The sequence below is a fragment of the Triticum dicoccoides genome, chromosome 5A, assembly GCF_002162155.2.
Source record: "Triticum dicoccoides isolate Atlit2015 ecotype Zavitan chromosome 5A, WEW_v2.0, whole genome shotgun sequence".
Taxonomy (NCBI): domain Eukaryota; kingdom Viridiplantae; phylum Streptophyta; class Magnoliopsida; order Poales; family Poaceae; genus Triticum; species Triticum dicoccoides.
The window spans coordinates 290,269,080-290,341,168 of NC_041388.1; the positions used below are offsets into that span (position 1 = coordinate 290,269,080).

The following is a 72,089-nucleotide window of genomic DNA, read 5'->3' on the forward strand; positions in this document are numbered from 1 at the left end:
CGTAGTGCGGCGTCCACGACGGGGTTTAACTGTGCCCCGATGGAGGCTGTATTTGTAGGGTCCGTTGGGTGGACTTGGAATTTGACTATTTCATCCACTAGTTTAAAAGAGGTGGACTTGGATCTCTTATCGAGTATCACGTCGTCTCTATCCACTTTGGAGCGTAGCGTGGTTAATTCCTCGGCCGAGAGGGCTTCGGATAATGCCTCGAGGGCCAGTGCGGCTGTTTTGTTTTCGGCACGGAGTGCTGTGTTCGGATCACTGGCGAGGGTGATGATTCCGTTGGGCCCGGGCAGTTTGAGCTTCATGTACCCATAATGGGGTACGGCTTGGAAGATCGTGAATGCCTCACGTCCTAAAAGGGCGTGGTATCCACTGCTGAACGAGGCCACTTGAAATGTAATTTCTTCGGACCTATAATTCTCTGGCGTACCGAATACCACATCTAGTGTGATTTTCCCAGCGCATCGTGCCTCTCGACTGGGTATGATTCCCCTGAAGGTTGTGCTACTTTGCTCAATGCGGTTCCAGTCTATTTCCATTTTTTGAAGAGTTTCCTCATAGATGAGGTTTAATCCGCTGTCGCCGTCCATGAGTACTTTGGTGAGTCGAAAGACGTCCACAATTGGACTGAGGACCAGTGTGGCTGGTGCTCGGGCTGTTCGGAATTTAGGTTCATGACTGGCATTGAAGGTAATAGCCGTGTCACTCCATGGATTTATTGCTGCTACGTGATAGATTTCGGCCATGCTGCAGAGTGTTCGCTTGCACCTATTATTTGACGCAAAGGTCTCGAAGACTGTTAACACCGTATTGTTATCCACGGGATGGTGCTCTGTGGCATTTGGGATAAGAAGATCCTCACCACTTTTGGCCACCCGCCGGAGTATCCAACATGCTCTAAGGCTGTGCGTTGGTATTGTATCCACTGTACTATGAATTTTGCAGGGTCCGTTAAGCCATCCCTCCAGTACGGTTCCATGCCCTGTAGAGGATTTTTGTTTCTTTGCAACTAGCTCGGGTGTCTTACGATAGTGCACCCTTTTACTTCGGACTGGGTATGTATTCGGAGCCGGATTATCCCAAAATTTTGTTTCGGTTTGCCAGGTGTTTTCCATCGTACTGTACTTTCGTACTATGGATGCCAAGTCAGTGAAGCGTGATATGTCACGGCGACTTAAGGCGTTAAGGATTCCCTTGTCCGTGCAATTATTGCAGAAAAGTGAGACTGCATCTTCCTCACGACAGTCCTTAACCTTGTTCATCACAAGGAGGAATCTGACCCAATAATGATGTACTGTTTCATGGGGCTCTTGCCTGATGTGGGAAAGATCGTTTATGTCTGGGTGGGTGAGTGGATTTGAGTCCAAACCCCTACCCGATCTGAGACCCAGGGGCTGAGGAGTTTCCAATCTTGGAAGTTCGGGTTCCGGAGTGTTACCCGATAAGTCTGGCCCGCTGCCTGATTCTAGGTTCAGGGCTTGGGTGGTGTCCTCCCGTAAGTGGGTATCCGGCTAGGAGAGCTTAGGAATCCGGACATAATTAGTCCTCAAAATAGAGGAAGAGTTGCCGCATTGTTCCTCCACCACCGCAACGTGATGGGTGACCGATGGAGAGTTAATCTCCCTTTGATCGGGTTTAAGCCCAATCTGATCATAGTCCGTAGCGACTCCCAAGGCGGCGATGCGATCCAAGAGTTTGTTTAGGGAAGAGAGCTCCATTGGATCCATCTGCTCGGCGACTTCCGAGCTGACGTGGAGGCTATTTTTGATGACCCAAGAAGTCATCGTCGGTGCAGCGGCCGAATGGGCAGCCATGACGAAACTGCCTAGCCGGAGAGTTTGGCCGACAGCCAGAGCTCCCCCGGTGGTAATGTTGCTTTTAACAACGAGACGAGGCATCCTTCCTTATGGCGACGTCATGGAGGAAATCTCAATGAAAGCACCAATGTCGGTGTCAAAACCGGCGGATCTCGGGTAGGGGGTCCCGAACTGTGCGTCTAAGGCGGATGGTAACAGGAGGCAGGGGACACGATGTTTTACCCAGGTTCGGGCCCTTTTGATGGAGGTAAAACCCTACGTCCTGCTTGATTTATTCTTGATGATATGAGTATTACAAGAGTTGATCTACCACGAGATTGGAGAGGCTAAACCCTAGAAGCTAGCCTATGGTATGATTGTATGTTGTTTCACGGACTAAAATCCTCTGGTTTATATAGACACCGGAGGGGGCTAGGGTTACACAAGGTCGGTTACAAAGGAGGAGATATACATATCCGTATTGCCTAGCTTGCCTTCCACGCCAAGTAGAGTCCCATCCGGACACGAGACGAAGTCTTCAATCTTGTATCTTCATAGTCCAACAATCCGGCCAAAGGATATAATCCAGCTGTCCGGATACCCCCTAATCCAGGACTCCCTCAATACCCATAGGATTTTTATATGCAGTTCTATAGGCCCACAATGCATCATCAAGTTTCTTGGACCAATTCTTTCTAGACCTATTGACAGTCTTTTGCAAAATTAATTTGAGCTCTCTATTACTCAATTCTACTTGACCACTAGACTAAGGGTGATAAGGGGATGCAATTCTATGATTAACATCATACTTAGCAAGCATTTTATGGAAAGCACCATGAATAAAATATGAACCACCATCAGTCATTAAATATCTAGGGATTCCAAATCTTGGAAAAATAACTTCTTTAAGCATTTTAATAGAAGTGTTATGATCAGCACTACTAGTTGGAATAGCTTCTACCCACTTAGTAACGTAATCAACATCAACTAAAATATGTGTATATCCATTAGAGGCAGGAAAAGGTCCCATATAGTCAAAGCCCCAAACATCAAATGGTTCAATAATGAGTGAATAGTTCATAGGCATTTCTTGACGTCTACTAATATTACCAATTCTTTGACATTCATCACAAGATAAGACAAACTTATGGGCATCCTTGAAGAGAGTAGGCCAATAAAAGCAGATTGCAATACCTTATGTGCAGTTCTATCTCCAGCATGGTGTCCTCCATAAGCTTCGGAGTGACACTTGTGTAGGATCTGTTCCTGTTCATGCTCAGGTACACAACGTCTAATAACACCATCTACTCCTTCTTTATAAAGATGTGGGTCATCCCAAAAGTAATGCCTCAAATCATAGAAGAACTTTTTCTTTTGCTGGTATGTGAAACTAGGTGGTATGAATTTGGCAACAACGTAATTAGCATAATCAACATACCATGGAGCAGTATGAGAAGCATTTATGACATTTAATTTCTCATCAGGAAAGCTATCATCAATAGGTAGTGGGTCATCGAGCACATTTTCTAACCTAGACAAGTTGTCTGCAACGGGGTTCTCAGCTCCCTTTCTATCAACAATATGTAAGTTAAATTCTTGTAGCAAGAGAACCCATCTAATAAGTCTAGGTTTAGCATCTTTCTTTTCCATAAGATATTTAATAGCAGCATGATCAGTGTGAATAGTTACTTTAGAATCAACAATATAAGGTCTGAACTTATCACAAGCAAATACAACTGCTAAGAATTCTTTTTCAGTAGTAGCATAATTTCTTTGAGCATTATCTAGGGTTTTACTAGCATATTGAATAACGTTTAATTTCTTATCAACTCTTTGCCCTAGAACAACACCTACAGCATAATCACTAGCATCACACATAATTTCAAAGGGTAAATTCCAATCAGGTGGCTGAACAATAGGTGCAGAGATCAATGCTTTCTTAAGTATTTCAAATACTTCTACACAATCATCATCCAAGACAAATGGTATATCTTTTTGTAATAAATTAGTCAGAGGCCGAGAAATTTTTGAGAAGTCCTTAATGAACCTCCTATAAATTTCGGCGTGACCAAGGAAACTTCTTATACCTTTGATGTCCTTGGGGCATGGCATCTTTTCAATAGCATCAACCTTGGCTTTATCAACTTCAATACCTCTTTCAGAAACTTTATGCCCCAAGACAATACCTTCATTAACCATAAAGTGACACTTTTCCCAATTCAAGACAAGATTAGTTTCTTCACATCTCTACAAAACTCGATCAAGGTTGCTCAAGCAATCATCAAAAGAGGATCCATAGACGGAGAAATCGTCCATGAAAACCTCACAAATCTTTTCACAAAAGTCAGAGAATATAGCCATCATGCATCTTTGAAAGGTAGCAGGTGCATTACATAAACCAAAAGGCATACGTCTATAAGCAAAAGTACCAAAACGGCAAGTAAAAGTAGTCTTTGATTGATCCTTGGCTGACACAGGTATTTGAGAGAAACCAGAATAACCATCTAGAAAGCAAAAATGTGTATGTTTGGATAATATTTCTAGCATTTGATCGATAAAAGGTAAGGGGTAATGATCCTTTTTAGTGGCCTTATTTAATTTGCGGAAATCGATTACCATCCTATAACCTGTAATAATTCTTTGAGGAATCAATTCATCTTTATCATTAGGAACGACAGTAATACCTCCCTTCTTAGGGACACAATGGACAGGACTTACCCACTGACTATCAACAACGGGATAGATTATACCTACCTCAAGGAGCTTTAGTATTTCCTTTCTCACCACTTCTTTCATTTTAGGATTCAGCCGTCGTTGATGATCACGAACTGGTTTAGCATCTTCTTCCAAATTTATTTTATGTTGACATAGAGTGGGACTAATGCCCTTAAGATCATCATGAGTATACCCAATAGCAGCACGGTGCTTCTTCAGAGTTTTCAATAATCTCTCTTCCTCATGCTCTGAAAGGTTAGCACTAATAATAACAGGATATATCTTTTTCTCATCAAGGTAAGCATATTTAAGAGTATCAGGCAACGGTTTAAGCTCAAACACGAGATCTCCCTTGGGTGGAGGAGGATCCCCTAGGATTTCAACAGGCAAATTGTGTTTCAGAATAGGTTCCTGTTTAAAGAATACTTCATCTATTTCCCTTCTTTCATTCATAAACATATCATTTTCATGGTCTAGCAAATATTGTTCCAAAGGATCACTAGGAGGTACGGCAATAGAAGCAAGACCAATAATTTCATCCTTACTAGGTAATTCTTCTTCACGGTGTTGTCTAGTAAATTTAGAGAAATTAAATTCATGAGACATATCATCTAAACCGATAGTAACAACATCTATCTTAGCATTAACAGTGTTTAAGAAGGGTCTACCAAATATAATGGGACAAAAGCTATCTTGTGGGAACCAAGAACAAGAAAATTAGCAGGATATTTAGTTTTCCCACACAAGACTTCAACATCTCTAACAATTCCCATTGGTGAAATAGTATCTCCATTGGCAAGTTTAATCGTGACATCAATATCTTCTAACTCAACCGGTGCAATATCATGCGTAATTTCTCTATATAGGTCAATAGGTATTGCACTAGCACTGGCACCCATATCACATAAGCCATGATAACAATGATCTCCTATTTTAATAGAAATAACAGGCATGCCTATCACAGGTCTAGGTTTATCTTTAGCACAAGGTTTAGCAATTCTAGCAGTTTCATCACAGAAATAAATAACGTGCCCATCAATATTATCAGCCAAAAGATCTTTAACAATAGCAATATTAGGTTCAACTTTAACTTGCTCAGGAGGTGTATATGTTCTAATATTTCTTTTACGAACCACAGTTGAAGTTTTGGCATGATCCTTTATCCCAACAGGGAAAGGTGGTTTCTCAACATAAGAAGTAGGAACAATAGGATCATTATAAGTGGTAGTCTTTTCTTCAACTTTAATAGGTGCAGCCACTTTTACTTCTATGGGAGGATGATATTTAAACCACTTCTCCTTGGGGAGATCAACATAAGTAGCAAAAAGATTCACAGAAAGAAGCTACTATCTCAGAGTCAAGTCCATATTTAGTGCTAAATTTACGGAAAACATCGGTATCCATAAAAGATTTAACACAATCAAACTTAGGTGTCATACCTGAATCCTTACCTTCATCGAGGTCCCAATCTTCAGAGTTGCATTTAATTCTTTCCAATAAATCCCATTTGAATTCAATAGTCTTCGTCATAAAAGAGCCAGCACAAGAAGTATCGAGCATGGTGCGATTGTTATCAGAAAGCCGAGCATATAAATTTTGAATAATCATCTCTCTTGAGAGCTCATGATTGGGGCATGAATATAACATTGATTTAAGCCTCCCCAAGCTTGAGTGATGCTTTCTCCTTCGCGAGGCCAAAAATTATATATATAATTGCGATCACGATGAACAAGATGCATAGGATAAAACTTCTGATGAATTCCAATTTCAATCGTTTGTAGTTTCATGACCCCGTATCATCACATTGCCTATACCATGTCAATGCATATTCCTTCAAAGATAAAGGGAAGACCTTCTTCTTAATAACATCTCCGGGTACACCTGCAAGCTTAAATAATTCACAAACTTCATCCACATATATTAGGTGCTTATCAGGATGCGTTGTTCCGTCTCCTGCAAAAGGATTAGCTAGCAGTTTTTCTATCATACCCGAAGGAATTTCAAAGCAGAAATTTTCATTTTCAGTAGGTTCAGTAGGTTGAGGAGCAACTCTTTGCTCTACTGGTCGGGGTGAAGATACCCCGAACAAGCTCCTCAGAGTATTACTTTCCATAGTAACAAGTGACAGTAAATTTCAGCACACTATATAAATTTTCCTTACCAAATTCCACCTACCAAAGGCGCTTCACTCCCCGGCAATGACGCCAGAAAAGAGTCTTGATGACCCACAAGTATAGGGGATCTATCGTAGTCCTTTCGATAAGTAAGAGTGTCGAACCCAACGAGGAGCAGAAGGAAATGATAAGCGGTTTCCAGCAAGGTATTCTCTACAAGTACTGAAATAAGTGGTAACAGATAGTTTTGTGATAGGATAATTTGTAACGAGCAACAAGTAACAAAAGTAAATAAGGTGCAGCAAGGTGTCCCAATCCTTTTTGTAGCAAAGGACAAGCCTGGACAAACTCTTATATAGAGAAAAGCGCTCCCGAGGACACATGGGAATATCGTCAAGCTAGTTTTCATCACGTTCATATGATTCGCGTTTGGTACTTTGATAATTTGGTATGTGGGTGGACCGGTGCTTGGGTATTGTCCTTACTTGGACAAGCATCCCAATTATGATTAAACTCTATTGCAAGCATCCGCAACTACAACAAAAGTATTAAGGTAAACCTAACCATAGCATGAAACATATGGATCCAAATCAGCCCCTTACAAAGCAACGCATAAACTAGGGTTTAAGCTTCTGTCACTCTAGCAACCCATCATCTAGTTATTACTTCCCAATGCCTTCCTCTAGGCCCAAATAATGGTGAAGTGTTATGTAGTCGACGTTCACATAACACCACTAGAGGAGAGACAACATACATCTCATCAAAATATCAAACGAATACCAAATTCACATGACTACTAATAGCAAGACTTCTCCCATGTCCTCAGGAACAAACGTAACTACTCACAAATCATAATCATGTTCATAATCAGAGGGGTATTAATATGCATATAGGATCTGAACATATGATCTTCCACCAAATAAACCAACTAGCATCAACTACAAGGAGTAATTAACACTACTAGCAACCCAGGAGGCCCACGACGTAGGGGGGCGCACCCAGGGGGTAGGGCGCGCCCCCACCCTCGTAGGCAGGGTGTGGCCCCCCTGGTGAACTTCTTGCGCTCAGTATTTTTTATATATTCTGAAAATGTCTTCCGTGAAGTTTCAAGACTTTGGGAGCTGTGCAGAATAGGTCTCTAATATTTGCTCCTTTTCCAGCCCAGAATCCCAGCTGTCGGCATTCTCCCTCTTTATGTAAACCTTGTAAAATAAGAGAGAATAGGCATAAGTATTGTGACATAATGTGTAATAACAGCCCATAATGCAATAAACATCGATATAAAAGCATGATGCAAAATGGACGTATCACTCAGTATCTGCTACTGTCGCTGCAGCCCCCGTTAATGGTGCGATTTAGGTGCCTCAATCGAGGAATGCTATCGATCACCCCGGCAATCAAGATCCCAGTATTATTCCCCCACCTAACAATTCTGCTGCTACAGAGCCTCATCCTGCCCGTTCCACCTCTCTTCCACCTTCGCGCCGCTAATAGTCAGCAGACTACTGCAATCTTCAAAGCAGGAGGGTGAGCTTGTTCCGCGCGCCATGGCCAACTTCCCGTTCGATCCGGCGCTGTTTCTTCCACCGCATCATCAAGCAATCCAAGTGGAGGGGCGACCTGCAAGAGTGAGGGTAATCTCTGACCCTGCTCTGCCGCGACATGAGGACTGGGGTATAGTCACCATTCTTCCTATGCCCAACCAGCAAGTCCATTTCCCTAATGTGAGGCAGATCATCGGTGAGTTTCTTACTCAAGTCAAGCACCTAGGGTTTCAAGAGATTTGCCAGTGCCCCTTCGGTCAAGCTTATGTCAGATTAAGATCGCCTTTTGATCGTGATGCTTTGGTTTTGCAAAGCCCTCATGTGCATGGTGATGTTCATATTATCTTTCAGAGGCATAACCAGGGCCTTAACTGGAGAAATCTAGAGCTAAATAGGGATATTTGGGCTTTGTTGGTTGGTTTCCCATTTGATAAGAGAGAGATGCATGAACTTGCTAATTCTGTTTGAAGTTTTGGTAAGATGTTGCTCTGGGACAGGGCAAGGAGCACACAAGCAGCTTTGATGGTTAAAATTAGAGTTGAAAATATGAGAGATGTTCCTGTCAGTATTGTTGTTGGTGAATCTAATGATCCTAATGCAGAATCTTGGACTGTACCTGTTGTCATCATCTAGCGGGAGCCATTGGGTGGAGGGCCACCAGATGAAGATCCAGTGCCTGTGGATGGAAACCCTCACCCTCGGCCAGCTAACAATTTTTCCATCCTAACCAGCTCAATCATTTCATTAGGCCTATTCAGCAACACCAGGCTCAAGATGTTATGGGAGGTGATCAGCAGAACTTTCACCATCAAGCTATGCAGCATGACGCAGCAGGATGCAGAACAAGAGGAAGATGATGAGGAGCTTCCTGGCTGGGGACATTACGCAATGCCAGCAGAAGATGATGATCTCATTGACCAGGAGCTGGAAGAGGGAGAATTCATGGAGCTTGCTGATCTGTTCCAGCCTTTGGATGAGCAGCAGCCAATTAACCTTCCTGATATGGACATGCATAGTGATTTGACCCTCTCTGTGGGGTCCAATGGGGGGAAATTGACATGCTTACAGCCAATGCACAACCAAATATGAGGGAAATGAACTTTTGAACTTGTTGGGCCAGGCCCAAGTTGTCATTCCAGACCTCAATTTGGCCCTAGGGCCCATGTCAGATCTGCCACAGGAATTTATTCAGCCTCATGCTTAGCCTGCTTTTGCTCAGCCTGCCTTGGCTGCTCCACTGATTTTATAAACCTGTTGCCTCCTATGGGGCCAAATGTCAGATTTGGTCTTGATCTCAACCAAGTATTGCCTCAGTCACCTTCTGTTGCTCTTAACAACCAAGCCCAGGTAAATTCTCCTATGATTGGTAATGAGCTGGTAGTAGACATGAATTTGGTGGAAGAAGATGGCTCTCTTTTCAACCTAAATCTTGCTGAAAGGGAGGACCCTGTTATTCAGTTAGCTTCACCTGCTGAATACCTGGCAGCCATGAACAGAGAAGATGACCAGAGCTCATATGTTGATGAGGGAATTGAAATCCTGGAATGTTCTTCAGATGCTTCTTCCAAACCAGCTTCTGCCTCTGAAAGTATTAATGTCACTTGCACTTCATCCTCAAATTCTTCAGAACCCCCAGGCTTTAATATCAAGGGAAGATATTTATCTAATTATGTCCCTGATGGCTCTAATGCAGATTCTGATAATCAGGGATTGGCTTGTTACTTTGCTTGGGAGCAGCATTTCTCTGTTAGCACTGAAGGCACCACACCAGTCCAGGTACCATTTGATTGGGTGGATTGCATTTGCTCTGCTTTATTGACCCCTGATAAATTTGATTGGGCAAAGGTGTCCTTGCAATCTCCTATGTGGCATATTATCTGTGAAGGGTTTCAACAGTCTCAGCAACTTGTTTTCTTCATTCCTTCTTATTGCCCTGTAACTATGGCTCATACATGCTCTCAATTGCAGGATCTTGGTTTGGAGGAGGTCCAACCTCTACCTGCTGCTGAAGATGCTAGTTTCTGCAGTCCTGCTGCTGCAAAAGGAAAAAGGAAAGACAGAGTGCCAGTAGTGGAATCTGAGGTAAGAAGAAGTGAAAGATTGCGGCATTTAAATAAGGGCTATAGAAAGAAAACTTGCCATGATAGTAATTGTATGGCCTACTCTGCTAAACCTCCTGTCTGCAACTCTAAAGTAATTAAGAATCTAAATTCATCTTACTGCAAGGTGGACCCAAAAGTCTGCACCAAAGAGAACCTCCTGCAGAAGAAAGTCAAGAGAGGAGGAAAGCCACCAGCATGGAAGGACTGAAGATTCTGGGTACAAGGAGGGAGGACCTAGTAGAAGGTGGAATTTTGGGAATGTTTAATACTTTGTGTAAACGACACGTGCTTCTGATCACTTTTGTAATGAGACCTCTCTCTGCCTTACTGGCATTTCAAAGATGCTACTTGTTATGGGACTATAACGTGCAGAATGCCTGCTTTATATTAAGTGTTTGAGTGATGAACTTTCTCCTGGATCTGTGTCTACTTGATTTGCAATGAATAAATCCTGGAATATATTGAATTGGAATGTGAGAGTCATAAATTCAAGTGACAAGTGGCTAGCTCTTTCAAATAAAATTGATGAGGCTCAATGCTCAGTCATTTGTCTGCAAGAAACTAAGAGAGAAGTTTTTGATAGCTCTTATTTAAGGAAGTTTTGCCCTAAGAGAATAAACAAATTTGACTATCTGCCTTCTGTGGGAGCTTCTTGGGGTTTGCTTGTGGCATGGAATGATAATATGTTTCAAGGGGAGTGTCTATTTAAAAATGATTTCTCCATCTCCATTAGATTTATTTCAGTCCACACAGGGGATTCTTGGATCCTAACAAACATATATGGGCCTTGTGATAATGAAGGAAGACACAACTTTCTGGCTTGGTTTAGAAACATTCAGATGCCTCTTGAAACTGATTGGATCATCATAGGAGACTTCAACTATATTAGATATCCCTCAAACAGGAATGTAGGAGTTGGAGACATTAGCAATATGATGGATTTCAATGCTGCAATCAGTCAACTAGCCTTAGTTGAAATTCCTTTGAAAGGTAGAAGTTTTAGTTGGAGCAATATGCAGCAAGCTCCTCTGGTGGAAAAGATTGACCGGGTGTTCATCTCTGAAAATTGGTCTTCAAATTATCCCAATACAATGGCTATTCCTCTGGCAAAACCTGTTTCCGATCATTGTCCATTTGTCATAAGAATTGGTACCAGCATCCCTAGAGCCCAAGTCTTTAGGTTTGAAAACTTCTGGCTTCAACATCATGATTTTCAAGAGGTAGTGCAATCTAACTGGTAGCAAGCCATTTTGGCAAGTGATGGTGCTAAGCTCATCACTGCAAAATTTAAGAGGCTCAGGAAGGGTCTGAAAATTTGCAGTAAATGCATCTCAAACTTAGCTAGCAGCATTAAGGCCACCAATAATGTCATCTTGATGTGGGGTCTTTTTGAGGAATACAGAGTGCTCATAGATATGGAACATAATGGCAGGGAAATGCTAAAAGAACATTTGTTAAATTGTTGTCTTTTCAGAGGATTTATTGGAGACAAAGAGCAACAATTTGATTGGTTAAATTTGGAGATGAAAACTCTAAATTCTTTCAGGCAAAGGCAACCATTAAATACATGCACAACTACATACAGTCTTTATACAATGATCAAGGAATTGAGCTGTCAGATCATCATGCAAAAGCAGCAATTCTTTGGGCTTCATTTAAAGAGAGACTCGGCCAGACTGGTGAGATTTCAGATCCTTTAAATTTGATCAACCTCATTAACAGAGTAGAGGAATTGCAGGATCTAGATGCCCCCTTCACAAAGCAAGAAATTGGCTCTGTTATAAAGAACCTCCTTTCTGATAAAGCACCAGGGCTAGATGGATTCAATGGAGATTTTATTAAAGCTTGTTGGAACATCATTCCTGAATATTTTTACAAGTTAATAGATGATTTCTACCATGGGAAGATCTCTCTTCAGAGTATTAATGCCTCTTTCATCACTTTAATTCCAAAGAAGGACAATCCAGTTACAGCCAATGACTTCAGACCAATTTCTCTACTCAATTGCACAATCAAGATCATTACCAAACTGTTAGCCAATAGATTACATGATGTCATTCTAAAGATTGTGCACACCAATCAATATGGTTTCATCAAGAGCGGAACCATTCATGATTGTCTGGGGTGGGATTTTGAATATTTACATCAATGTCAGCAATCCAAACAGACTATTGTCTTCCTCAAATTGGACTTTGAGAAAGCTTTTGATCTGCTCAATCATAAAGCCATTCTTGCTATACTGAAAGCTAGAGGATTTGGAAAAAGATGGATAACTTGGATCTCAATGTTGCTGTCCTCGGGCACTTCCTCTGTCCTGTTCAATGGAGTGCCTGGGAAACTCTTCCACTGCAGACAAGGAGTCAGACAAGGGGATCCTCTTTCTCCTTTACCTTTTGTTCTAGCAGTTGATCTTCTTCAGTCAATGCTCAATGAAGCTATGCATCAACATCTGATCCATGCTCCTATTGTCAGCCAAGCTTACCCAGATTTTCCTATGATCCAATATGCTGATGATACAATCTTAGTGTTGCCTGCTGATGCCAGACAAGTTGCTCAAGTCAAAAACCTCATTTTGCATTATACTGCTTTTACTGGGCTCAAAGTCGGTTATGAGAAATCTTTCATGGTGCCAATTAATGTATCAGACTCTCACTTTGCTCAATATTATGGGATGCGAGCAAGGACACTTCCCCTTCACTTATTTAGGACTTCCACTTGGCACATCAAAACCAAAAATTGAAGATTATAGCCCAATGATGCAAAGAATTGAGAGAAGGCTTTCTGGTTGTTCTACCATGCTGTCATATGATGGAAGATTGTTGCTTATCAAATCGGTATTTGCAGCCCTACCAATCTTCTTTATGTGTACCTTGAAACTTCCCATAGGTGTTATTGAGCAAATCAACAAGTATTTGAGAAACTTTCTCTGGAGAAAATTTGGCATGGAAAATAGAGGGACAACACTCATTGCTTGGTCCAAGGTTTGTCTACCAAAAAAAAGGGGGCCTTGGTATTCTTGATATTGCTCTCCACAATAAGGCTCTCCTCATGAAAAACCTATTCAAGTTCCTTAACAAAGAAGATATACCTTGGATTAAGCTGACCTGGGAGAAATATTATCATACAGAAGCTCCAAAAGGAAAAGTTGAAGGTTCTTTCTGGTGGAAATCTCACGTATGTCTCCTAGAAAGGTTTAAGCAGATTAGCAGGTGCTCAATTGGAACTGGACAAACTATGCTTTTTTGGAAAGATAACTGGAATGATCATAACCTACAATCTACCCTTCCACATCTTCACTCCTTTGCAAGGAATGATGAGCAGTCTGTTCTAGATTTTTATGGAGAGCATGATTGGACTGAGCACTTTCACCTGCCTCTCTCTATTGAAGCTTATGAGGAATTTAATCAACTTCAAGCTATAGCACCCAGTCTACTTCCAAACAGAGAGGATAAATGGAGCATCATTGGGGCTGTTGGGAAGCCATCAACAATTCACATATATAATCTAATTTTAGAACAACAGGAAGAACATCCCTTTTTAGCATCATTTGGAACAGTTCAAGCAGACTCAAGCACAAAATCTTCTTTTGGCTAGTGGCTCATTGCAGAATGAACACTAGAGCACTCTTACTCAGAAAAGGCATGCAGCTAGATGACATTCATTGCCCTAACTGTAACCAACAGGCAGAAGAGACAACTATGCACTTATTATGGGACTGCAACTTTGCACAGGAATGTTGGAACTCCTTGATTCCAAATAGAAACAGAGGCACATCAGATTATGAGGATACCACCCTGGCCTTAAAACTCTTGCCAAAGCAGTTTGCAGTAGAGATCATCATTTTGGATTGTTGGAACATATGGATGCAGAGGAATGGTAAAGTTTTCAGAACAATTCCACTGTCGATTCAGTCTTGGCGATTTCACCTTAAGCAAGACTTAAAGCTCCCGAGACACAAGATCAGGCAAAAGTTTGAAGCTCGGTTCACTCAGTGGATAGATCATAATCTATAATCATGAGCTCCATTCCTAGAGCAGGCATTGGCTAGCTTCTTAGCCGAAGTTCATCCCTTTGCGGGTGTGTAATATTTTGTACTATATTTATTTTAATATATTTAACGTAGAACAATTGTTCTACAGTGTTGGGTCAATTTTTTTTGCATATCTCCAATATTGTAGATGTTGATAAATTTGTATATAAATTTGGTCAAACTTTATGTAGTTTGACTTAAGACAAATCTTAAGTGTGAAGCAAAAGGAAATGGAGGGAGTACAATTTTTGTTAAGGGGGAGTCATGAAATTTTGGGAAAACGGGCACTTTAGGTATGGAATAAATTTACGCCCAATAACTGAAGGAAAAATGTAGCACATCGTATTGCTATTATTTTTAGAAACATTCTATAACATTGTTTATGCCCAATAAAATTTTGTCCATCTTGGATTATCGTTGTCAAATTTATTGGTCTTTTTTCACTTTTCTTTGTCGTCTCAATTTTTCCCTTTTTTTTGCATTTATGCTAACATGTGTAAAGCCACTGCCATGTTACGAAACCAAGGACAACTCAATGACTAAACAACTTAATATAAGGAACGGGAGTTGTAATAAATGGTTTCCTTGGTTGAAAAGCACATTTTACCTAGTATTAGAGTTTACATCACAGTTGTGAATTAGTTTTGGTTCAATTGACCCTATGAACTCTAGGACTTCTTTCTTATTTGACCTTTTTACGTGTTTGACTCCGGTTTTACGCTAGACAACAGTGCCATGTCGTTTTTTTCTATGCATGTCATTTATTTCCTTCCTTTGTAGCTAGAAAAACTTGGAAAACTCAATTATACAAAAGAATAATATAAAATGCCCAGTAAAATGGAAATATTTCCAATGAAGAATCTGGTAAAAACATACAATTTTGAGAGTCTTTACGTTTTAGTTTCAAATTGCAATTTAGGGTTCAAAACTGAAAAGGTTACAGTAAATCCGGAATAATTCGGTGACCAATTGTCGTACAATTTGAGAGAAACGTGGTATTTTTTAGCTTAAAGAGAGAAAAGAGATGGCATGGTTGACACAACTGATTAGGATGAAACCGTAGTGAACCGGGTAAAAACCGGTCAATCGAAAAGGAAACTGGCATCCTGTCAAAACGGAAAAAGAGAAGAAAACATGTATTGTGAAGGATCTCTAGAAATTCCAGAGACGTAAATTGAATCAAAACAGAGAATGTAAAGCTAAATAAATAGCAATCCAAAGCAAGAAGACACGTGGAATACTTAAACATGTACTCCCTTCATTCACTATTATAAGATGTTCTAACTTTGTTTCTAAATCAAATGTATGTAGACACATTTTAGTGTGTTTGTTAATTCATTTCAGTCCGTATGTATTCCCTCCATTTGATAAATCTTGTCGTGATTTTAGCTCGAATTTTGAACTAAAACCACGACAAGAATTATGAATAAGTAGTTCAAATTAAAATATCCAAAACGTCTTGTTATACTAGTGAACGGAGGGACGTGATAGTAAAAAGGGCTTGCATGAATTTTTTTGGAAAATGGCTTGCACGAAAAAAGGCAGGGAGGGATTTTAGGAGCAATGACGTCCCAATTAAATTCAGGTCTCAAAGCTCCTGAAATTGCTAGCATGTCAAGAGGCAGGCAGGGAGACATGGCGCCTGCGAATCATACGCATCGGGCAGGGCAGGGAGAGTACCCGGAGCATATTTTCTTCAGCTGTTATACCAGTGTAGTGCGGTGGCTGGCTAACAACCATAGAGATGGGGCGTCCTTGTTGCAGGGACAGACAGACAGACACATAGTAGACATAGACAGCGGTAACAATCACAGAATTCACAGAATTCACAGCCAGGCAGCAGCGGCAGCAGCACTCTCCTCTCACTCACTCGCTCACCAAAAGCAGAAAAAGAAAGGAGAGATTAATAATTGTAATTGGTTAAAGGAGAGGCACACACCCCCACCTACACACCCAGCCCAGCACAGCACCGCATCGATCGTCCTCCTCCATTCGCATTGCATTTCCACCCACCACCAAACGCCCCCCCGTTCCATCCCTCCCAAGAACACCACCACCAAGCAAGATCCAAGCCCCAAGATCGGCCTGGCTTCCTCGGAGCAAGAGCAGCATTTGTAGAGATCGGTGGAGCTGCGGCGGTTGGATCAGGGAGAGGGAGGGAGCGGCGTCTGGCGTGCCGGTGGTGGAAGTGCAAGTGGTTGCGCTCGCTTGCGCAGGAGTGAGGGTCAAGTTCCCCCGGAGCTTTTCTTTCTCCTTTTCCCTTTTCACCACACCATCCACCTGAAACCCATCTCCATCTGAATCCCCCAACTCCATCCATCCATCCATCCATCCTCCATAGTACACGGGTAGAGAGATACAGAGAGGGATTGCAGTACAACCCAAGAAACCATGATGGTGGTGTGGCAGGGGCAGGAGCAGGAGGAGGATTGATCGGCGGTGCTGCTAGCAGTAGTAGTGGTCGTGGTGGACGCTGCTGTTACTCACCGGTCGCCATCCCCTCTTCCCTTTAATCCTTGCTTCACTCCTCCCCTCCCTCCCTCCCTCCCTTGTCTTATTGCCTTGTTGCAAGAGAAGAAAAGAAGCCCGGCCGCATTCCCAACAGCAGCACATCTTCTTCTCGGTTGGTGCGTCGCTTGTCGCGGTTGTGGTGGTGGTGGTTGTTGTATGATCGGTGGCAGCAGACGAGATGACAATGGAGCACGGCGAGGATTGCTGCGTCAAGGTGGCGGTCCACGCCCGCCCGCTCATCGGCGACGAGAAGCTGCAGGGCTGTAAGGACTGCGTCACCGTCGTCCCCGGCAAGCCACAGGTATGAACGAGCTTTCTTCACTCAATTTACTAGGCTTTTCCCTCTGTTTCGCTCAGTATGATGGAATGCTTGTGCTTGTGTTTGTGTTGTTTTCTCCCTCTCGTTCTTGTTTTTGGTTTCTTCATTCACTGGCGGCAGTGCATGTCTCAGTTCAGAGACAAGATAGATTGACTGCTGTTCAATCCAGTTCTGCCAGTACGATAAATTCTCTCGTGTTTTCTTAGCTCACAAAAAAAGAAAGAAAGAGAAACCACACGGCTGCGTTTTTTTATTCATTTTGTTCCATAAAATTCAGAGACCGGATTGACATTTTTGGCCGATGTTTGAGGGTTTCAGCACCAGATTTCGGCAAGAAATAAATAAAAGAAAAGGACTTCCCATCTCCTCTGTTTCTCTCTGTCCGGTTCAAGAACAGCCGAGCTCACAAGAAACCAACCGATCCACCCCAATTTCGGTCATCAAGAACATCTCGAATTCAGCGACGAGAATCTAGGTTGCTTGCTTGCTTCCCCGATTTAGCCCGCCGTGACAGAGATGGGCGTGCCCCCTTTTTCCCTCCTCCTTTTTCGCCATCCCCTGGAGAAAAGAAATTTCCCCTGTCGGCAGTGCCAGAGTTGTTCATATCACATTTCTGGTGCGGAGTTGCGTCCGATCCTGATGGCGTTGGTGCTCTTCTTTATCTGGGCAGGAATCCTGTCAGCGTCACGCACTTGCGCTCCCGGCTGTTTGTTGATCCGGTCCCTTTCAGCTCTCCCAATTCAATCCAAGCTTGTTTCCATTTCTTCTTCGAGAAAGGTTTTTTATCATTTGTTAACCTCCCCCAAATTCTGATGGATTGGGTTCCCCGTTCCACCCTGAGCCTCGGTGAGTGAGATCTGGCTTATCTTACTTTCACCTATGTGGTAGTAGTAATATTTTATTTTCTCCTGTGATTCATCTGCATGCATCTCCAGCTGTCAGCGGCACATTCTTCCTCATCTTTCTTGGCTTTCCCACCAATCTCACCTTGATCTCTCTCTATCTCTCTCTCTCTCTCTTTGTGTGTGTGTGTATGTGTGTGTGTGTGTGTGTGTGTGTGTGTGTGTGTGTGTGTGATGATTTCTTTTTTGGTGAGGCAATTTTCGGGTCAAGAATCAAGATGGGTAGATGGAAAGTGACTTTCTTTCCGCCCAACTCTTTATTACTAGCGTTAGCAAGGCAATGATGAGATGCTGTTGTGGTAGTAGTAACTCGGACCTTTTTCTGTTGCTGAATGAATGAATGATGGATGAATGCAGGTCCAGATCGGCACCCACTCCTTCACCTTCGACCACGTCTACGGCAGCTCCGGCACGCCGTCGACGGCCATGTTCGACGAGTGCGTGGCGCCGCTGGTGGAGGGCCTCTTCCAGGGCTACAACGCCACCGTGCTCGCCTACGGCCAGGTCAGTCGGTCAATCATTCATTTTTTTCCATCCATCCCAGTCCCATGTGCCATTCATTCAGAGCAAAGACCCACATGATATGGTGCCTGGACCACCACGTTGGGGGGTGGCAAAAAGCCAGCAGCACATCATGTGGCGCTGCCGGAGCTGCAAACCCTTTTCTCCCAGTCCAGCTCACCTGCTTCTGCCATTATGGGGCTTTCTTGCTTGCCCCCACAAGCAAAACCCCAAGCAAATGTCGACTGTTCCTTTGGCAATTTATTTACGGTGGAGTCGAAATGATAAAACCCCGCAAAAATGCTGGTCATTTCATTTCAGGTCTAACTGTTTTCAATTTTTTTTCTTTTTCTTTTCGCTAGACGGGCTCGGGGAAGACGTACACCATGGGGACGGCTTGCAAGGAGGGGACGCACGTCGGGATCATCCCGCGAGCCATGGCGGCATTGTTCGACAAGATCGAGAAGCTGAAAAATCAAGTGGACTTCCAGCTACGCGTTTCTTTCATCGAGGTAAACACATGGGAAGCAATGCTCGAACCTGATCAAATGCAGTTGCCTCTCTGAACTGACAGACAGTCCCCTAGAGAATTTATTTGAATAGGCTATAAACACTTGTCTTGGACAGATCCTGAAAGAAGAGGTGCGGGATTTGCTTGACCCTGCTACTGTTACTGCTGGCAAAGTTGAGAATGGCAATGGGCACACCGGGAAGTTGTCCGTGCCGGGGAAACCTCCGGTGCAGATTCGGGAGGGGTCAAACGGGGTCATAACCCTGTCGGGGTCGACCGAAGTGCATGTCACCACTCAGAAGGAAATGACCACATGCCTTGAACAAGGTTCGCTGAGCCGCGCCACTGGGAGCACCAACATGAACAACCAATCAAGGTTAGCAACATTGGCACAATCATCACTATCTTTTAAAAGATAAAGCCTTTTAATCACTCACCCATAACTGATTTGATGTGATGAAAAGAGAAAACAAGTAAACATCATTCAGATTAGACACGCGCAATCAGTGCTGGATACAGTTTCAGATTAGAGAATTATTCATGTTGTTTTAATCAACTTTATGCTTTTTTTTTTGTTTCGGCATGTAATAGTCGTTCCCATGCCATCTTCACAATCACATTGGAGCAGATGCGCAAAGCAGACCCCATCATGGCATCAGATGGAATGCCTATTGAAGAGATGAATGACGATTATCTATGTGCCAAGCTCCACTTGGTAGATCTTGCGGGGTCGGAACGGGCCAAGAGAACTGGTTCAGATGGCCTTCGGTTCAAGGAAGGTGTGTACTTCGCATGTTTTTCTGTTTTAGACGACCATTGATGCATGATCTCGTCCCCAAACTAAAGGTAATTTATGCCTTGTGTCACCAGGTGTTCACATCAACAGAGGACTTCTGGCCCTTGGCAACGTCATAAGTGCTCTTGGAGATGAGAAAAAGAGGAAAGAAGGTGCACATGTACCTTACCGGGACAGCAAACTCACTCGTCTTCTGCAGGTTATATTCTTCTCATGCAACTGAACAGATGTGGCCTTTAAGTGCCATTGATTTCATTGCTATGTTCTGTTAAATAGGATCAGGTCAACTGCTGCTTCAGCATCAGATGTGGTTTACTATATTATCTTTTGTCCTAATACTAACTACTTCTTATCCATTTCTGTTTTGTGAACAGGACTCACTCGGTGGAAACAGCAAGACTGTAATGATAGGTAACTCATTTTACTGGATACCACTTAATTTCTTATTCTTAATGTTTACAATAATAAGTGCCGATCTCCCACAATATCTAAAGTTCTGTAAGAGTTCCAGAATTGGCATATCAAGGTTCAAAATGTATCATCTCAAAATGTATGAATCCCATGATATGATTTAGTCATTTCATTTAATTTATTTCAAAGGAAAGACCAGTTCTTATATATGGTCGTTAAGCTTATATTTTACTAACTGGCCCGACTGAACTTACATTGAACTGACTTATGTCTATATTCTCTCCTGCAGCCTGTATTAGCCCAGCAGATATTAATGCTGAAGAAACACTGAACACATTGAAATACGCTAACCGGGCACGTAATATTCAGAACAAACCAATTGTGAGTTTGTCATCTTTAGCCTCCCTAGAAACATATCAGACATGTACCTACACTTTCTTTATTAAATTGATAAGCTTTTCTCCCTGATGGTTACTTGACTTTTTGCTATTTGCTTCCCTGATTTCCAGGTCAACAGGAATCCTATTGCTGATGAGATGAAAAGGATGCGCCAGCAACTCGAGTACTTGCAAGCAGAGCTAGTTTTAGCTCGCGGAGGAGGAGTAGGATCAGATGATGTTCAGGTAAATGTTTTACAATCTGTTTGCAATGTCATCAGCAAAATTTGGACTGTGGAACGCAGTCACTCGCACTAAGAATTGGAATAACAAGATATCAATTTTCAGGGTCTCAGGGAAAGGATCTCATGGCTTGAACACACAAATGAAGACCTTTGCCGGGAACTTTATGGCCTTCGCAACCATGTTCACAGTGATCCATGCGAACCTGAACTACATGTATGTCAATTATACTTCTTAAGCCTGTTTTTGGAAATTTGACATTTGTGAACAATGATATACTTGCACTTCCACTGCTCCTTTCACACTATATGTATGTTCTCACAAAGGGAAAACGAGAAACAACATAACATTATTATCTACTACTTTGTTTTCCATGTAGTTACACTTGAAATTTTATAGCTAGACCATATGTATCTCACTTGTTTTACTCTTTGTTTCAGAAAACTGTAAGTGGCTACACCAAAGGTGAAGGGCTCAAACGAAGCTTGCAAAGTACGGAGCCATTTGATGTCCTTATGACTGATTCTGTACGAGGTAATCTTAGAATCTTGTAGTTCTTTGGTTGCTTCTCAAACCATGACTAAATCTCGAATTTATCTTTGTTTTCTTGCTATGCTTGTATGGCACTAATTGTCCCTACCTGCAGAAGGCAACCCTAAAGATATTGACGATGAAGTAGCCAAAGAATGGGAACACACAATGCTGCAGGATAGCTTAGGCAAAGAGTTGAATGAATTAAACAAACAACTGGAGAAAAAGGAGGTATGCAACGCGGACACTGAAAACTATTTCACCATGTACATAAAATAACCGTTTAAAAATCAATAAAATGTATACGAGTTAATGTTCACGCACACATGAATATGCATTCACTTCCCCAACCCTTTGTTTTGTGGCCTTCTGTTCTATACTAGGATCAGCGGCAAAGCCAACCTTGTCCTTGTCTTGGTAAAGTTGATTTCAAAATGCATGATTCATGAGGTTGTGAAGGTCATTAATTGTGTGCCAATGATTACTATATTAACTTGAAAGAGCAACACATTATACATACATTATTCTGACCTGTTTCCTGAGTTAACTTTACTCTTGCATTCTGATTATGCTTGCCAATAACCTTACCACAAATTTGTCCCGAACATTTTGCAGTCTGAGATGAAAGGGTATGGACATGATACTGTTGCACTTAAGCAACACTTTGGAAAGAAACTTATGGAACTTGAAGAAGAGAAAAGAGCTGTACAGGTTTGTCATAAAATCTTCAAACTACTATACTCAGTCAAAAACAGTTGCATATCCACGAAAAATGCTAATCTTACAAGGAAATTTGAACACGTTTCAGAAAGAGAGGGACAGGTTGTTGGCTGAAGTTGAAAGCCTAAATGCAGATGGGCAGACACATAAGGTGCGAGATGCCCAACTGCAAAAACTTAAAACCTTTGAAGCACAGGTAAATGGTTCTTCTTAATGTGTTCTAGTAATTTTCACAATCTAGTACATGTTAGTCATAAAATACCGGACCTGCAGATTCTAGAACTCAAGAAAAAGCAGGAGAGCCAAGTTCAACTTCTGAAAGAAAAGCAGAAGAGTGATGAAGCTGCTAAGAAACTGCAAGAGGAAATCCATTTTATAAAGTCACAGAAGGTTGCCTTTCCTTTGTCAGCTTGTCTGTGATAACTGCATCATTTTCTACATCATTTCTATGTATTGTTAATAATACTTCATTCATATTAATGCAATCTTTTATGGTTTCAGGTTCAACTACAACACAAGATCAAACAAGAAGCAGAACAGTTCCGGCAATGGAAGGCTTCCCGTGAAAAAGAACTTTTGCAGGTATGGATAGTTCGTTGCATAGTTAGTGCAAATACTGCAGAATTACTGTGTGGCAGATTCTAGTTCAATCCAAATGTGGTCCATGTAACAATGATGGGCATTTTTATCATAGCTTACTTAGATATCCATGCTTCTCTTTGTTTGCAGGGGCACCCTAGCACATGAACAAAACGTATTTTCAGAAATGATTTACTTCTAATTCTATAATATGGCCTTTAAAAATGTTGAATAAGATTAAGTTAGATATTTAGACTTGGTATGCATGCAGTGTTTATGATGCTTCTGTTGTAATATTTTTTATAGATGGAATCGGATATTCCAGAGGTCATTTTGAGAAGCATGGTTTTCATTCTGTTTCCTATGTGCAGTTGCGGAAGGAGGGACGAAGAAATGAGTATGAACGCCACAAACTTCAAGCACTTACTCAGAGGCAAAAATTGGTAAGTTTGGCATGCTTGTTTTTGTTGATCCGGTGCTTACTGAGTAGTCATGTCCCTTCAAGACTGATAAATGCCAAAACCAACAAATACGATTAAGGACATAACTAGCAAAAGGCTCTTTATATACTCCCTCTAATCCATAATAAGTGTTGGAGTTTTGAACTGAGGTTGAACCTTAGTTCAAAGCTGCGACACTTATTTTGGATTGGAGGGAGTATTATATATCAGTTGAATAACAATACGGCACTTTTTGTACTATAGGTTCTTCAAAGGAAGACTGAAGAAGCTGCCATGGCTACCAAAAGGCTGAAAGAGATACTTGAAGCTCGGAAATCTTCAGGGCGTGATAATTCAGGTACCTCTCTCAGTCTCTCTGCATCATGACATTATTATTTGCAGCATAATTAATACTTCCTATCTAACAACACTCCATTGTTCTTCTTTCCTCCAAAAATAGCTGGCATGAATGGCACTTCTCCTGGCTCTCATGTAAGATTTATTCATACTTGCCCTATAAATTCCGATGTTTATTTCGCACATACCCCTCAACATATTCTTTTGTAAAACAGATGAGTGAGAAATCGTTGCAAAAGTGGCTAGATCAAGAGTTAGAAGTCATGGTTCATGTCCACGAAGTCCGAAACGAATACGAAAAACAGTCTCAATTGTATGTGTTGTGTGGTTCATTTTTGCTACTCAATTGTTTATTGCAGATACAGTTTACATTTTTTGCATAATTTATGACTTTCAAAATAATATGGTTTTAAAGGCGTGCTTTACTTGGCGAGGAGCTTGCCATTTTGAAGAAAGAAGATGCTAGTCCGCCAAGAGGGAAGAATGGAAACTCAAGGTAATTGTTCTCTCCTTGTTTTCTTATGTACTCAAGGTATCTTTCCATCACATATCTATTTATTATCACAGTAGTTTTAGCCCATATAAAATAAGTTTCCTGTTACTGTGTCCAGATCTACAATCCAATTTCCTGTAAATACGATTGAACATATTTAGTTCGCAATTTCCCATACTGTATTCAGGACTTCTAAATGGCCATGCATGTCTTGACTGCAACTCTTTTTCGCAGGACAAATACCTTGTCACCAAATGCCCGACAAGCTAGGATAGCATCACTTGAGAGCATGGTCACAATCTCTTCAAATACTCTTGTCGCGATGGCTTCTCAACTTTCAGAGGCTGAGGAAAGAGAGCGTACTTTCTCGGGGCGTGGTCGTTGGAATCAGTTGCGGTCAATGGGAGAAGCAAAGAGTTTGCTGCAGTACATCTTTAGTGTTGCTGCGGATGCAAGGTTATTATGGCATCTTCATGGTTTCATACTATGGCATCAACTTCTGTGAAGGAAACAAAATATCATCCATCATCCATACTGCTTAGACTTCATCATTTGTAGACCCTGAAACTAAAAACACCCTTCTTTTCTAAGAGATAGCTGATAGTAAACCCAAACTTAAAATTTTGGTTTATCATTTTCTTTCAAGAGTTACAATATGTCATGGATGAATGAAACGGAGACACTTAGCCTTTTTGTGATTTTTTTTCCTTCTGAAAGTTCGATTCTTTCGAAGCCAACTTCATTAATATATTATCTTGAAACAAAGAGTGATATTCTCTTTGTTGCTGAAAACAGATGTGAAGTAAGGGAAAAAGAAATTGAGATCAAGGAAATGAAGGAGCAAATGACGGAAATGAAGGAGCAAATGACGGAGCTTGTGGGCATCCTTCGACACAGTGAATCACGCAGGAGGGAACTTGAAAAGCAGAGCAAGCAGAAAGAGCAGACAGCTCCCATGGCTACTACTCCTCCGGTGCGATTTCTCACAGCTTGCAACCATATGAATCCTTCAAACCATACATTTGATCTATGAACAGCATGGATAAACATCTACTCCCTTTTCTCCCAAATATATATAATTTTTAGATTCTATTTCTATGATAGTCCAACATTTTCAGATATTTACCACCAATACAGAGAGAATTGTCGACATTAACAACAACAACAAATTGATACTAGTAGGACCATAATGGAATATACTTTAATAATATACAATCATCTATTTTAAAAGAAGCATGTTTTCAAATAATTCGTTTGGTAATGTGTCCAAGACGATCTACATTTAGGGTCAGACTGACTATAACACAGCTTAGAGTTTTCATGAAAAAAAAACAATTGCTACAAGACATGGGACCTGATTTTGATCATGGACATTCGACATATAGCGTGCAATTTTTAATGAATTTCCATAAACCTTGTAGGGAAGTGTAAATGGCTCCGCGAAGCACACTGCGGATGACTCCAACACACCACTATCCCCGGTTGCAGTTCCTGCACAGAAGCAGCTGAAGTACTCTGCTGGAATTGTAAATAGCCCCAGCAAAGGTGTAGCTGCATCGAACAAACAACTCAAGGTTTTACATCTCACAGCCTGATAGCTCCTTTTGCCTTGCCATGTCTCTCTGTCTCATATACATTTCTGGTTGATGATCTTCAATGCAGATGGTTCCTATCGCGCAGTTGCCTGTCGGCAAGAAGGTTTCGATATCAGGACAATCAGGAAAACTGTGGAGATGGAAAAGGAGCCACCACCAGTGGCTACTGCAGTTCAAGTGGAAGTGGCAGAAGCCCTGGAAACTGTCCGAGATGATCCGCCACAGCGATGAAACGATCACGAGGGCCAGGCCCAGACCCCAGCTACTTATCACTCATAAACCTCAGAAAGTGATGTGAAACGGGCTTCTCTTTTTTCTCCGGCTTCACATTGACTGACACGGTTGGTTCACGGACCTACACAGCTAACAATGCAGCTAAAGGCTTGATGGGATCTCCTTCGTGCTTCGTTTTTACCTAGCCACGGGATCGACAAGTATATGTTCTTCATAGGGTGACTTGTCTTTGGGTGTAAATTTCCTGTGCCTATAAAGTGAGATGTGAATGTAGAGGTGGTGGAGTTAGTGAGTGAGTGAGTGGCCACCATTCTTCCTGGAAGAAGTGAGCGCGAGGTTTCATGTTTCAGCCGTCCTTGGTCTGACTGGAGAGATGCCAACGGTTGGTGTGTTCTTCTACATAAAGATTTGCAAGAAGGATGGTGGAAGTTGGATGCCTTGTGCTTGTTTCCTTTATAGTATTATTTTCTGTATGTTGGTACTGAAAGTGGCAAGTCGAATGACTCTGGTTTGGTTTGTTAGGAATTATATATTGGTCTGACACAGCAACTTGTGCCCCTGTATTTGTCACCTCTTGCGTTGTGCCGTGCATCGGCGATGTTACGAGTTATTGCAGGTTACATTCAACCAAACCTTTACTACTAAAAATGATAGGAATAAGCGAGGATATACTGCAACTTCGCTTATTGCTCAGTCAACGTACATCAGAGAACACACAGAGAAGGAAAACTAGTTGCAGAAAGGGAACAAGAAAAACAGATATTGCTCTAAACTTCTAAAGTAAAATGGCTGCGTGCTTCAAATCCTTGTATGTGCCACTGCAAAAAGGAAACTGAAACCGTCTACTGCAACTCGTTATGTCAACGCGTGCGTCTGAGTCCAGCATGTCAATGACACAAGGCGAGTTTACAGAACTTTACGGCGGAATACTGGGATTTATATGATCCCATCAAGGAGTTAAGGCAGTGGTTAAATATCAAAGTAGGATGGGAAAAGTACTCGACGGAGAGCAATTTGCAATAGCATTCTGTACTTGATGCTTTGCAGCGTCTTGAAGACATCATTCCGTCGTAGTCTAGGTGGTTAGGATACTCTGCTCTCACCCGAGAGACCCGGGTTCAAGTCCCGGCGACGGAATTATTTTTAATACTACTATAAACCATAGTTTTTAAGGCGGTAAGGCGACCTAAGGCGCTGGGGGGCGCCTTATCGCCTAAGCGTCCAAGGCGGGACGCCTTAAAAACAATGCTATAAACTCACTCCAAGTAAGAGATCAATCAATAATATTTCAAACATCTTTTTCGTATCAAAATATTCATAGTAATGACAGTCGAAGCTAGGACATTTTAGTTCTTGACTGGCAGCATCGATGCTGTTCTTAAATGCAAATAGCGCTGGTCAAACTATATGTGCTGTGTTAACTTAGTGCTTACTCCTATATATAGTACACTTAAATTACTAATACAGCATTGCCAATACTTCAGACGACCTGAACACCCACCCAGCAAAGTCAGCTATGTGCCTGCCTGTCATAACAATTAACAAGAGCAGCATAAGGTAAGCATTTATTTAGATAAAAAGAACAGCTATAGCACCGAAAACAAAATTTCATAAATTGGATAAAAAGTTTGTATACACTAATGGAAGTCGGTTAACTCTTAAAAAAATCATATCATCCAGTCAAAAAGGTTTATTTATGTTCATACAAGAGTTTTATAGGCTTGGTGCAAACAAAACTGACGACCTCCATTTTTTTACGGTAGTGTTGTGCACGTGTAGGTGTGTCTGGTTTACAATGTGTGCAGTCTTGCGTTCACCGTTCAAACTAGACCACACTTTTGTGTTCACAACCAAGGAAACCGTAAGTTCTACAGTAAGCATGTAGCAAGCTGCTTACAGCGATAAGCAGACAGTAGGTCCATCCTGCAAAACTGATATCCTTCAGTCACGAGGTTTATATTCACAGATGAGTTCTTGGTACAAACAAAACTGATGACCTCCATTCTTTTAGGGTACTATCGTACACGTCTTGATGTATCTGGCTTACAATGTGTTTAGTCTTGCGTTCACCGTTCAAACTATATCACACTTCTGCATTTTCGACTAAGGAAATCGTAAACTCTACAGCAAGCATTTACCATTGAATCCAAAACGCGCAAGTATGGCAAGAGATACGAAGTTACTCACTCGTAGCAATTAGGCTATGAGCATCAAATTAAAGTCAACAAAAAGGAGATCAGAAACATCACCAGTTAAGTGGGGCTTCATTTCACATTCCATCCACTCAGCCGCTTCCTGGGATTGGAGCATGCGTCGCCTGTCATCGACTGGCGAGGTATTCTTCATAGTCCGAATCACTCTCAGATTCGCTAATCCATCCATAGCAGGGACGCCTTGCTCTACTAGTTCCTGTAGCTGCAGGATGTGCCATTGTAGCCTCAGGAGCAGGCGGGTCGATGGGCATAGGGTCTGCTCCCTCAACTGATAACTCAGCCCCAGGTGGCATCTCATTGTGCATGTCCACAATTGGCATGTCACTTGCTGTTGGTGCCTCAGAGATTGCTGCTTCCTTTTGCTGCATTACACACCAACCAAGACCAGTTAAGAATTGCACCCAAAGCCTCAGTTTAGAGCTAAACATGAAATTATATCACAACAGCTGAACTAAAGTTTGGTACAACAGGGAACACACTTTTGTCAACCCAGAATGCATATACAAATATACTCCATGGTGAAGCATATTTGGCTACCCAACAATTCATCTGACACTGAAGCACGACTCCAGTTCTAACTCAAAGACATCCAAACAACTTATATTCAAGAGATTCAATTCCAATTGCCTAATTATGGGCTCAATTCCATGAACCAGACAGGGTTAAAAAGGGAATTCTATTGCTTCATGATAGAACACAACTTAAAATGCACGACCCAGTTCACCAGCCAACTGTAACAGCATAAATGTAGAAATCAAACAAATAATTCGTTTTCCTCTGGCTTTTTATGTATAACTAAGCTTGTATGTCAAGAACGCACCGAAATGTAAAAGGTAATTACCAGAAAACAAGGAAATTATGAGAGAACGTATGGACAATCAAGGGTGAAGAAATCAACAGCAAGAAAAAATGCATCAATCATGGAAATAAATGAACCCTACTAGATTCCATTTTCGCCTACTCAACTTCCGTATACCATGTTATTCTAACACTAGAGAGCTTTTTCGTGAATAATACATAACTACAGCTAACCTAACTAAAACAGCAAGCAATGGGCAAAGAACGTGTTAGTTTGTAAACACTTGGACCAAAACCTGAAGCCTAAGGGCATCTCTAGCAGATCCCTCAAAAGTTATATGTGAGAGAGCAATTTCTGTTTTGAGGGTGCTATCTAGCAGATCCCTCAAACCTTTACTTCCTCAAAAAATTGACTTTGTATCCCTTAAAAGTTTCCCCAATTGCCTATTTTTAGTCCAGAGAAGCCACTTCTCAGGATAAGAGCATCTCTGACTGATCCCCTATAATTTAGGGGAAACGCCCGAGTATATTTGGAGTATATTATAAGGAGTTAGAGGGTGGCCGTTTCTAACTGATCCTCTATATTTAAGTCCCTACAAAAATTCTGCTCAATTCTTTTAGCCTTGTAACATACATTTCAAACAATTGCATACTATTTCATCAATCATCTAAGGATCTGCTAGATTTAGAAAAGTTTAATCCCTTAAAAATTATAAGGAAATGAGATAAGAGATACATTTTGGACTTTTAGGATAGGGAATCTGCTAGAGATGCCCTAACATACAATAGAGTAGCCTTCATAACTTAGTGTGCTGCTACTTATGGAAAGAAATTAACGAATGAATTGTATGGATAAAAAAGAAGTTGCATCAACGAGCTATAATGATTAACTACTGGAGAACAAACTTATATCTTTGTTATGAAATGAAATGCATCCCTCCAATTTTCTTTAAACCGTGAAAAGGAATTCCCAATTTCCAATGCATTGGGAAACTGTGTACATGTTGTCACTTGGAATACATTAAAAGTGCAGATCAGTCGACCCAAAAAGTAAGGTCGGGAACATGAAGATTATTTGTGTTTCTTTTAGAGAAAGAGGCAAATCAAATTGATGGATGAAACATGAAAAATAAGCAGGAACAAGAATCACACGTGTGAGATAGGCGCAAGAAGTGCAATTGAGAAGGGAGCTCACTTTAGGCTCCTGCTGCTGCTCTTCCTGCTCCTGCTTCTCAAATAGTGCGTCCTGCACGACCCGGTAGTCATCTTCCTTCAGGAACGACGAAGCATCCTCACCATAGACCTGATTAGATTAGACCACCAAATCATGACCTTGGAACCACAAGGAAGAATCTCACGAACTAGTGTCGATCGACCAACTCCTCAATCAGTCGAGGAAACCGCGGTAATAGAGAAAGGGAAGAAGCAACATCGATGCTCCCAGCAGAATGCCGATCTCTGGGACAGTCCTCGAGGTTATTGAACCCAACATAACACTGGGATTCGGGTACGACAGAGAGGCGGAAAAGGGCGAAGGAAGGGAACCTCGATGAGTTGCCCGACGGTGCTGCGGATGTCGGCCTCGGCGTAGCCCATCCGTCCGAAGTGGTCGATGGCCCCGCGCATCAGGCGGTCCGCCTGCGTCGGCGGCCCGCGCCCGCGCCCGCGCCGCCCCGACATTGCTGGGCTTTTCCTCTTCTTCTCTTTGTGAACTTGGGGTTTTCCTCTCGTTGGCTGTAGAGTAAAGAATGGGGAATGGCTCGCAGGGCTTTTGCGTGAGGTTGTGTCAGCAAAGCTTTGCCCACGCACCGTTTCTGAACCGTTGGATCTGTAGAGGAAGGTTAGGATCCATCCCCGGTGTCTAATTTCTTGTGTGAAATGAAATCACCCTGAAATCAGAAGATTTAGGCCAGATTTGAAATGTGGTAATTGGAAAAGTGTAGAAATACAAAAAAATATATGCTATGACTTGCTGAATTCACATGAAACAAAACCACGGAATTATTGAGAATAAACCCCTTTTTCCAAGGGAGGGTCTTGGGCTGGGGCTACTCCAGCCCAATTACTATCTTCATGTTTTTGTTTGTCATGAAAGGATTTATGATTTTTAAGGGATATTCAAATTATGAATCATTTTCATCGTTGATGTATCATCAAAACTATGTCTTATTGGAATATATTTAAGAGATGTTCTTTATACTATATTATTGCTCTTTCGCTAGATGTGGAGTATCAGTTATTAACGGGAAGAGATACGATGGAATTGCCACACCAATTGGGGCGTTGGGCTCATGTATATTTATAGCACATGTGCATGTTGTCTTGCAAGGCAATAATACAATCAGTCATGCCAACCAAATATTGACAGGATCGATTGAAAAGATTGACTAAGCCGACAGGCAAAATGTATGCGAAATAAATCGGTAGGGTGGCGATCTATGCGAGAGGGAAAATCAAAGGAGTTCGTTCGATGAGGATCATTCGACTCGGGGGTCGTCTGTATCTGTCTCTAAATTTACACACTTCACTCATGAACTTCTTCCGTTTCCGATATAAATTTATAGGAGGCATTAGTTCCTTGAGATATATTGACATTAATTATCAAAATTCATCAAAAGAGTTAGATGAACTTTCACCCTACACTTCCGCACTACCACTAGTGCAGAAAAGCCTACTAGCGGCATTAGGAAAGCATCGTTAGTGGCGCGGATGGGGAACGCTGCTAGTATCACCCCGCTGATAATACTTAGTAGTGGCCAACATGATATTGGTGGTGTCGGCTACCAACATCAGTGACAACTTCGGTACCTATGGTGTTGGTCGGCCAATGCTACATGTACTTATAGTATTTGTGGCGTACACTTACCTTCAACGGTACTATAAAGCATGACAGAATAAAAATGCATTGCATATGAAATCACATTATTTTACATAATTGCATTGCATATGAAGTCATATTGCATTATAAAATTGGATTGCATATAAAAATCACATTACATTATATAATCAAGTGCATTGGCGCCGGTTGTGTCAGATCGAGGGTTCCAGCAAATCCTGGAGGTTCGAACACTTGGGTGCGCACGAAGATCTCTCTCTCTCTCACTCACTCACTCTCGTGATGATCTCTAGGCCTAGCTCGCTGAACCCAAGGAACAAAAGACACGAGAGTTTATACTGGTTCGGGCCACCGTTGTGGTGTAATACCCTACTCCAGTGTGATGTGGTGGATTGCCCTGTAGGCTGAGGATGAAATAGTACAAGGGAAGAACAGCCTCCTGAGGAGAAGTGCTCTTTAGCTCGGTGAGCTTGTGTGTGTGAGGATGGTCTGAATGATCCGTCCCTTACTAAGGTGGTGGCTAGTCCTATTTATAGAGGCCCTGGTTCTCTTCTCAAATGTTTAGGCGGGAAGGGGTCCCACAATGGCCAATTTTGAAGGGAGACAACCAGTACAAGTTATCCTGATAAAAGGTGGTCTTCGCCTGCCAAAGGCTCTGGTGGTGACGCCGCCGTGGGCTCCGCGGTGACCTCCGTCCTGCCATCCTGCTGGTCTTGGTCTTATTGCACCGATATGGAAACCTTCGCCTGATGCCTCGGGACTCCTCGCCTGCGCTTCCCTCTTTAGCATCAAAGAGGAAACTGGCATCCTGCACCCGCTGGCGCCCGCCTGACCTTGGTCGTCATGGCTCACGTCACGCGGACCTCCCGAGGTGCACCTTGCATAGATATCTCCGCTCCTCAGGAGCCAGCCTAGGGAGGTCGTCCCGGAGGAGGTCTTGGTGTCGTCCGCCTCGCGAGGCTCAGCCCCTCGCGAGGGTCTTGAGTGGTTGCTGGTGAAGATGGGTCGTACCAGGCCGCTGGATGAGCCACGCCCTGGGCCGCAGGCAGGCAAGTCTAGGTACCCCCGTTCCCAAGACGCTGACAGTACCCCCGTTCAAGACCCCGCCCGTATGTACGTACGTGGTCATATTTACTTGCTTGCATCCTGGCTGTACGTATGTGTACATGCTACGTGCGCGTCTCTACTACGACACGTGCCCTTCCTGAAGGAAATATACCCTAGAGGCAATAATAAAGTTATTATTTATTTCCTTATTTCATGATAAATGTTTATTGTTCATGCTAGAATTGTATTAACCGGAAACATAATACATGTGCGAATACATAGACAAACATAGTGTCACTAGTATGCCTCTACTTGACTAGCTCATTTGGATATCAGAAGTGTTCTGGGTGAAATCGGGATTTTACCGGAGTACCGGGGGTTACCGGAACCCCCCCGGGGGTTTAATGGGCCAAGATGGGCCTTAGTGGAAGAGAGGAGGGGCTGCTAGGGCAGGCCGCACGCCCCCTCTCCCTCTAGTCCGAATTGGACAAGGAGGGGGGGGGGGCGGCGCCCCCTTTCCTTCCTCTCTCACTCCTCCTTCCCCCTTCTCCTATTCCAACTAGGAAAGGAGGGAGTCCTACTCCCGGTAGGAGTAGGATTCCTCCTGGCGCGCCTCCTCCTGGCTGGCCGCCTCTTCCCCCTTCCTCCTTTATATACGGGGCACCTCTAGACACACAAGTTGATCATTGAGATCTCTCCAGCCGTGTGCGGTGCCCCCCTCCACCATAATCCACCTCGGTCATACTGTAGCGGTGTTTAGGCGAAGCCCTGCTGCGGTAGCTTCATCAACATCGTCACCACTCCGTCGTGCTGACGAAACTCTTCCTCGAGCTCTATTGGACCGTGAGTTCGTGAGACTTCACCGAGCTAAACGTGTGCTGAACGCGGAGGTGCCGTACGTTCGGTGCTGAGGATCGGTCGATCGTGAAGACGTACAACTACATCAACCGCGTTGTCATAACGCTCCCGCTTAACGGTCTACGAGGTCACGTGGACGACACTCTCCCCTCTCGTTGCTATGCATCACCATGATCCTGTGTGTGTGTAGGAAAATTTTGAAATTACTACATTCCCCAACAGTGGTATCAGAGCTAGGTTTTATGCGTTGATGTTATATGCACGAGTAGAACACAAGTGAGTTGTGGGCAATACAAGTCATACTGCTTACCAACATGTCATACTTTGGTTCAGCGGTATTGTTGGATGAAGCGGCCCGAACCGACATTACGCGTACGCTTACGCGAGACTGGTTCTACCGACGTGCTTTGCACATAGGTGGCTGGCGGGTGTCATTTCTCCAACTTTAGTTGAACCGAGTGTGGCTATGCCCGGTCCTTGAGAAGATTAAAACATCACCAACTTGACGAACTATCGTTGTGGTTTTGATGCGTAGGTAAGAACGGTTCTTGCTCAGCCCGTAGCAGCCACGTAAAACTTGCAACAACAAAGTAGAGGACGTCTGACTTATTTTTGCAGGGCATGTTGTGATGTGATATGGTCAAGACATGATGCTATATTTATTGTATGAGATGATCATGTTTTGTAACGGAGTTATCGGCAACTAGCAGGAGCCATATGGTTGTCACTTTATTATATGCAATGCAATCGCCCTGTAATTGCTTTACGTTGTCACTAAGCGGTAGCGATAGTCATAGAAGCAATAGTTGGCGAGACGATAACGATGCTACGATGGAGATCAAGGTGTCGCGCCGGTGACAATGGTGATCATGAAAGTGCTTCGGAGATGGAGATCACAAGCACAAGATGATGATGGCCATATCATATCACTTATATTGATTGCATGTGATGTTTATCCTTTATGCATCTTATTCTAATTTGTTTGATGGTAGCATTATAAGATGATCTCTCACTAAATTTCAAGATAAAAGCGTTCTTCCTAAGTATGCACCGTTGCCAAAGTTCGTCGTGCCGAGACACCACGTGTTGATCGGGTGTGATAAGCTCTACGTCCATCTACAATGGGTGCAAGCCAGTTTTGCACACACAGAATACTCGGGTTAAACTTGACGAGCCTAGCATATGCAGATATGGCCTCGGAACACTGAGACCGAAAGGTCGAGCATGAATCATATAGTAGATATGATCAACATAGTGATGTTCACCATTGAAAACTACTCCATTTCACGTGATGATCGGTTATGGTTTAGTTGATATGGATCACGTGATCACTTAGATGATTAGAGGGATGTCTATCTAAGTGGGAGTTCTTAAGTAATATGATTAATTGAACTTAAATTTATCATGAACTTAGTACCTGATAGTATTTTGCTTATCTATGTTGTTGTAGATAGATGACCCGTGCTATTGTTCCATTGAATTTTAATGCGTTCCTTGAGAAAGAAAAGTTGAAAGATGATGGTAGCAATTACACGGACTGGGTCCATAACTTGAGGGTTATCCTCATTGCTGCACAGAAGAATTACATCCCGGAAGCACCACTGGGTGCCAGGCCTGCTGCAGATGCTGCTGACAATGTTAAGAACGTTTGGCAGAGTAAAGCTGATGACTACTCGATAGTTCAGTGTGTCATGCTTTACGGCTTAGAACCAGGACTTCAACGACGTTTGGAACGTCATGGAGCATATGAGATGTTCCAGGAGTTGAAGTTAATTATTTCAAGCAAATGCCCGGATTGAGAGATATGAAGTCTCCAATAAGTTCTATAGCTGCAAAATGGAGGAGAATAGTTATGTCAGTGAGCATATACTCAAAATGTCTGGGTATCATAATCACTTGACTCAACTGGGAGTTAATCTTCCTGTTGATAGTGTCATTGACAGAGTTCTTCAATCACTGCCACCAAGCTACAAAAGCTTCGTGATGAACTATAATATGCAAGGGATGAATAAGACTATTCCCGAGCTCTTCGCGATGCTAAAGGCTGCGGAGGTAGAAATCAAGAAGGAGCATCGAGTGTTGATGGTCAATAAGACCACTAGTTTCAAGAAAAAGGGAAAAGGGAAGAAGAAGGGGAACTTCAAGAAGAACGGCAAACAAGTTTCTGCTCAGGAGAAGAAACCCAAGTCTGGACCTAAGCCTGAGACTGAGTGCTTCTACTGCAAACAGACTAGTCACTGGAAGCGGAACTGCCCCAAGTATTTGGCGGATAAGAATGATGGCAAGGTGAACAAAGGTATATGTGATATACATGTTATTGATGTGTACCTCACCAGAGCTCGCAGTATCACCTGGGTACTTTATACTGGTGTTGTTGCTAATATTTGCAACTCGAAACAGGGACTACAGATTAAGCAAAGACTGGCTAAGGACGAGGTGACGATGTGCGTGGTAAATGGTTCCAAAGTTGATGTGATCGCCGTCGGCACGCTACCTCTACATCTACCTTCAGGATTAGTTTTAGACCTAAATAATTGTTATTTGGTGCCAGCGTTAAGCATGAACATTATATCTGGATCTTGTTTCATGCGAGACAGTTATTCATTTAAACCAGAGAATAATTGTTGTTCTATTTATATGAGTAATATCTTTTATGGTCATGCACCCTTAAAGAGTGGTCTATTCTTGTTGAATCTCGATAGTAGTGATACACATATTCATAATGTTGAAGCCAAAAGATGCAGAGTTGATAATGATAGTGCAACTTATTTGTGGCACTACCATTTGGGTCATATTGGTATAAAACGCATGAAGAAACTCCATACCGATGGACTTTTGGAATCACTTGATTATGAATCACTTGGTACTTGTGAACAATGCCTTATGGGCAAGATGACTAAAACGCCGTTCTCCGGAACTATGGAGCGAGCAACAAATTTGTTGGAAATCATACATACTGATGTATGTGGTCCGATGAATATTGAGGCTCACGGCGGGTATCGTTATTTTCTCACCTTCACATATGATTTGAGAAGATATGTGTATATATACTTAATGAAACATAAGTCTGAAACATTTTAAAAGTTCAAAGAATTTCAAAGTGAAGTGGAAAATCATTGTAACAAGAAAATAAAGTTTCTGCGATCTGATCGTGGAGGAGAATACTTGAGTTACGAGTTTGGTCCACATTTGAAACAATGCGGAATAGTTTCGCAACTCACGCCACCCGGAACACCACAGCGTAATGGTGTGCCCGAACTCATAATCGTACTTTACTAGATATGGTACGATCTATGACGTCTCTTACTGATTTACCGCTATCGTTTTGGGGTTATGCTTTAGAGACGGCTACATTCACGTTAAATAGGGCACCATCAAAATCTGTTGAGACGACGCCTTATGAACTATGGTTTGGCAAGAAACCAAAGTTGTCATTTTTTAAAGTTTGGGGCTGCGATGCTTATGTGAAAAAGCTTCAACCTGATAAGCTCGAACCCCAATCGGAGAAATGTGTCTTCATAGGATATCCAAAGGAAACTATTGGGTACACCTTCTATCACAGATCTGAAGGCAAGATATTCGTTGCTAAGAATGGATCCTTTCTAGAGAAGGAGTTTCTCTCAAAAGAAGTGAGTGGGAGGAAAGTAGAACTTGATGAGGTAACTGTACCTGCTCCCTTATTGGAAAGTAGTTCATCATAGAAACCGGTTCCTGTGACATCTACACCAATTAGTGAGGAAGCTAATGATGATGATCATGAAACTTCAGATCAAGTTACTACCGAACCTCGTAGGTCAAGCAGAGCAAGATCCGCGCCAGAGTGGTACAGTAATCCAGTTCTGGAGGTCATGTTACTTGACCATGACGAACCTACGAACTATGAAGAAGCGATGATGAGCCAAGATTCCACAAAATGGCTTGAGGCCATGAATTCTGAGATGGGATCTATGTATGAGAACAAAGTGTGGACTTTGGTTGACTTGCCCGATGATCGACAAGCCATCGAGAATAAATGGATCTTCAAGAAGAAGACAGACACTGACGGTAATGTTACTGTCTACAAAGCTCGACTTGTTGCAAAAGATTTTCGACAAGTTCAAGGAGTTGACTACGATGAGACCTTCTCACCCGTAGCGATGCTTAAGTCCGTCCGAATCATGTTAGCAATTGCCGCATTTTATGATTATGAAATTTGGCAAATGGATGTAAAGACTGCATTCCTGAATGGATTTCTGGAAGAAGAGTTGTATATGATGCAACCTGAAGGTTTTATTAATCCAAAGGGAGCTAACAAAGTGTGCAAGCTCCAGCGATCCATTTATGGACTGGTGCAAGCCTCTCGGAGTTGGAATAAACGTTTTGATAGTGTGATCAAAGCATCTGGTTTTATACAGACTTTTGGAGAAGCCTGTATTTACAAGAAAGTGAGTGGGAGCTCTGTAGCATTTCTAATATTATATGTGGATGACATATTGCTGATTGGAAATGATATAGAATTTCTGGATAGCATAAAAGGATACTTGAATAAGAGTTTTTCAATGAAAGACCTCGGTGAAGCTGCTTATATATTGGGGATCAAGATCTATAGAGATAGATCAAGACACTTAATTGGACTTTCACAAAGCGCATACCTTGATAAAGTTTTGAAGAAGTTCAAAATGGATCAAGCTAAGAAAGGGTTCTTGCCTGTATTACAAGGTGTGAAGTTGAGTAAGACTCAATGTCCGACCACTGCAGAAGATAGAGAGAAAATGAAAAGTGTTCCCTATGCTTCAGCCATAGGCTCTATCATATATGCAATGTTGTGTACCAGACCTGATGTGTGCCTTTCTATTAGCTTAGCAGGGAGGTATCAAAGTAATCTAGGAGTGGATCACTGGACAACGGTCAAGAACATCCTGAAGTACCTGAAAAGGACCAAGGATATGTTTCTCGTTTATGGAGGTGACAAAGAGCTCATCGTAAATGGTTACATTGATGCAAGCTTTGACACTGATCCGTATGATTCTAAATCGCAAACCGGATACGTGTTTATATTAAATGGTGGAGCTGTCAGTTGGAGCAGTTCTAACCATAGTGTCGTGGCGGGATCTACATGTGAAGCGGAGTACATTGCTGCTTCGGAAGCAGCGAATGAAGGAGTCTGGATGAAGGAGTTCATATCCGATCTAGGTGTCATACCTAGTGCATTGGGTCCAATGAAAATCTTTTGTGACAATACTGGTGCAATTGCCTTGGAAAAGGAATCCAGATTTCACAAGAGAACCAAGCACATCAAGAGACGCTTACACTCCATCCGGGATCAAGTCCAAGTGGGAGACATAGAGATTTGCAAGATACATACAGATCTGAATGTTGCAGACCCGTTGACTAAGCCTCTTCCACGAGCAAAACATGATCAGCACCAAGGCTCCATGGGTGTTAAAACCATTACTGTGTAATATAGATTATTGACTCTAGTGCAAGCGGGAGACTAAAGGAAATATGCCCTAGAGGCAATAATAAAGTTATTATTTATTTCCTTATTTCATGATAAATGTTTATTGTTCATGCTAGAATTGTACTAACCGGAAACATAATACATGTGTGAATACATAGACAAACATAGTGTCACTAGTATGCCTCTACTTGACTAGCTCATTGATCAAAGATGGTTATGTTTCCTAACCATAGACATGATTTGTTACTTGATCAATGGGATCACATCATTAGGAGAATGATGTGATTGACTTGACCCATTCCGTTAGCTTAGCACTTGATCGTTTGTTTACTGTTATTGCTTTCTTCATGACTTATACATGTTCTTATGACTATGAGATTATGCAACTCCCGAATACCGGAGGAACACTTTGTGTGCTACCAAATGTCACAACGTAACTGGGTGATTATAAAGGTGCTCTACAGGTGTCTCCGATGGTACTTGTTGAGTTGGCATAGATCAAGATTAGGATTTGTCACTCCGATTGTCGGAGAGGTATCTCTGGGCCCTCTCGGTAATACACATCACTATAAGCCTTGCAAGCATGATAACTAATGAGTTAGTTATGGGGTGATGTATTATGGAACGAGTAAAGGGACTTGCCGGTAACGAGATTGAACTAGGTATTGGATACCGACGATCGAATCTCGGGCAAGTAATATACCGATGACAAAGAGAACAACGTATAGTGTTGTGCGGTTTGACCGATAAAGATCTTCGTAGAATATGTAGGAACCAATATGAGCATCCAGGTTTCACTATTGGTTATTGACCGGAAACGTGTCTCGGTCATGTCTACATAGTTCTCGAACCCGTAGGGTCAGCACGCTTAAAGTTCTGTGACGATCGGTTTTATGAGTTTATATGTTTTGATGTACCGAAGGTAGTTCGGAGTCCCGAATGTGATCACGGACATGACGAGGAGTCTCTAAATGGTTGAGACATAAAGATTTATATATGGGAAGCCTATATTTGGATATCGGAAGTGTTCCGGGTGAAATCGGGATTTTACCGGAGTACCGGGGGTTACCGGAACCCCCCGGGGGTTTAATGGACCAAGATGGGCCTTAGTGGAAGAGAGGAGGGGCTGCCAGGGCAGGCCGTGCGCCCCCTCTCCCTCTAGTCTAAATTGGACAAGGAGGGGGGGGGGCGCCCCCCTTTCCTTCCTTCCTCCCTCCTCCTTCCATCTTCTCCTATTCCAACTAGGAAAGAAGGGAGTCCTACTCCCGGTAGGAGTAGGACTCCTCCTGGCGCGCCTCCTCCTGGCCGGCCGCCTCTCCCCCCTTGCTCCTTTATATACAGGGGCAGGGGCACCTCTAGACACACAAGTGATCATTGAGATCTCTCTAGCCGTATGCGTTGCCCCCCTCCACCATAATCCACCTCGGTCATACAGTAGCGGTGTTTAGGCGAAGCCCTGCTGCGGTAGCTTCATCAACATCGTCACCACACCGTCGTGCTGACGAAATTCTTCCCCGAGCTCTACTAGATCGTGAGTTCGTGGGACATCACCGAGCTGAACGTGTGCTGAATGCGGAGGTGCCGTACGTTCGGTGCTTAGGATCGGTCGATCGTGAAGACGTACGACTACATCAACCACGTTGTGATAACGCTTCCGCTTAATGGTCTACGAGGGTACGTGGACGACACTCTCCCCTCTCGTTGCTATGCATCACCATGATCCTGCGTGTGCGTAGGAAAATTTTGAAATTACTATGTTCCCCAACACTTCCTTACTCGCCCACGGTTCATCGCTGCAGCCTGCAGACAGACCGATCGACCAGTATGTACGTACACGTTCGTGACCAGAATGACAACGCTATGTACGCTTCGACCAGGTGGGTCCCGACTGTCAGGCACTTCCTTGCGTGCAAAGATGTAGGTGGTGGGTCCCAGCAGTCAGGGGAGAAACGTTTTTTCGCAAAATACGGTGGCCCGTCCGGTGGGTCCCTGCTGTTAGGTGGAGAAATCATTATTTTGTGCATAATAAGGAGGCACTTCCTTGCTGCGGCCGTGGACCCAGATGTCAGCCTCTCCACGTACAGTACTCTTCCGATGGAAATCATGTTGGGGAACATAGTAATTTCAAAAAAAATCCTACACACACGCAAGATCATGGTGATGCATAGCAACGAGAGGGGAGAGTTTCATCCACGTACCCTCGTAGACTGTAAGCGGAAGCGTTATGAGAACGCGGTTGATGTAGTCGTACGTATTCACGATCTGACCGATCCAAGTATCGAACGTACGGCACCTCTGAGTTCAGCACACGTTCAGCTCGGTGACGTCCCATGAACTCCGATCCAACAGAGCTTCGAGGGAGAGTTCTGTCAGCACGACATCATGATGATGGTGATGATGATGCTACCGACGCAGGGCTTCGCCTAAGCACCGCTACGATATGATCGAGGTGGATTATGATGGAGGGGGGCACCGCACACGGCTAAAAGATCAACCGATCAACTTGTGTGTTCATGGGGTGCCCCCTGCCCCTGTATATAAAGAAGGGAGGAGGAGGGGGCCGACCCTAGAGGGGGCGCGCCAAGTGTGGGGAGTCATACTAGGACTCCCAATTCCTATTAGGATTCCCCTTTTCCTTTCTAGAGTAGGAGAGAAGAAAGAAGGAAAGAGAGAGGGAGTAGGAAAGGGCAAAGGGGGGGGGGGCGCCCCCTTTCCCCTAGTCCAATTCGGACCCATGGGGGGCGCCTCCTTCCCTTTTTCCTGCCTCCTCTATTCCCGTATGGCCCAATAAGGCCCAATACTTCTCCCGGTGAATTCCCGTAACTCTCCGGTACTCCGAAAAATACCCAAATCACTCGAAACCTTTCCGATGTCCGAATATAGCGTTTCAATATATCGATCTTTACGTCTTGACTATTTTGAGACTCCTCGTCATGTCCCCAATCTCATCTGGGACTCCGAACAAACTTCGGTCATCAAATCACATAACTCATAATACAAATCATCACAGAACATTAAGCGTGCAGACCCTACGGGTTCGAGAACCATGTAGACGTGACCGAGACTCATCTCCGGTCAATAACCAATAGCGGAACCTGGATGCTCATATTAGTTCCTACATATTCTACGAAGATCTTTATCGGTCAAGCCGCATAACAACATACATTGTTCCCTTTGTCATCGGTATGTTACTTGCCCGAAATTCAATCGTTGGTATCTCAATACCTAGTTCAATCTCATTACCGGCAAGTATCTTTACTCGTTCCTTAATGCATCATCCCGCAACTAACTCATTAGTCACATTGCTTGCAAGGCTTATAGTGATGTGCATTACCAAGAGGGCCCAGAGATACCTATCTGACAACCGGAGTGACAAATCCTAATCTTAATCTATGCCAACTCAACAAGTACCATCGAAGACACCTGTAGAGCACCTTTATAATCACCCAGTTACGTTGTGACGTTTGGTAGCACACAAAGTGTTCCTCCGGTATTCGGGAGTTGCATAATCTCATAGTCATAGGAACATGTATAAGTCATGAAGAAAGCAGTAGCAATATACTAAACGATCAAATGCTCAGCTAATGGAATGGTTCAAGTCAATCACATCATTATCTAATGATGTGATCCCGTTAATCAAATGACAACTCATGTCTATGGTTAGGAAACTTAACCATCTTTGATTCAACGAGCTAGTCAAGTAGAGGCATACTAGTGACACTCTGTTTGTCTATGTATTCACACATGTACTAAGTTTCTAGTTAATACAATTCTAGCATGAATAATAAACATTTATCATGACATAAGGAAATAAATAATAACTTTATTATTGCCTGTAGGGCATATTTCCTTCAGTCTCCCACTTGCACCAGAGTCAATAATCTAGTTCATGTCTTTATGTGATTAGTTCACATCTCCATGTGACTAATACCCAAAGCGTTTACTAGAGTCAATAATCTAGTTTACATCGCTATGTGATTAACACCCTAAGAGTGATCATGTTTTTCTTGTGAGAGAAGTTTAGTCTACGGGTCTACAACATTCAGATCCGTATGTATTTCGCAAATTTCTATGTCTACAATGCTCTGCACGTAGCTATTCTAGCTAATTGCTCCCACTTTCAATATGTATTCAGATCGAGACTGAAAGGATCGATATAGTTGACTAGAGGGGGGGGGTGAATTGACAACTAACAATTTTTAACTTTTCTTTACCAAACTAAACTTTGCAACAAAGTAGGTTGTCTAGATATGCAACGAGGTGAGCAACCTATATGATGCAACAAAAAAAGTACACAAGCAAGCTAAGGATACAAAACAAAAGCTTGCACAAGTAAAGGCATGAGATAACCAAGAGTGGAGCCGGTGAAGACGAGGATGTGTTACCGAAGTTCCTTCCTTTTGAGGGGAAGTACGTCTCCGTTGGAGCGGTGTGGAGGCACAATGCTCCCCAAGAATCCACTAGGGCCACCGTATTCTCCTCATGCCCTCACACGATGCGAGATGCCGTGATTCCACTATTGGTGCCCTTGGAGGCGGCGACCGGACCTTTACAAACAAGGTTGGGGTTCTCTCACAACCGAATTGGAGGCTCCCAACGAAACCACGGAGCTTCACCACAATGGAATATGGCTCCGAGGTGACCTCAACCGTCTAGGGTGCTCAAACACCCAAGAGTAACAAGATTCGCAAGGGATGAGTGGGGGAATCAAATTTCTCTTGGTGGAAGTGTAGATCTGGGCCTTCTGAACCAATCCCTAGAAAATCAACAAGTTTTATTGGGTAGGGAGAGAGATCGGGTGAAAATGAGCTTTGGAGCAACAATGGAGCTTAGGGAAAGGAGGTAAGTCAATTTGGAGAAGAAGACCTCCTTTTATAAGGGGGGAGGACAAACCAACCGTTACCCCTGCCCAGCCCCGCACACGGCGGTACTATAGCAGGGCTGGGCGGTACTACCGCTGTGGCCAGTGATACTACCGTTCCACCTCGCGGTACTGCCACGCAGTAAGGCGGGAGTGGGGACCTGGACCCAGGGCGGTACTACTGCGGTCGTAGGAACGATACTACCGCCTAAGAGCGATACTACTGCCCCTACTGCCGCAGCTAGTGCCGCAAAACCCGACACGAAAGGAGAGACCTCGAGTCGAGGCGGTAGGATCACGGAGCCGCAGCGGTACTACGGCTGAGAGCTCTAAGCGGTACTGCCGCGCTGATGAGCGATACTGCCGCTTTGTAGCTCTCGAGCGGTACTACCGCTGGGGTTCACGGTACTACCGCTGGGACCAGACCACAGGGAGAAGGCAGCAAGGGAGCCTACAATGAGACGGAAAAGCTCAGAGGGTGCACAAGGGATGTGTACGTGTTGATTCCACCCTAGCCCCACCAATGCGGACCCCCTCTTAATAGTACGTCTTTCCTATGACTCAAATCCACCGAAAAGAAACGTAGACAAACGCCGTCTTCAATATTCTTCGAGGGGAACAAGAACCATCTTGTGCCTAGTGATGAAATGTCTGAAATACTCAAGGCACACGATCAGTCCGCAAAAGCATTGTCATCAATCACCAAAACATCTTAGGGATAAATATGCCCTTATAATCTCCCCCTTTTTGTGGATTGATGACAATACATGATTTGCACAAAGGGGAAAATATAGGACATAAGCAAACCCCACATCTCTAAAATATAGACGGGCTCCCCATAGATGTGTGCTATCTAGATAAGTGCTTTGGACTGCACGACGCACATACTAGGATCAACACTCCCCCTATATTTTATAGACAATGCATATCTTGCAACAATAAGGCTAACACTAAGCAAGATAGTAAATATGAGCATAACATAAATAGCACAAGATAACATAAGCTCAATAAGATGCGATAGAGTGCATATGTCTTACACCATATGAAAGATAAGTCTCACGAGCACAACCAAACCAACGCAAGCAAGGTTCAACACGAGAAAAGAGTTTGTGAGAAAGTCAGTCAAGGCAAACACGCCACACAGACATACGCTCGCAACTCGACAACGACAAATCCCTAAGCTCTCTCCCCCTTGGCATCGAGACACCAAAAAGGCAAAGAGCACTGCTAAGGCTCCAGGTGATAGCAAACTGAGGGGATCAAACATCACATCCTGGCGGGATCGTCTGCACTGTCATCCTCAATCGGAAACTGCTCGGTGTCTGAATCGGTCCACGGACAGTGCTGCTGAATCCACTCCTCCTCATCAGTGATCTTACTCTCAGAACCGCTAGCAATGGTCGCACCCAACTGACGCATGAGCTCCTTGTGATGACTCATGGCTTGCTTCTCAGCCACATGAGTCACGTACTGACTGTGAGGCTCCATGCAGAAGAGTTTCTTCATCTTGCGCTTGAGCTTCTTTGCCCAGGAGGGCTCTGCTCCAGATGGCTCTGATGTCTACTACACAACCTTCTTTTTGTAGACGTTGTTGGGCCTCCAAGTGCAGAGGTTTGTAGGACAGTAGCAAATTTCCCTCAAGTGGATGACCTAAGGTTTATCAATCCGCAGGAGGCGTAGGATGAAGATGGTCTCTCTCAAGCAACCCTGCAACCAAATAACAAAGAGTCTCTTGTGTCCCCAACACACCCAATACAATGGTAAATTGTATAGGTGCACTAGTTCGGCGAAGAGATGGTGATACAAGTGCAATATGGATAGTAGATAATAGTTTTTCTAATCTGAAAATATAAAAACAGCAAGGTAACTAATGATAAAAGTGAGCGTAAACGGTATTGCAATGCGTTGAAACAAGGCCTAGGGTTCATACTTTCGCTAGTGCAAGTTCCCTCAACAATAATAACATAATTGGATCACATAACTATCCCTCAACATGCAACAAAGAGTCACTCCAAAGTCACTAATATCGGAGAACAAACGAAGAGATTATGGTAGGGTACGAAACCATCTCAAAGTTATTCTTTCCAATCAATTCGTTGGGCTATTCCTATAAGTGTCACAAACAACCCTAGAGTTCGTACTAGAATAACACCTTAAGACACAAATCAACCAAAACCCTAATGTCACCTAGATACTCCAATGTCACCTCAAGTATCCGTGGGTATGATTATACTATATGCGTCACACAATCTCAGATTCATCTATTCAACCAACACATAGGACCTCAAAGAGTGCCCCAAAGTTTCTATCGGAGAATCACGATGAAAACGTGTGCCAACCCCTATGCATAGGTTCATGGGCGGAACCCGCAAGTTGATCACCAAAACATACATCAAGTGAATCACGTGATATCCCATTGTCACCACAGATACGCACGACAAGACATACACCAAGTGTTCTCAAATCTTTAAAGACTCAATCCAATAAGATAACTTCAAAGGGGAAACTCAATCCATTACAAGAGAGTAGAGGGGGGGGGGGAAGAAACATCATAGGATCCAAATATAATAGCAAAGCTCGCGATACATCAAGATCGTATCACCTCAAGAACACGAGAGAGAGAGATCAAACACATAGCTACTGGTACATACCCTCAGCCACCGAGGGAGAACTACTCCCTCCTCGTCATGGAGAGCACCGGGATGATGAAGATGGCCACCGGAGAGGGATTGCCCCCTCCGGCAGGGTGCCGGAACGGGTCTAGATTGGTTTTCGGTGGCTAGGGAGGCTTCTGGCGGCGGAACTCCCGATCTATTGTGCTCCCGGATGTTTTTAGGGTATATGGAGATATATAGGCGGAAGAAGTACGTCAGGGGAGCCACGAGGGGCCCATGAGGGTCGAGGGCACGCCCCCTGCCTCGTGGCCTCCTCGTAGGTCCCCTGACGTGCACTCCAAATCTTCTGAGCTTCTTCTGATCCAAAAATAAGTTCTGTGAAGTTTCAGGTCAATTGGACTCCGTTTGATTTTCCTTTTCTGCGATATTCTAAAACAAGGAAAAAACAGAAACTGGCACTGGGCTCTGGGTTAATAGGTTAGTCCAAAAAATCATATAAAATAGCATATAAATGCATATAAAACATCCAAGGTTGATAATATAATAGCATGGAACAATAAAATTATAGATACGTTGGAGACGTATCAGCATCCCCAAGCTTAATTCTTGCTCGTCCTCGAGTAGGTAAATGATAAAAACATAATTTTTGATGTGGAATGCTACCTAACATATTTCTCTAAGTAATTCTTCTTTATTGTGGCAAGAATATTTCAGATCCATAAGATTCAAGACAAAAGTTTAATATTGACATAGAAATAATAATACTTCAAGCATACTAACAAAGCAATCATGTCTTCTCAAAATAACATGGCCAAAGAAAGCTATCCCTACAAAATCATATAGTCTGGCTATGCTCCATCTTCACCACACAAAATATTTAAATCATGCACAACCCTGATGACAAGCCAAGCAATTGTTTCATACTTTTGGTGTTCTCAAACTTTTTCAATCTTGACGCAATACATGAGCGTGAGCCATGGATATAGCACTATAGGTGGAATAGAATGGTGGTTGTGGAGAAGACAAAAATAAGAAGATAGTATCACATCAACTACACGTATCAACGGGCTATGGAGATGCCCATTAATAGATATCAATGTGAGTGAGTAGGGATTGCCATGCAACGGATGCACTAGAGCTATAAGTGTATGAAAGCTCAACAAAAGAAACTAGTGGGTGTGCATCCAACTTGCTTGCTCACGAAGACCTAAGGCATTTTGAGGAAGCCCATCATTGGAATATACAAGCCAAGTTCTATAATGAAAAATTCCCACTAGTATATGAAAGTGACAACATAGGAGACTCTCTATCATGAAGATCACGGTGCTACTTTGAAGCACAAGCGTGGTAAAAGGATAGTAGCATTGCCCCTTCTCTCTTTTTCTCTCATTTTTTTATTTTTTATTTGGGCCTTCTCTTTTTTTATGGCCTCTTTTCTCTTTTTTTGGGCTTCTTTGGCCTCTTTTATTTATTTATTTATTTATTTTCGTCCGGAGTCTCATCCCGACTTGTGGGGAAATCATAGTCTCCATCATCCTTTCCTCACTAGGACAATGTTCTAATAATGATGATCATCACACTTTTATTTACTTACAACTCAAGAATTACAACTCGATACTTAGGACAAGATATGACTCTATATGAATGCCTCCGGCGGTGTACCGGGATGTGCAATGACTCATGAGTGACATGTATGAAAGAATTATGAACGGTGGCCTTGCCACAAATACGATGTCAACTACATGATCATGCAAAGCATTATGACAATGATGAAGCGTGTCATAATAAATGGAACAGTGGAAAGTTGCATGGCAATATATCTTGGAATGGCTATGGAAATGCCATAATAGGTAGGTATGGTGGCTGTTTTGAGGAAGATAAATGGTGGGTTTATGGTACCGGCAAAAGGTGCGCAGTACTAGAGAGGCTAGCAATGGTGGAAGGGTGAGAGTGCGTATAATCCATGGACTCAACATTAGTCATAAAGAACTCTCATACTTATTGCAAAAATTTATTAGTTATCGAAACAAAGTACTATGCGCATGCTCCTAGGGGGATAGATTGGTAGGAAAAGACCATCGCTCGTCCCCGACCGCCACTCTTAAGGAAGACAATCAATAAATAAATCATGCTCCGACTTCATCACATAACGGTTCACCATACGTGCATGCTACGGGAATCACAAACTTCAACACAAGTATCTCTCAAATCCACAACTACTCAACTAGCATGACTCTAATATCACCATCTCCATATCTCAAAACAATCATCAAGTATCAAACTTCTCATAGTATTCAATGCACTCTATATGAAAGTTTTTATTATATCCCTCTTGGATGCCCATCATATTAGGACTAAATTCATAACCAAAGCAAATTACCATGCTGTTTAGGACTCCCAAAATAATATAAGTGAAGCATGAGAGTTCATCTATTTCTTCAAAATAAAACCACAACCGTGCTCTAAAAAGATATAAGTGAAGCACTAGAGCAACAACAAACTACTCCGAAAGATATAAGTGAAGATCAATGAGTAGTCGAATAATTATGCAACTATGTGAAGACTCTCTAACATTTAAGAATTTCAGATCTTGGTATTTCATTAAAACAGCAAGCAAAGCTAAATAAAATAAAATGACGCTCCAAGCAAAATACATATCATGTGGTGAATAAAAATATAGCTCCAAGTAAAGTTACCGATGAACGAAGACGAAAGAGGGGATGCCCAAGCTTAGGCTTTTGGTTGTCCTTGAATATTAACTTGGGGTGCCTTGGGAATCCCCAAGCTTAGGCTCTTGCCACTCCTTATTCAATAGTCCATCGAATCTTTACCCAAAACTTAAAAACTTCACAACACAAAACTTAACAGAAAACTCGTAAGCTCCGTTAGTATAAGAAAATAAATGACCACTTAGGTACTGTTGTGAAATCATTCTTTATTTATATTGGTGTAATATCTACTGTATTTCAACTTCGCTATGGTTCATAAACTCTATTACTAGCCATAGATGCATCAAAATAAGCAAACAACACATAGAAAACAGAATCTGTCAAAAACAGAACAGTCTGTAGTAATCTGGATCAAACGTATACTTATGGAACTCATAAAATTCTAAAATAAATTGCTGGACGTGAGGAATTTATCTATTAATCATCTGCAAAAATAATTAACTAAATATAACTCTCCAATAAAAAATGGCAGCAATTCTCGTGAGCGCTAAAGTTTCTGTTTTTTACAGCATGATCGCAAAGACTTTCCCCAAGTCTTCCCAAAGGTTCTACTTGGTACAAACACTAATTAAAACATAAAACCACATCTAAACAGAGGCTAGATGAATTATCTATTACTAAACAGGAGCAAAAATCAAGGAACAAAAATAAAATTGGGTTGCCTCCCAACAAGCGCTATCGTTTAACGCCCCTAGCTAGGCATGATGATTTCAATGATGCTCACATAAAAGATAAGAATTGAAACATAAAGAGAGCATCATGAAGAATATGACTAGCACATTTAAGTCTAACATACTTCCTATGCATAAGGATTTTGTGAGCAAACAACTTGTGGGAACAAGAATCAACTTGCATAGGAAGGTAAAACAAGCATAACTTCAAAATTTTGAAGCACATAGAGAGGAAACTTGATATTATTGCAATTCCTACAAGCATATGTTCCTCCCTCATAATAATTTTCAGTGGCATCATGAATAAATTCAACAATATAACCAGCACCTAAAGAATTCTTTTCATGATCTACAATCATAGAAAATTTACTACTCTCTCCACATAAGCAAGATTCTTCTCATTCGGAATAGTGGGAGTATCATAAGAGACTCGAATACTATAAATTGTTTCTACATTAAAAGAGCAATGTTCAGAAAAGGGGTAACCATAATCACGACAAGTTTTATAAATATAATCACTACTTTTTATAGCATAAGTATCATCACAATAATCATCATAAGTAGGAGGCATGCTATCATCATTATAAATTTGCCTATCAAAACTTGGGAGACTAAAAATATCATCTTCATCAAACATAGCATCCCCAAGCTTGGGACAAACATTAATTGCAGCAAATATATTCTCAAAAACATCATCTTCATCAAACATAGCTTCCCCAAGCTTGGTCCTTTTCATATCATAAGCATAATCACTCTCATCATTAATAATATAGATAGCACCAATAGTATAGCAATTATCATATTCTTCCAAGCAAGTGCCAAAAAGATTTTCAAGATCATAAGAAGTATCATTATCTTCCACAATTATATTTTCATGAGGCACAATAGTAATAGGAGCAGCACTATTTGGGGGAGACATCTTTTTACCTCTCTTCCTTTTTCTTTTCTTCTTCTTCACCACATCATGTGTGGGTTCAATCCTCTTTTTGGAGCTTCTTATTAATGAGATTGGTTGAATAGGAGGCTCCTCATCGTTACCTGATTCGTCATAAGAAATAATAGGAGGATATTGGGAAGTCTCTTCCCTTTCATTAGTATTCTCTTCATCTTCTATTTGTTTTCTTTTCTTTATGTAATTGGCAATATAAGGATTTTCAATGCAATTTACCGCACAATACATATACATTTCCTCTAGATCAAAATGAAGAACTCTATCAATGGCAAATTTTGGAATATCCTTAGTTATACGTTTCATTTATTCGTAGCCCATAAGCAAACTAAGTTCATTATAATGTGCAAGGGAAATCAAGTCATCACAATTTTTGGATACGATACGATCATGAAACAATTTGCATTGGGTACTGAAATGATCATGTTCATTGCAAAGTTCAAAAGTACGGCTAAGAAAATTTAAATTTTCAGCACAATCATCTAGCCTTTCTTGCAACAATTTAGTTTCTAAGTACTTATGCCTCATGCAATATCTATCTTCCCTATTTGGTGTGTACTTACAAACCCAATGCACTCCACAAAAATTGACATGTTTATAGGAGACATTTTCATCATAACTAGTGCAATCATCATTAGTACCATGGATATTCAAGGAGTTCATACTAACAACATTGCAATCATGCTCATCATTCAAAGGTTTAGTGCCAAACATTTTAATGCATTCTTCTTCTAACACTTTGGCACAATTTTCCTTTCCATCATACTCACGAAAGATATTAAAAAGATGAAGCGTATGAGGTAGACTCAATTCCATTTTTTATAGTTTTATTTTATAGACTAAACTAGTGATAAAACAAGAAACTAAAAGACTTGATTACAAGATCTAAAGATATACCTTCAAGCACTCACCTCCCCGGCAACGGTGCCAGAAAAGAGCTTGATGTCTACTACACAACCTTCTTCTTGTAGACGTGTTGGGCCTCCAAGTGCAGAGGTTTGTAGGACAGTAGCAAATTTCCCTCAAGTGGATGACCTAAGGTTTATCAATCCGTAGGATGCGTAGGATGAAGATGGTCTCTCTCAAGCAACCCTGCAACCAAATAACAAAGAGCCTCTTGTGTCCCCAACAAACCCAATACAATGGTAAATTGTATAGGTGCACTATTCGGTGAAGAGATGGTGATACAAGTGTAATATGGATAGTAGATAATAGTTTTTGTAATCTGAAAATATAAAAACAGCAAGGTAACTAATGATAAAAGTGAGCGTAAATGGTATTGCAATGCGTTGAAACAAGGCCTAGGGTTCATACTTTCGCTAGTGCAAGTTCCCTCAACAATAATGACATAATTGGATCACATAACTATCCCTCAACATGCAACAAAGAGTCACTCCAAAGTCACTAATAGCGGAGAAGAAATGAAGAGATTATGGTAGGGTACGAAACCACCTCAAAGTTATTCTTTCCAATCAATCGGTTGGGCTATTCCTATAAGTGTCAGAAATAGCCCTAGAGTTCGTACTAGAATAACACCTTAAGACACAAATCAACCAAAACCCTAATGTCACCTAGATACTCCAATGTCACCTAGATACTCCAATGTCACCTCAAGTATCCGTGGGCATGATTATACGATATGCGTCACACAATCTCAGATTCATCTATTCAACCAACACATAGGACCTCAAAGAGTGCCCCAAAGTTTCTACCAGAGAATCACAACGAAAACGTGTGCCAACCCCTATGCATAGGTTCATGGGCGGAACCTGCAAGTTGATCACCAAAACATACATCAAGTGAATCACGTGATATCCCATTGTCACCACAGATACACACGGCAAGACATACATCAAGTGTTCTCAAATCTTTAAAGACTCAATCCGATAAGATAACTTCAAAGGGGAAACTCAATCCATTACAAGAGAGTAGAGGGGGGGGGAAGAAACATCATAGGATCCAAATATAATAGCAAAGCTCGCGATACATCAAGATCGTATCACCTCAAGAACACGAGAGAGAGAGAGATCAAACACATAGCTACTGGTACATACCCTCAGCCCCGAGGGAGAACTACTCCCTCCTCATCATGGAGAGCACCAGGATGATGAAGATGGCCACCGGAGAGGGATTGCCCCCTCTGGCAGGGTGCCGAAACGGGTCTAGATTGGTTTTCGGTGGCTACGGAGGCTTCTGGCGGTGGAACTCCCGATCTATTGTGCTCCCGAATGTTTTTAGGGTATATGGAGATATATAGGCGGAAGAAGTACGTCAGGGGAGCCACGAGGGGCCCATGAGGGTGGAGGGCGCGACCAGGGGGTGGGCGTGCCCCCTGCCTCGTGGCCTCCTCGTAGGTCCCCTGACGTGCACTCCAAATCTTCTGGGCTTCTTCTGATCCAAAAATAAGTTCCGTGAAGTTTCAGGTCAATTGGACTCCGTTTGATTTTCCTTTTCTGCGATATTCTAAAACAAGGAAAAAATAGAAACTGGCACTAGGCTCTGGGTTAATAGGTTAGTCCCAAAAATCATATAAAATAGCATATAAATGCATATAAAACATCCAAGGTTGATAATATAATAGCATGGAACAATCGAAAATTATAGATACGTTGGAGACGTATAAGGCTCATAGTCATCATCATCATCTGCATTAGCCTCGGTCTCCATGTCAGCAGCTCCCGGCGGAATGCCAGAACTCGGAGCTGCGGTGCCCCAGTTCTCCTTCTTCCGCAGACGCTTGATCTCATGAGAAACTAGATCCCCAGTCTCCAGTACCACCTTAGGATACACACACTCCCAGGCCTTATCAATGAGCAACATGATAAACGGTCCATAGATAGGGCACTTGCGCTCAGAGATGGCGGAAACCAACTCAGAGAACATGACATGAGAGATATTCAAAGAGTCTCCAATGTTTTCTTCCTTCTCATGTTGACAGAAAAGAAGCATGTCCACAAGATAAGAGTGTACCATATCCAAGTTGCCAATGCGAGGGAAGAGGGTCTCCCTAAAGATGCGATGGAGAATATCCAGAAATGTTGGCAGCTCATATGTCTCCTTCCGAGTCACTGGGTTAATCTTCAAGGTACAGTATGGCCAGAGAGATTGCTTGTGAGTGGAAGTTGCATTGCGGCGAGGGCGAAAGCCAACTGGGTTCTCAAGACCTTGATCCTCAACTTCAAGAAGCTCCATGAAAGCCTTCCACTTGACAGTAAGCAGCCTGTCATTTGTCATCCAAGTCAGAGTCCTATCCTCATCTGTTCCAAGATGGACGGTGGCATAAAACCGAGCCACCAAATCTGCATCAAAATCCTTGTGTGAACTGCATGATCCTGAGTATGTTCAACTGAGAGCATATCTGAAGAGCCTCCCCAAAGTAGTCAGGATCCTTCTCCATAAAGGCAACGTCGATGGAGCGAACATCAACAAAAAGATTCTTCTTGGCTTTGATCACATCAAAGTAGATGGCATACTAAAAACGGTTCCAGAACGGGCGGTTGACCAAGGCAGGTTCTTGAGCGACCTCATAGGGGTTGCACCGACGCTTCTCCCAGAATTCCTTGGCAGACATCTCTGTCACAGACTTGGTCCTTGGCTTGGGCTTGGACGCACTCATCTTCTTCATTTGAGGCGGAACACTTGATGAGGCCGCCGTTGTCTCAGAGGTGCGGTAGCGCTTGGAAGTGGCACGCTCGGGATTGACATGACGCACATGCTGCTCGGAAGGACCATCACCTAGAACCAAACACCCGGACACACAGAACAACCAGAAAGAACGAGCATAAGCCACAAAACACAGCAAAAAGATCAAAAAATGACAGGAACATGGTGGAATTAGGCAGACAATAGTAGTACCGCGATCCATAAGCGGTAGTACCGCCCGAGCGGTAGTACCGCTCCACAGGGAGCGACAGTACTGCTCAAGATGGGGAAACGACGGTTCCCTACTACCGTGGTCAAATTCGGCACTACCGGACTTCCAAATTCAAAAATACTCCTACCAATTATCAATCCAACTAGTCTAGTTGCCTTCTCCAACCTACTCAAGCCTAGATTTAGCCAAAAATCGAGAGATGCAACCACTATTGCCCCTAAGACACTAGATCTGAAATCTAGACAAAAGGAGAAGAGGAATGGGGGCAATACCGGCATCCATGGCAAGAGGACAGGGTGGGGATCGACTCCACCGAAGGAAAAGGAGAGGGATGGCCCGGAGACGGCGGCCCGCCGGAGCCCTCCCGCGGCGAGGCAACGCTGGAGAGACGAAGAGGAACGAGGGGGCGGTGTGAATGGGTATGGGGGAGATGAAACCTCCCCCTGCCCCGACATAACCCCTGCTCCCGCCCCTCACCGGTAGTACCGCTCGGGTGGGCGGTAGTACAGCTTGTCAACCTCAGCGGTAGTACCGCGCACCACTAGCGGCAATACCGCCCAGCAAGACCCAAAAACTAGACACTAAACGGCTAGCTCAAAAAGAAGGGAAAACAAACGACAAGAAGAGGGAAGCAAAACACAGCAACGAGAACACTAGAGAGAGGACAAGAAACACACACCTCTTCAAGAGAGGGCGGTGGCCGAGGCCACCTATGTATGAGTCAAGAGGTATGGCGCTGCGAAGATTTTAACCTTGGGCCCATGACCACAACTCGTCTTTGAAGCACAAGTACCATAAAAAATGGCTAATGTGACATACTTGATCAATTTATGCATAATGGGGGGAGGGAGAGTTCATTGAGAGAACAACACTCCCCGTATGTCCATGCCTACACCTAAATAAGACAACAAGTTGAGTATGGTGGGGTGTGCAAGGGTTCAAGTCACATTGCTCGAATCAATGATATTTAGCTCATGCCTTAAGTCACGAAATCTTGCTTCATCCAAAGGCTTCATGAAAATATCTGCAAGGTTATCATGAGTGTTGACATAGTTGAGCTCGATCTCCCCTCGCCTAATGTGATCTCGGATGAAGTGATACCGAATCTCAATATGCTTCGTCTTGAAATGTTGAACCGGGTTGAGAGAAATCTTGATGGCACTTTCATTGTCACACCAAAGAGGCACTTTGTCACAAATGACACCGTAATCCTTTAAAGTTTGCCTCATCCAAAGAAGTTGTGCACAACAACTACCGGCGGCCACATACTCCGCCTTGGTGGACGAGAGAGACACACAACTTTGCTTCTTGGAAGACCAATTCACCAAAGAGCAACCAAGAAATTGGCACCCTCTAGAAGTGGACTTCCTATCCACTTTGTCTCCCACCCAATCGGAGTCTGAATAACCTACAAGCTTGAAGTTTGCTCCTCTTGGGTACCATAAGCCAAAGTTTGGGGTATGAGCCAAATATCGAAAGATTCGCTTGACCGCCACAAAGTGGCTTTCCTTAGGTGCGGCTTGAAACCGTGCACAAATTCCCACCCTCAACATGATATCTGGTCTAGATGCATAAATGTAAAGCAAGGAGCCAATCATGGAGCGATATACCTTTTGATCCACCGCTTTACCATTGGGATCTAAGTCAAGTTGGCATTTGATGGGCATTGGAGTGGAAGCCGGCTTGACATCATTGAGCTTGAATCTCTTGAGCATGTCTTGAGTGTATTTGGATTGGTTGATGAAGGTTCCTTCTCTCCGTTGTTTGACTTCGAACCCGAGAAAGAACTTCAATTCTCCCATCATGGACATCTTAAACTTGGAGGTCATAAGTGCGACAAATTCCTCATTGAAAGCTTTGTTAGGGGAACCAAAGATAATATCATCAACATATAGTTGGCACACAAACAACTCCCCTTTGACCTTCTTGGTAAAAAGAGTGGGGTCAATTTTCCCAATTTCAAAACCGTGATCTTGCAACAACACGGTAAGGTGGTCATACCACGCGCGTGGGGCTTGCTTAAGGCCATAGAGTGCCTTATCGAGTTGGTACACATGACCGGGAAAATAGGGATCCTCGAACCCGGGGGGGGGGGGTTGCTTGACACACACCAACTCATTAATGGGACCATTAAGAAATGCACTCTTCACATCCATTTGTTGCAACTTAAAGTTATGATGAGAAGCATAAGCAATCAACATGCAAATGGATTCAAGACAAGCAACGGGAGCAAAGGTTTCACCGTAGTCGATACCCTCGACTTGGGAGTAGCCTTGTGCTACCAACCGGGCCTTGTTGCGAATGATAATTCCATGAGCGTCTTGCTTGTTCTTGAATATCCACTTGGTTCCAATGACATTGTGGTTCCCCGTTGGCCTTGGCACCAATCTCCACACCTTGATGTACTCGAAGTTGTTGAGTTCTTCATGCATGGCATTGAGCCAATCTGGATCTTTGAGCGCCTCATAGACCTTTTAGGGTTCAACACAAGAGACAAATGTGTTATGTTCACAATAGTTTGCCAATTGTCTACGAGTGCTTACCCCCTTTCGGATGCTTCCAAGCACATTTGTCATGAGATGGCCCTTGGTTGTGAGCTTGGAAGCGATCTTGGCGGCACAATGCTCCAATTCCTCCTCAGGGGTGAGTTGAGGAGCGGCGACTTGATCATCTTGAGCGCCGTCTTGAGCTTGTTCTCGATCTTGAGCTTGCTCTTGATCTTGAACTTGCTCAGAGGAGAGAACTTGACCTTGGGCATCACTTGGTGATTCAACACCGTCTTGAGATTGATCTTGCCCTTGGTCTTGTTCATGATGTTGAGGGCCTTCACTTTGTTCTTCGGAAGCGTGCGGGCCTTGGGTTGGTGATGGCTCCACTTGAGTGGAGCATTGTCCTTCTCCTTCGGCCACAAGGGGTTCCTCAATGGGTAGGATAAATCCAACTCCCATTCTTCTTATGGCTTGGGGAGGAATTTCATCACCTACATCACAAGTGCCACTCTGCTCCACTTGGGAGCCGTTATTCTCATCAAACTCCACGTTACACGTCTCCTCAATGAGTCCCGTGGACTTATTGAGGACACGGTACACATGAGAGTTGGTAGCATAACCAACAAATATGCCCTCATAAGCTCTAGCATCAAATTTAGACAAACACACACCTTTCTTGAGAATGAAACACTTACACCCGAACACCCTGAAGTACTTGAGGTTGGGCTTGTTACCGGTGAGTATCTCATAGGGAGTCTTGTTCAAGCCCTTGGGGAGGTAGAGCCGATTGGATGCATGACAAGCGGTGTTGATGGCTTCGGCCCAAAAGTTGTATGGAGACTTGAACTCCACCATCATGGTCCTTGCCGCATCCATCAACGTCCGGTTCTTGCTCTCCGCTACTCCATTTTGTTGAGGGGTGTATGGTGCGGAATATTGATGCTTGATCCCCTCATCACTAAGGAACTCATCCAAGGTGTAGTTCTTGAACTCGGTGCCGTTGTCGTTTCTTATTGTCAAGATCTTTGCATTGTGTTGTCGTTGGGCTTCATTTGCAAAGTCAATGATGGTTTGTTGGGTCTCGCTCTTCCTCTTGAAGAAGTATACCCAAGTGTATCTTGAATAGTCATCCACAATCACCAAGCAATACTTTCTACCCCCAAGACTATCAAAGGATGGAGGCCCAAAGAGATCCAAGTGAAGGAGCTCCAAAGGCCTCTTTGAGTAGATGATAGTCGTGGGAGGGTGAGCCTTTTCATGAAGCTTTCCTTCGATGCAAGCACTGCAAGCACGATCTTTAGCAAAACTAACATTTGTTAGTCCACGGACATGGTCCCCCTTGAGAAGACTTTGCAAAGATCTCATATTGGCATGGGCTAAACGGCGATGCCAAAGCCATCCCACGTCAACTTTAGCCATTAGGCATGTCGCGGTCTTAGTGGGTCGCTCCGAAAAGTTAATCACGTAGAGACCGTTCTCGACATGCCCAACAAAGGCTACTTTAAGAGTGTTGCTCCACAAGAGGGCCACAGTATTAACACCAAAGAAAGTGGCAAAGCCCATGAGTGCAAGTTAACGAATGGAAATTAAATTGTATGCAAGGGACTCAACAATCATGACCTTCTCGATCGTGAGATCATGAGAAATGGCAACCTTGCCAAGCCCCAATACCTTGGAGGATGAGGCATCACCCCACTCGACATTGGTGGGCATAGATGGAATCTTGTGAACATCCACCAACAAGTCCTTGCTTCCGGTCATATGATTAGTGGCTCCACTATCGAGCAACCATGATCCCCCACCGGAAGCAAACACCTACAAGAGATCAATGCTTGGTTTTAGGTACCCATTTAGTAATGGGTCCTTTGATGTTAGTAACAAGGGTCTTAGGAACACAAATAGACCATTCAATGTACTCATAAGGAGAGCCAACAAATTTGGCATAAACATGTTGTCGGAGTAATGGGCCACGGGTAGCCTAACCCGAGCCCCTGAACCTTTCAAGACAACGGGGCTGGTTGCGCCCCTCAAGACGTCAAGATAGATCTCTGCCTTCTGGCGGCCGGTTGGCCGAGCGGCCGACTGGCCGAAGGCGGCCGAGTTCCAGAAGACGACATCACGACAGGACGACTCCTAGTGAGCGGCCTCCAGAGAGGCCGGCCCCTAGCAGTCGGCCCATGGCGCCCTCAAAGTCTGCACCCTTGTCAAGGAGACAAGACAGGGTATGGCTACAGCGTAGCCCATCCCCCCAAATCCAGGGCCGGGGGTGGCCACAGTGCCCCGTACAGATGGAGATCTCCGCACGACGCGGCACTGTTGCCTCTCCCCCCAAACGTCACTCCTGACAGGCGGAGCCCTGTTCCCACGACGGCCTGTCGGTACGGCTTGCAGGCGGCGGGCCCTACTAGGCAGTGAGAGCCCTGAAGACGGAGGAAGCCAGGGCAGCCGGACCTAAGAGAAGCCGGCTTCCAGCAGGCGACTTATCCCTTCCTCGGGCCCCGTGTGCCATCAATCAGATGGGACGCGGTGTGGCTACAGTAATCGCCCACCAGGCGGCGGGACTGTAGCCACACTCCCTCGACCAAGCCTGCGTCATTAGCATCACGGCTACAGTGATCAGCAGCCGGCAAGACCCGTGAGCGGCGGGAGCAGCCTGTCGGCTCCGTACCAGACTAGTCGGTGGGGCCCACCAGGCGGCGGGCCCCAGCAGCCGGTGGAGAAGCCGGCGGCCGGAGACACTGACAGCCGGGTCCTACACCCGGCAGATTACCAATGTACCCCTGGGAGGGGTAGGCCTATATAAACCTCCTAGGGCACCCATGCAAAGGGTTCCAACCTGTTAGAACTAGACTCACTCCTAGAGGAGGAGAGAGCGTGCCTGCCTTCTTCCACCTCTAGCAAACAGCTCAAGGAGCACCATTGTACCACTAGTGCCTTAGTGATCATGCGGAGACCCTACAGAGCAGGACTAGGGTGTTATCTCCTAGGAGAGCCCCGAACCTGGGTAAAGTGCACCGACGTTCGGGTCTACGCCTCATCCCGCTTCCAGGCACCAGCGACGTTCAACTCGCTCCCACCATGATAAGCCATCCTTTGGCATATGTCGCACCCAACCCCCGACATTTGGCACCCACCGTGGGGCGAGGTGCACCGTTGTAACACCCTGAGACCAATGTGCTAGGTGTCTTCCAGTTATTCGCTGTTGTTGCCTTGTCATTGCTTGCGTGTCTTGCATCTCATATCATGCCAATCATGTGCATTTCATTTGCATACATGTTCGTCTCATGCATCCGAGCATTTTCCCCATTGTCCGTTTTGCATTCCGGTGCTCCTATGTCCTCCGGTGTCCCTTTCTACCTCTTTTCGTGTGCGTGTGTTAAACATTCTCGGATTGGATCGAGACTTGTCATGCGGCCTTGGTTTACTACTGGTAGACCGCTTGTCAAGTTTCGTGCCATTTGGACTTCGTTTGATACTCCAACGGTTAACCGAGGGACCAGAAAGGCCTCGTGTGTGTTGCAGCCCAACACCCTTCCAAAGTGGCCCAAAACCCACCTAAACCCCTTCCATCATCTAGATCGTTCGATCACGATCGCGTGGCCGAAAACCGCACCTCATTTGGACTCTCCTAGCTCCCTCTACCTATAAATATGTGTCCCTCCAGGAATTTTCGCGCAGATGAACCCTAACCTCCTCCTCCGCGCGCCGCCGGACATTTCGTCCCGCGCCACCGGACATGTCCGCCGCCACCGCCACCTCACTCCGACCTATCGGAGCTCGCCACGTCGCCCCGCCGCCGCTCCAGGCCTACCACGGCGCGCCACCTGGCCTCCTGCTCCTCCCCGCCGCCGTGGCCCGCGGAGCTCGTAGCGGGCCCGCGCGGGCCCAGATCCGCGCCGCCGCCTGGACTGTTCGCCGCCCCGCGCCTAGTCCTCCCTGTTGCCTGACCGGCCGCTGCACTTCGCAACTCGATGCCGGCGCGCAGCTTCGCCGCCGCCTGCACCGCCCGCCTTCCCGTCTTCCTTGCCGGGGTGCCACGCCATCGCCATCTCCTCCGTAGGGCGCCGCCCCGGCCTGAAGCTCGCCGCGTCTGGGCCCCTTCCTCGCTGGCCGCCCTCACCCGTTGCTGCCCGGCCACCTCCGGCCTCTCGCCACCTCCCCTTCGTCGCCGGAGCTCGAGGAGCTCGCCGGAGCAAGTCCGGTCGGATCCACCGCGGGGTGGATGAGATCCACCCGCGCGTCCATCCAAACGCCTTGTCCCAGATCTGCACCGCGCCGTCCCGTACCACGAGATCCCGTTGACTTTCTCAGAGAGGTCGAAATATCTCTAAGTCCCCAGATCCCAGTATTATTTTGCATTTTTCATCATGTCATAACTCCGTCACTGTTGCTCCGATTCGTGCATGTAGCATATCAAAATGTTCGTCTCGACGAGTACTTCATTTCATCTCATTGCATCATTTTCATTTGAGCTCATCTTGATGCCTGAAATGCTGTTGAAAGAGGGCTATGTGTTGTTAGTTTCAGATCCGTATCAGCATTTGCACTTTTGTCATTTTTGCCATGATTAATGTGTGCATGCTATGATCTTGAGCTCTACATGTGCTTTGAAGTATGCAATGCCATCTTTACAGGGGTGTATGCCATGTATTTTTTTGATCTTTGTGGTGACTAGCACAAGCATGCAAAGTAGGTCACTTAATGTTGCTGATTTTAGGGACTTAGAAATATTCTAAGTCTCTGCCCTGTCATTATTTTTATGCCATATGTTCATGTTGTTTCCTAGTGATCCGTGCCTCTTTTGAGCATATTCAGTAAGGATGTTTTGTAGATATTGTGGTGCTCTATCCATCCATGTCTTTGTTTTCATGTATGGAGCACCCTAGCTTGACTCAATCGAGCTCTACTTTTGCTATAAAATGTTCCTGGCAGATTGTTAACATATTTAGCAATTTTGCCGAGCATGTTGTAATTGATCCATGCATGCTATGTTGTTGTTCTTGCCATGTTTAGCTTCCATGCCATGTCTAATTGCTGGGTGTATGCTTAGTTTATCATGCAATGCCTTGTGGTGAGTGCATCGAGCTCGTAAACATGCCTACTTGATATTTGTTTTGCATGCTCCAGTTTTTCACTAAGTCTGAATCTGTTATCGTTAATTGCTATGTTCACGGGGTTGCAATTGTATTTTCCGATCCCTTTTGGCTTATGGTCAGTAAGGGACTTTTGTTATATGCTTTGAGTAGATCCATGCCATGCCTTGCTTTGCCATGATATGTTCCTGTAGCATGTAGTTATCATGCTCTAAACATTGCTTCCTGATGTTAAATTCCTGACTTGCTGTTAATTTCACCAAGTCTGTAACCTGTTATCTTTTGCACTTTTGTCATGCTTGTTTGAACCTGCTATTGAGGGATTTAGCCGTAGCTCAGTGTTCATCTTTTGTCAAGCATCTTGAGTGGATCCATGCCATGCCTTGTTTTGCTATGTTTGAGTGAAGTAGCTTATTTATCTTGATGCATTTAGATGGCCACTTGCTGTTAGTCGCAGATCGGTGCCATATTTGTTTTGCTTGCCATTTCCAAACCGTGCATCCGATTCCGGTGATCTTTATATCAATTTCGACCGAAATCAACTCCTCTTTCCAGTGGCACTCTTGTATTTCCAAGTTGAGGCCAGGTTCAATCATTCCTTTCCAAATCATGCATATGCATCACATACCGCATCCCGCACATCGTACCATGTTTTGCATCATGTTGCTTGAGCATTGCACGTAGTTGATTGTGTCTCCCTTTTCTTGTTGTTCTTGCTTGGGTAGAGTCGGGAGACGAGTATGTGATCGATGAGCCCGTTGAGTACGTTTACGAGGATCAAGCTTTTTTGTCTTCTCGGAGAACTTTCAGGCAAGCTGACCATACCCTCGAAATCACTTCTATCTTTGCTTGCTAGTTGCTCGCTCTTTTGCTATGCCTATGCTGCGATACCTACCACTTGCTTATCATGCCTCCCATATTACCATGAGCCTCTAACCCACCTTGTCCTAGCAAACCATTGTTTGGCTATGTTACCACTTTGCTCAACCCCTCTTATAGCGTTGCTAGTTGCAGGTGAAGATTGGAGTTTGTTCCTTGTTGGAACATGATTATTGTTGGGATATCACAATATCTCTTATTTAATTAATGCATCTATATACTTGGTAAAGGGTGGAAGGCTCGGCCTTATGCCTGGTGTTTTGTTCCACTCTTGCCGCCCTAGTTTCCGTCATATCGGTATTATGTTCCCGGATTTTGCGTTCCTTACACGGTTGGGTTATAATGGAACCCCTTGACAGTTTGCTTTGAATAAAACTCCTCCAGCAAGGGCCAACCTTGGTTTTACCATTTGCCTCACCACCACCTACTTTTCCCTTGGGAGTCATGCTCCCGAGGGTCATCTTATTTTAACCCCCCCGGGCCAGTGCTCCTCTGAGTGTTGGTCTGAACCGAGTAGACTGTGGGGCCACCTTGGGGCAACTTGAGGGTTGGTTTTACTCGTAGGATGTCTCATCTGAGTGTGCCCTGAGAACGAGATATGTGCAGCTCCTATCGGGATTTGTCGGCACATTCGGGCGGCTTTGCTGGACTTGTTTTACCATTGTCGAGGATGTCTTGTAACCGGGATGCTGAGTCTGATTGAATTGTCTTGGGAGAAGGAATATCCTTCGTTGACCATGAGAGATTGTGATGGGCTAAGTTGGGACACCCCTGCAGGAATTGAACTTTCGAAAGCCGTGCCCGCGGTTATGGGCAGATGGGAATTTGTTAATGTCCGGTTGTAGAAAACCTAAACCCTAACTTAAATAAAACGCATCCACCGCGTGTGTAACTGTGATGGTCTCTTCTCGGCGGAGTCCGAGAAGTGAACACGGTGTTGGAGTTATGTTTGACGTAGGTTGTTATAGGATCACTTCTTGATCATAGTTTCTCGACCGTGCCTTTGCCTTCTCTTCTCGCTCTCATTTGTGTATGTTAGCCACCATATATGCTAGTCGCTTGCTGCAGCTCCACCTTATACCTTTTACCCTTCCTATAAGCTTAAATAGTCTTGATCGCGAGGGTGTGAGATTGCTGAGTCCCCGTGACTCACAGATACTTCCAAAACCAGCTTGCAGGTGCCGATGATACCATGCAGATGATGCAACCAAGCTCAAAGAGGAGCTTTATGAAGATCTTGTCCTTTGTGTTGTTTCGTTCTAGTCGATCAGTAGTGGAGCCCAGTTGGGGTCGTTCGGGGATCTGTGTAGCATTTGGGGTAGTCTTCTTTTATTTTTGTTCTGTAGTCGGACCTTGATTGTATCTGGATGATGTAATGATTTATTCATGTATTGTGTGAAGTGGCGATTGTAAGCCAACTATGTATATCTTTCCCTTATTTATTACATGGGTTGTTGTGAAGATTACCTCACTTGCGACATTGCTTTCCATGCGGTTATGCCTCTAAGTCGTGCTTTGACACATGGGAGATATAGCCACATCGAGGGCGTTACAACCGTCTCCCGAAGACCTGCTCTGGACGGGAACCTTGTTCCTTCCTGGCGAGCGTAGTTAGCCCGGCACGCCAGACGGCGTCTGCACCGACGCGCTGCGCGGCGCGGAGGTCGCCTGCGCAGCGAGCTGCCTCGCCGATCTTGTTGGCAAGATTCGCCTCTCTGACGAGCCCGCGTCTGATGCGGGCACCGATGGCCCTGAGAGCCGCCTCGTGAGCCTCCTCGATCAGCTCCACATCGCTAGCGAGCCCGCTGCTGACTTGGAGTCGGTTGGCTCCACCGACCCGATGTTGGTCGACTCTGACACGGCGTCGCTCGACGCGTTCCCCTCCAACATGGTGGTCTACGATGATCCGCTTCCTCGCACGGACAGCGGCGGCAGCACTGTCACGGAGGTGCTCGTCATCAGCCACGACGAGCACTCTGGCGGAGGTGGCCAGGACCCGTTGCAGACAACAATGCAAGACCTGGCTGCGCCTATCCCGGAAGACGCCGACGCCGAGACGCTGGAAGCGCGCCACGTCCAGCTCGTCAAGAGCGCCAACCGGCTGGCCAGCATGAGATGCCTTTCGGAGGCCTACCAACGGGAAATGGACCATGCAGTCGGCGGCACGCCGGCTCCTGGTGGGCCTAGCCGCATTGGCTTGGTCCGGCAGCATAGCGCGATCATCGCCAGCATGTTCGGGACAGATCGTCCCGTCTACGCCACGCCTGCAGAGAACATATGAGCTTCCCAAGCGGCATAGAAGAGTTAGACAAGATCGAGGGCGACGAGCGTCGCCACATGACGGAGCGAGTTCAGCAGCTCCTCGACGCGGCTGCTGAGCAGCAAGATGCCGGGTGCCGGACTGAGGTGCCCAACCAGCGAAACGATGATCCTCATCCTCGACGAGACCAAGGCGCGACATCTCGGACGCCGACTGGTGGCGTCCGCGACAAAAGAGACAAGGAGCCGGCTGCCAGCCGCAGCCGGACTCACATCACCATCGAGCACGACCAAGACAGTCGCCCAAGAGCAGTACGACGGCAAGACGACTGTCCGCATCCTCCTCCCCGCAGGGAGAGGCGCATTTCCCCACCGCCTGTTGATCACCCATCACTCGGCGACCGCCTTGGCCACCGAGAAGGAATCGGAGAAAACGATGCCCGCCACCGGATCGATCGCCTCAATCGATCCCTGGCGCTAGAAGAGGAAGATGAGCTGGGTCCGCCTTGTTTTGTCCCCCGCATCCGAGATGAATCCTCCCCCAAAGGATTCACTCTCCCGAGAGACACACCCAAGTACACCGGCTCCGTGAAGCCGGATTACTGGATCGTCGACTACTCCATAGCCGTTAGCATCGCCAACGGCAACAAGCGCGTTGCCATGAAGTACGTCCCGCTCATGCTCCAGGGCACAACCCGGACGTGGTTGAACAGCCTGAAGCCCCGCAGTATCAACAACTGGGTTGATTTCACCGAAGCATTCATCCGCAACTTCACCAGCACGTAAAAGCGGCCGCCCAAGCCCCGCCAACTCTCCTTATGCGTCCAAGGCCCCAACGAGTCGACTCGCGACTATCTTATGCGCTGGGCCGAGTTGCGCAACTCGTGCGAGGGTGTGCACGAGGTGCAGGCCATCGAGTACTTCACTGCCGGGTGCTGAGAGGGCACCCTCCTCAAGCACAACCTTCTCTGCGATGAGCCGGCGCCCCTTGACGAACTGCTAATCATAGCAGACAAGTACGCCACGACCGACTCCTCCATGAAGGCGGAGATTCAAGTCAACATATTGGGAAAGGTGGCCCCTCAAGCTCCTCGGACCCCGGCTGGTGACTCCAGTCGGTGACAGCAACCGAACGACAACAAGCGCAAGGCCATGCAACCGGTTTCCACGAGCCGACAGGTGGCGACCGTTGGAGATCAGCAGCCAGAAGGGCCACCTCCTCCCAAGCGCCAGAAGGGCGGCAAGCCCAACTGGCTGCCCGCTTTCTCGTACGAGCAGACTCTTGATGCACCTTGCAAGTTCCATAGCGGTGCGAAGCCGTCCAATCACACTACTCGGAAGTGCCAGTGGCTTACCAGGATCGCCAAGGGCGACGGAATCCAGCCTCCTCCGCCAGCCGGCCCGCCGCCTCCTCCTCCTCAGCAGTCGGCGGCCCGGCTAGTTGGTGCCATACAAGATGATTATCCTGAGGAGCATGGGGCCTACATAGTGTTCTCCAGCGTGGCTGACGACAGGCACAGCATACGACAGCTGCAGCTAGAAGTGAATGCAGTAGCATCAGAGACCCCCCGAGTTCATGCATTGGTCGGAGAAGCCCATCAGCTGGAGCAGAGCTGACCACCCGGAGGTGATGCTAAACCCCGACTCTTATGCCTTGGTGTTGGATGCCACGTTTGCCACAGAGAGGCAAGCTGCTCGCTTCTCCCGAGTCCTGATAGATGGCGGCAACAGCATGAACATTTTGTACAAAGATGCCATGGAGAAGTTGGGGATCAAGCAGAGACATCTTTAGCCCAGCCGGACTGTTTTTCATGGCATAGTTCCTGGCCTTTCCTGCTCACCAATCGGCAAGACTCAGATAGATGTCCTCTTCGGGGACAAAAGTCATTTCCGCCGAGAGCCAGTCTGGTTTGAAGTGGTGGACCTTGAGAGCCCTTATCATGCATTACTTGGCCGGCCTGTCCTGGCCAAGTTCATGGTAGTTCCCCACTATGCTTACCTAAAGATGAAGATGCCGATCTCCAAGGGGATCCTGACCATAGCAGGAGACTACAAGAAGTCGTCTGCCTGTGCTACAGAGAGTAGCCGGTTGGCCGAGTCTCTCGTGATCACAGCAGAGAAGCGGCTCCTTGACCGGGTTGTGGCAATGGCAGGCAAGCAGCCGGAAATGTCACCCAACCCCAAGGATTCGGAAGCCAAGGGCTCGTTCATGTTGGCCAAAGAAACAAAGAAGATACCCTTGGACCCAGAGCACCCAGAGAGGTACGCTGTCATAGGTGCAAACCTTGACAGTAAATAGGAAGGCGAGCTCGTCGATTTCCTCTATGAGAATCGGGACATCTTCGCATGGTCCCCCAAGGACATGCCGGGTGTTCCGAGGGATTTCGCCGAGCACAAGCTACACGTCCGACCTGATGCCAAGCCAGTCCGACATACCTTGCGCTGCCTGTCAGAAGAGAAAAGAAGAGTTGTTGGAGAAGAGATAGCCCGTCTTCTGGCAGCCGGCTTCATCATGGAGGTGTTCTTTCCATAGTGGTTAGCCAACCCAGTCCTAGTGCTGAAGAAGAACAAGTAGTGGCGCATGTGTATTGATTATACCAGCCTCAACAAAGCATGCCCCAAAGACCCATTTTCTCTGCCAAGAATCGACCAAGTGATTGATTCTACAGTCGGATGTGAGCTGTTGAGTTTTTTGGATGCATACTCCGGGTATCACCAGATCAAGCTGAACCCGATCGACAGGCGAAGACCGCCTTCATCATGCCATTCGGAGCCTTCTATTACCTGACCATGACATTCGGCTTGAGAAACGCTGGCGCCATGTTTCAACGATGCATGCAGAAGTGTCTCCTCAAGCAACTCGGCATAAATGCTCATGTCTACATGGACGATGTGGTGGTGAAGACGGAGAAGCGTGGGATGCTACTAGAAGATCTCAAGGAGACCTTTGAGAATCTGTGCCAATTTCAGATCAAGCTCAACCCGGAGAAATGCGTCTTTGGAGTACCAACCGGCTAGCTTCTTGGCTTCTTGGTCTTAGAGCGCGACATAGAGTGCAACCCTGTGAAGATCAAGGCCATCAAGAGGATGGAGGTGCCCACCTGACCGCTGGACGTGTAAAAATTCATCGGCTGCTTGGCATCCATCAGCCGTTTCATCAGTCGGCTGGGCAAGAAGGCTCTTCTCCTGTATCAGCTCATGAAGAAGACCACTTTTTTCGAGTGGAACGACAAGGCGGATGAAGCTTTTCTCTAGCTCAAGAAAATGTTGACCACTCCGCCTGTCCTGGTGGCCCCGACTCCTAAGGAGCCCATGCTCCTCTACATCGCCATTACCAGCCGGGTGGTCAGCACAGTCATAGTGGTGGAGCGCAAGGAAGAAGGCAAAGCCCTACCAGTCCAAAGGCCAGTATATTACCTGAGCGAAGTACTATCCGCTTTCAAGCAGAACTATCCCCACTTCTAGAAGATGTGTTATGGTGTGCACTTTGCTGCCAAGAGGCTGAAGCCATACTTCCAAGAGCACCCAATCACTGTGGCCTATACAGCTCCGCTTGCCGAGATCATTGGAAGCCGAGATGCCTCGGGTCGAGTGGCCAAATGGTCCATAGATTTTCCCCCCTACACCATCTACTACCAACATCGCACCGCCATCAAGCCACAAGCACTGGCCGACTTCCTCGTCGACTGGGCTGAGACCCAGTACCTGCCGCCAGCACCAGATTCCATCCATTGGCGGATGCATTTTGATTGTTTAAAAATGCGCACCGGTTTAGGAGCCGACATTGTCCTCACCTCTCCCAAAGGCGACAAGCTCAGATATGTGCTGCAAATTCACTTTGCCGCCTCCAACAACATAGCTGAATACGAAGCGCTCATACACGGGCTCCGACTTGCCAAGGAACTCGGCATTCGCCGGATCCTGTGCTATGGAGACTTTGACTTGGTGGTCCAGCAGTCATAGGGTGACTGGGACGCCAAGGATGCAAATATGGCTAGCTAGCACTTCCTTGTACAACAACTCAGTGGATACTTCGAAGGGTGCGAGTTCCTCCACGTGCCAAGGAATGACAATGAGCAAGCCGACGCCTTGGCACGAATTGGCTCCACCCGGCAAGCAATACCAGCCGGCGTCGCCCTGCAACGCCTCCTCAAGCCATCTGTTAAACCATCACCAAAGTCGGATTCCATCTTTGTGCCGGATCCTCCTGAAGCAGTCGGATCTGACTTAAGAGCCCCAGCAGCCGGCACGGGAACTTCGGCAGGCGGCCCGGGGACTACATCAGTCGGCCCGGGGACTACATCAGTCGGCCCGGGGACTTCATCAATTCAGCAAGCGGCGGCCGACTCCAACCCACCGCCTCCCAGCCCAACTGCCCTCGTGCAAGTAGCAGTCCTGGCAGTCGAAGAAATTGCAGCACCTTCATGGGCCCACCCCATCCTCAACTTCCTGGTGAACAAAAAAGCCGACTGATGAGATCTCGGCCCGGCAGGTGCAACGCTGGGCAGCAGCATACACAATCGTCAACAGAGAACTTGTGAGGCGCAACGTCACTGGTGTTTACCAGCGCTGTGTGGAGCAAGGCCAAGCAATCCTCAAAGAAATCTATCAAGGCGAGTGTGGTCACCACGCGGCTTCAAGTGCACTTGTTGCCAAAGCTTTTTGCCATGGTTTTTTCTAGACGACTGCTCTAGAAGATGCCAAAGACTTGGTTCAGAAATGCAAAGGGTGCCAGAAGTTCCGCTCCAAGCCTCATCAGCCGGCTTCTGCACTCAAGACTATCCCCATTGCCTGGCCCTTTACTGTCTGGGGCCTGGACATGGTGGGACCATTCAAAACAACACGAGGTGGCATGACTCACCTGCTTGTCGCGGTGGACAAGTTCACCAAGTGGATAGAAGCAAAACCAATCAAGAAATTGAATGGTCCGACTACTATGACTTTCATCTCCGACATCACCATCCGGTATGGCATACCACACAGCGTCATCACCGATAATGGCACAAACTTCGCCAAAGGCGCCTTGGCCCGTTTCTGCGCGATGCAGGGCATCCGACTGGACTTAGCGTCTGTAGCCCATCCGCAGTCAAACGGCCAAGTGGAGTGAGCAAACGGCCTTATTCTGTCCGGCATCAAGCCCCGACTGATCGAGCCGTGGAGTGTTCGGCCGGCTGCTGGCTCGACGAGCTGCCGGCCGTCCTCTGGAGTCTGCGCACAACCCCGAACAAGTCAACTGGCTTCACTCCTTTCTTCCTCGTCTACGGTGCCGAAGCCGTCATCCCGACGGACATAGAATTCGACTCCCCTCGAGTCACCATGTACACCGAAGAGGAGGCAGAAGAAGCATGACAAGACGATGTCGATCTGCTGGAAGAGGGCCGGCTGTTGGCACTCAGCCGGTCCACCATCTACCAGCAGAGTCTGCGCCGATACTACAACTGAAAGGTCAAGCCAAGATCCTTCCAAGAAGGAGACCTTGTGCTCCAGCTGATCCAGCAAACAGCCGGCCAGCACAAGCTCTCGACACCTTGGGAAGGCGCCTTCATCATCAGCAAGGTGTTGGGCAACGACTCCTACTACCTCATCGACGCTCAGAAGCTTCGAGCACGCAAAAGAGATGACTCTGGCAAGGAGACGGAGCGACCATGGAACGTGAATCTCCTTTGAAGGTTCTACAGTTAAAAGTCGTATGTATCACGCCAACTTTTGTATTAAGTACGAAGACTCCGGGTCCCCCGAGAAGAGCTTGGGGACTGCCCCCTTTTATCTATATGATAAGTATTACGCCTGTCATTTGTGTTATCCCATTAGACCGTCTGGCACTGGGTTTGACCAGTCGACCCGGGGACTTGCCGCTTTGTACTATGAAATGCTTCTTGCAGCCGGACAAGTAGTGTGTTGGCATTTTAGCTTTCTCCTACCAGAGGCTGCAGCTTGCAGAGCGACTGTTTGGTCGACAGGAGCTAAGGCGAAAAGGGCGTCTGCATGAAAAATGGCTAAGGACCTAAAGCATACACATAGTCCAAGCCAGCTTCTCGCCTCACTGACCGACTGCCGAGCAGCCGGTCGACCGACTTCTACTTAACTTGCTAGAAAACTCTAGCCGGCTAAGTACTTGCCTTCCCGAAAGTGGCTAAGTACTTGACCCAGCCACAGTCCGCAGAGCGGCTGTTCGGCTGGCAAGACGACAACCAAGGGAAGGCGACAAAGGAAACAAGCCAAAAGAATACAAAGCAAGGAAATATAGATCTCAGATAAGATATTTACACATCAAAAGGCCCTTGGCCGATATTCAATAGGAGTCTGAAATACACCCAGTGGGTGGGATTGTGCGAAATTAACAAAGTTGTTGAGACTGATAAGCAGGAAGAAGCAAAGGTAAATAGCAGCCTAGGAAGTAGTAGACGGAGTCGGCGGAATGGCGGAGTCGGTGGTGCCGGCTGGTTGGGCGGCCGGCTGGTCGGTCTCCGCTTGGTCGCCCTCATCAGCAGCCGGCTCGCTCGGGCGCGACTCGTTGCTGGAGGCGCGGTTGAGATGAGGCTGGCCGTCCGCTCCGACCTCTGGTGCCTCCTCCTCTTCGTCGTTGGAATCGATCACCTCGGCTGAGTCCTTGCCATCCTTCGGGTTCGGCCCAAACCACTCCGGTGGCGCCTC

The 72,089-nt window shown here is 44.9% G+C and overlaps 2 protein-coding genes and 1 non-coding gene across 5 annotated transcripts; 2 read left to right on the forward strand and 1 right to left on the reverse strand.

Moving 5' to 3' along the window:
- The first annotated feature begins 16,246 nt into the window (after positions 1 to 16,246).
- Positions 16,247 to 26,383, forward strand: LOC119301084 (kinesin-like protein KIN-4A). Of its 2 annotated transcripts, none has more exons than XM_037577978.1 (25): positions 16,247 to 17,116; positions 18,394 to 18,540; positions 18,900 to 19,049; positions 19,165 to 19,424; positions 19,640 to 19,827; positions 19,919 to 20,043; positions 20,219 to 20,255; positions 20,545 to 20,636; positions 20,765 to 20,878; positions 20,981 to 21,091; positions 21,316 to 21,409; positions 21,525 to 21,637; positions 22,022 to 22,117; positions 22,215 to 22,322; positions 22,400 to 22,516; positions 22,628 to 22,708; positions 23,077 to 23,148; positions 23,410 to 23,503; positions 23,606 to 23,637; positions 23,718 to 23,815; positions 23,918 to 23,998; positions 24,230 to 24,451; positions 24,791 to 24,968; positions 25,417 to 25,569; positions 25,658 to 26,383. In XM_037577978.1, exons 1-25 carry the CDS (start codon positions 16,994 to 16,996, stop codon positions 25,886 to 25,888), a joined length of 3,117 nt encoding a protein of 1,038 aa, XP_037433875.1. In that variant the 5' UTR covers positions 16,247 to 16,993; the 3' UTR covers positions 25,889 to 26,383. The 2 variants fall into 2 exon arrangements, with proteins under 2 accessions (XP_037433875.1, XP_037433874.1); XM_037577977.1 differs by having other exon boundaries at positions 16,248 to 17,116; positions 21,522 to 21,637.
- Positions 26,384 to 26,888: 505 nt separating this feature from the next.
- On the forward strand, positions 26,889 to 26,961 carry TRNAE-CUC. The gene has a single exon. It is a non-coding gene; the product is annotated as a tRNA-Glu (tRNA).
- A 129-nt stretch (positions 26,962 to 27,090) lies between these two features.
- LOC119301085 lies at positions 27,091 to 30,576 on the reverse strand. 2 transcript variants are annotated; one of them, XM_037577980.1, is made up of 4 exons: positions 30,381 to 30,576; positions 30,031 to 30,138; positions 28,074 to 28,399; positions 27,091 to 27,346 (listed from the first exon to the last, which is right to left on the reverse strand). In XM_037577980.1, the coding sequence occupies exons 1-3, from the start codon at positions 30,513 to 30,515 to the stop codon at positions 28,145 to 28,147; spliced, it is 498 nt and encodes a 165-aa protein (XP_037433877.1). In that variant the 5' UTR covers positions 30,516 to 30,576; the 3' UTR covers positions 27,091 to 27,346; positions 28,074 to 28,144. The 2 variants fall into 2 exon arrangements, with proteins under 2 accessions (XP_037433877.1, XP_037433876.1); XM_037577979.1 differs by having other exon boundaries at positions 27,091 to 27,350.
- Positions 30,577 to 72,089: the final 41,513 nt, after the last annotated feature.

Coding starts and splice junctions, on each gene's coding strand:
- LOC119301084 (XM_037577977.1), top strand. CDS start 16,994: ATGACAATGGAGCACGGCGAGGATTGCTGCGTCAAGGTGGCGGTCCAC. Junction 21,638..22,021: donor AACAACTGGAGAAAAAGGAG/GTATGCAACGCG, acceptor AACATTTTGCAG/TCTGAGATGAAAGGGTATGG. Junction 22,709..23,076: donor GTGAAAAAGAACTTTTGCAG/GTATGGATAGTT, acceptor TCCTATGTGCAG/TTGCGGAAGGAGGGACGAAG.
- LOC119301085 (XM_037577980.1), bottom strand. CDS start 30,515: ATGTCGGGGCGGCGCGGGCGCGGGCGCGGGCCGCCGACGCAGGCGGAC. Junction 30,139..30,380: donor CCGTCGGGCAACTCATCGAG/GTTCCCTTCCTT, acceptor TAATCTAATCAG/GTCTATGGTGAGGATGCTTC. Junction 28,400..30,030: donor AGCAGCAGCAGGAGCCTAAA/GTGAGCTCCCTT, acceptor TGTGTAATGCAG/CAAAAGGAAGCAGCAATCTC.